Below are 67,417 nucleotides of genomic sequence, written 5' to 3'. Positions count from 1 at the left end.
AGAGAGATATCTCTTATTTTATCTTTACTGGTATATTACTCGTATGTTGAAATGGGATTTAAATTAAAGAAAATCATTAATCTGTTATTAACAATCTTTTAATTTCTGCATATATCTGTTACTAAAATGTGAGTCTTGTAGCCCCACACTATTTTTTTTCCAGAGATGGTGGTGGGAGTGGTGGCAGATTCACCCCTCACCACCACCACTATTATATTTTAAAATAGTATAGATAAAATTTTGGGGGAAAATAGTTTTGGGGTCGATGGGTGGGGGTTGTTTCCGAAATTTCAAAATCTGGTCCCATACACTCTATTTATTGTGGTAAGTAAGTAAGTAAGCAAAGGAACTAGTCTTATCTATGGGTATCATTCTCACGTTGAATAATACTAATACTTTTGAGATTCCCTCACTGTCCAGCTTTAGTGTTCATGATATCGACATAGAGAGATATCTCTTCTTTTATCTTTATTGGTATATTACTCGTATGTTGAAATGGGATTTAAATTTAAGAAAATTGTTTATTTTCTATTAATAATCTTTTAATTTCTACATATAACTATTGCCAAAATACTGAGTCTTGTAGCCCCACACTATTTTTTTCGGAGATGGTGGTGGGAGTAGTGGCAGATTCACCCCCTCACAACCACCACTACTATATTTTAAAATAGTATAGATTGCTAATAAAGGTGGGCCTTGCAAAGGTATCATTGATTGTTTTTGTTTTCGTGTTTTGAGAATCATGTGTTTCAAATGATATCTAAGTAGGTTTTTCACAGGGTACCACAACTTACGTGGCTCCTCCAACTATATGCTAATCTTGCTCTAGGTCCTCAAGCGCAAGGACAGTTTTTAAAAATGGTTAAAAATATTAATATAAGGAAATATGAAAAAGAAATGAACAATATATAGTATATGTTATTTATTATCACTATGCAAACTTGTTATATCAAAATCAGCATATACATGTTTACAACTAGTAATTCTTCTAGTATTAGGCATGGTACCTGTCAACAACGAGATGACTTTGGTAATTTCGTTAATCTTAAGATAAATTGGTCTAGTCTTTACAAATGATCATAGAGGTAGAGTGTATACTCATTGAGCAAGTGTGTGTAGGTTTATACGAGCTTATGTGTATTTGTACTGTTTTAAAAAACAATCTATACACATGGAGAAAAACTATGTTACTAAAAGTGCAAGCAAATGCACAATTATTTCTTTTCATGGACCAAATTTGACCTTGTGTGTGTAGAACCATAAGTGATGCAATAATGTACATTGTTAAGACAATTTCAATTCTTTTGGTGACTATTCAGATCACACAAAGAGAACAAGCTTGCAATAATCTACATTATTAAAATAATTTCTGCAGAAACACTTTGCTCAGATTTGCTTGCCTAAGGGCAGGAGCAATGCGGTGTGTCTCTGGCCTCCCTAAAGATGTGAAATCGGCGCGAGGCAATCATCCCCACAGTGCATGTTAGCACGAGGAGACGGAGGCACGGGATTCACAGCGCATGCATGATGGGTTTTTTTGGTTCGCGTGTGGACTAGCGAGAGGCGGAGAACTCGTCCCCCTGTGTGGGAGCGAGGCGCTATGCAGAGGCACGGGTTTAATCACCACGTACGCGAAAATCCAAGTTGGCGCTCCAAGACAATTCGACACCTAACCGCATTGTAAAGGTCCTAATGGACCACTGTCATATAATAGCAACAGCAGCGGAATAGCAGGGAGATCATGCATCTATGCTTCTGCTTTTTTTGTGCTGTAGTTCCTGTCCTCTCTTAGCTTTTGTCTTTTCCTTTTATAGATCTCTATGTTTGTGGCTGAGAGATTGAGTGGGTGTGTATGCATGTAGGGCCCTTTTGCTTCCTGCTCAACTTTGGCATGCACCCATGATCATATATATCATAAAAACAAAAACAAAAACAGTAACAGTGTAAACAGTGTGTATTCCTGTATTCCATAACAATATATATATATATATATATATATATATATATATATATATATATATATATATATATATATATATATATATATATATATATATATATATATATATATATATATATATATATATATATATATATATATATATATATATATATATATCCCATGAAAATTGAATTCCAGATATGCCCCTGGCCCCATGACTTTTGTTGGTGCTATATGCACAAGTGATTTGCCTTTGCGAATTAGCATATATTTTTCTCTTTGAAGAAAAAATAGCTTATCTCTTATTATTGAGAAGATCCATCTCCTCTTCAGCAAATATCATTAAAAAATGAAAGAGGAAATATCTTCCTAAGTGGATTATGGGCTCCTGGATCATGGCCTGTTAAGAGATTTTGGCCATATGTCTACATCATGTTTTTTTTCCTAACTAACGGTACAAATACAAACGCTCATATACATACGTGTATATTCGTATCTACGAATACACACGCACACACCATCCTATAATCGCCTTCGAAGATCAGGTCAACGTGTCTTGAGATTAACGATGTCACTATCAGTGATTGTTGACGAGTATGACGCTTGCTACTAAAAAAATAACCACAAATGCAAGATACCCATACCATGTCTAGAACTTGAACCTGGATGGATAGATTTCACCACAAGAAACGTAACCAGTTTAGCTCATTATCATTTTAATTAACAAGGATATGAAAAAAAGAACTTTCTTCACAATTGCTTTTCATCATGAGTGAGATGCAGAAACAACATTACATTGTGTTAAGTTGCCACATTACCACAATCCCCAAATTAAGACATTCTAGTCATGTCAACATTGTTGGTTAAACTTGTTTAGCCAACATCAAAGCCACAATTAGTGACATTCCATACAAAGTGAGCCAAAATGACATTTGATAAAGATGACCACAGCAGAGTCTCAATACTTTCTTCTCAATCATAACCAAAACTCAACAATAATGTTATACACTTAGCACTACGCAAAATGCGGTTTGCTCACAGGTTCTAGGCACCCAGTAATTCAAAAACAACACAAAATAATGTTATTTTTTTTACCAAACACGTCTTAAATTAAGCAAGATAAACAAGTAAATTAAACTGATGCATATATAAAGCCGGTGAAATTTCTGAATTCCCAATCGCGCGAACACCATCGCTTCCCGCCAACCATATCTCTCGAAGATCACTTCTGCGCCTTCTTCTTCCACAGCTCGCTGAGCATCCGCATGGCGCCGCCGCTGTTCCGCTTCCCGCCGGAGACGTGGTGTTCGTCCGTGTCCTTGGCCACCCTCTCGCCAGCGGCGGCGCCCGAGCTGTGGCGCCGCCACTCTACGTCGGCGGCGGGCGCGCCGGCGCCGTGCTCCACCGCGGCGAGCACCGCGGCGGCCTCCTCGGCCGCCTTGCGCCACTGCTCGCTCTGCGCGCGGCCGCGCTGCAACTCCGCCTCCAGCGCCTCCCGCGCGCGCTCCGACGCCCGCAGGCGCTCGGCGACACGGGCCGCCTCCCGCGCCGCGCTCTCCCTCAGCGCGTGCTCGGTGTCCCTCGCCTTCGTGGCCGTCTCCTTCACGGCATGGGAGGCCTCCTCCGCCATCTTCATCAGCTCGGCGTTGTCGGCCTCGACGGCGGCGATGTCCGCGTCCTTCGACGTCAGCTTCGCCCTCAGCTCGTCGATCTCCATGCCCTTCGTGGCCAAGCTCGCCCGGAGATCGTCCGCCTCGGCGTCCATCGCAATCAGCTTCGCCTTCAGCTCGTAGACCTCCATGTCCTTCTCCATCAGCTTCGTCCTCAGCTGTTCGACCTCCTGCCCTCCCTTGTTCCCTTCAAGGTCTCCAACAATGGCGGCGGTGACGCTGTTCACCTCATCATCATCAGCCATCTCCTTGGTCTCCTCACCCTGGGCGTCGCCCGGCTCGGCAGCCTCAGGGACATCGCCGGCCGGCGAGATCACGCCGCATTTCTCGTCGCTGACGGCTTGCGGCGGCGTCTGTTCGGCGGCCGCCGACGAGGAGGCGGCGCCTGCGGTGGCGACTCTCTTCTTGGCGGCGGAGAAGCGCTTCTTGGACTCCACGAGCGCGGCGCGCGCGTCCTTCCTCGCCTTCTCCGCCGCCGCGAGCTGCTCCCGCATCTCGGCGAGCTGGCCCTCCGCCTTCCCCAGCTTCGCCTCCAGCTCCGCCACCCGCGACACGGCCGCGCCGCCGCCCGCCGGCTTCTTCTGCAAGCACGCCACCATGCAAACACTCGTCAAGAATAACACACTGACACACTGTAGCTAGCTTAGCTGCATGCCTGCATTGCTCGTGTCACTAGCTAGAGCATCCTTGCCTCGGGAAGCTGCGGGCTTCGCGGCGACGTGCCACGGGCGGCGCCGCCGCCGGCGCCGACGACTACGCGGTCGCGGTGGTGCTCCGAGCCGGCCGCGGCCGGCGCCGCCGCCGTCGTCTTCGAGCGCACCGGCGCTCGCGGCGACGTCCGGTGCGGCATCTCAAACACGGCCCTGAAACCAAACACGTTTGATCATTGCCAATTCATCTCCAGAACAAAAAAAAAACTAAAAATAAAAAACAAATTTGAATCGATCTTTTCTTGAAAATGCAAATTCGTATCATGCAAACTTGCTCGAAAATTTACCAAATACCTGGCCGGTTTGGCCGTGACAGTGTCGGAATCTTCGAACTTGCTCGGTTTCTTCACTGTGCGGACAAGCATCATGACAAGCAAAGAATCAACTTCTTCTCCTTGTTCTTCTTTGACACCAAGAGCGAGTTCTTCTTGAAACTTGAAAGAAATTCAGATATATCCGGAATTATATCGCAGAAAGAGGCGAGCCTTGGGGACGTTTGGTAGGTGCGCGAGTTCGCTTCAGAATTAACTCCGCGCATATAGTACACTAGTACTTCGATTGACTAACCGCGAATGCTTAATCTGGTTGCAGTGCACTGTTCATAAAAGTCATAATTAAAGTATCATCTTCTCTTTTTCTTCAGAAGTTATGCAGGAGTTCATCATGCAGATGGAAGAACTTCTGCCTCCATCAGATTGATTCTCCGGTTCGTACCACCTACCTGTTATCGAACTCTTGCTAGACTGATAGCTTCATAAACATGATGGATTGTTACCATCAGAATTCAGAGCATCAGGTAAGCAAGCTTAATTAAATATCTCTATTTTCTTTCACCTACAATTTCTCTTGTCATATTTGACATGTATGGATGAGATAAATTGGAGCAGAATTAAACCGAGTGCTATATCTTACCTGGTTTGATGCGAGGTGTCACCGGCAAGTACTGGATCGCACGGAGATGTAGCTTCAAAGATTGCACCTGGCGGCTTGCACCTGCAGCATCTCGCGCCTCTCCTAGTCAGAACTCAGAAATCGCAGGTACGGGTAGGAGATGAAGATACAGCTCGATCATTTCTTTATTAGCTTAATTATTATCGGCTACAAGCCTACAACCAATATTTGAATTCTAAGAGTTGATTTAAAGGTTTGTTTCATCATCCCCGCAAAAAAAAAAGGGGGTTCGTTTTCTGGTGGTGTTATTTTCTCCCGAAAATGAAGATGAAGTTTTTTTACGCAAAATGATGTGATATTAACGTATGATTGATTGTGTTTTAATTATTATAAACTTGAAAAATATAGCAACTTTCATATAGAAAGTTTTCCCACGAAACGCACCGCTTAGCGGTTTGAAAAGCGTGCCACGAAAATCTTAATCTTTATCCAACTCTTGTTGGAGAAAAGAACGAGACAATATTATGATTTTCTAACATTAACTTTTATATCGCGAAAAATACATACATAGAAGGTTTTACCTGTAACTTATTTTTAGCGCATATTTACGAAAAAAAAAGTAATAAAGTCGTTTTGGGGGTCGAGATAATTGTACGAATTTTGGGCCTTGGAAGATTGTGGGCCAAGATTTATAATTTTTCAGCCCAATAAATCCTTTCTGGTTTAAAGCGGGCTGCCTAAATATAATGGGCTGGTCCGTATACGTGGGCCATGATTCGATAAGGGACATAAAGTGAACTTATTCCAACCCTGAATACACGGCCCGCTGTTAGCGTTCATCGGATCAGCATGCCTACGACTTCGATTAAATCTGAGCTGATGGTGAAAGCCACGAGGCATCAGAAATTCAGAATGGTCCCTTGAAAGTTCAGGATCAGGAACAACGTGCAATCGTCATGTCTGCCCGCGAAGTGAGCTGAGAACTCATCATATTTCAGATCATGGGAACGAGATCCCCAGCAGAGGATCTGCATCCCAAGATCATGAGCTGCACAATTATCTTAGTTAGTATTTCTAAAATGTGTTTTAAATTATATTGATTAGCCGCACGTAAAACGTAATACGTGAATAGCATATGATTGATTAAGTATTAATTATTAAAAACTAAAAAATTAATTAATTTGATTTTTTTAAAGCAACTTCTATACGAAAGTTTTCATACGAAATACACTATTTAATAGTTTAAAAAATGTGCTAATGAAAATCGAAGAAATAACCAAGTCGAGACAGTGTTTAGAATGTGTGCCTTAGATAACACAATGTTCTTCTTTGCAGAGCATTTTACTTTGGCTTCAGGTTTCCACTGTGCTTTCGTCTTGCCTGACGCTGAATCGGACGGACATTTTTTTAGAGAAGAAATCGGACGGACATAAATTCTATATGGACTCACATGTCAGCTACACAATGCAGAATTAAGAGTAAAACAACCAAAGGAACGCCCGCACATGTAAAAACTCAAAAGAAATTCCACTTGTCAGCCATAACCAATTTAAATTTTAATTTGTGTTGATTTTCATGTTTTTACATCATGGTCTATTTTTTAGCATTGGCTTTTAAATCACTAGGCAAGTATATATAAAAAATTTACCGAGAAATTATTTTATCATTAATAAGTGTTCCGGTCTATAATAAGCTATAGGCGAAACAATGCCACTGTAACGGTCCTAGCGACTATTCTGTTCCCTACCTAGATACTCCAATATTTAGTAGTAGTGCCAGATGCATAATAAGATGATAACATTGACAAGTGCTCATAACTTAATTTTGAATTATTTTCCTCAATGCCCCATCAAGTGTATCACAACAGTTTGGTGATCTCTCTTTTTTTTCATAGATAACGGTGATCTATGTGACAACAGTATTGATCAATGCTATATCAATTTCTTAATGGTCTATGAATTCAAAGAAACAAAGTATTGGCAGATCATGGAGTCGTTGGGTACCTACATAGCTTAAATGCAAAGCTTCAACTACCCTATAAAAGCACTTCTTCTATGATTGAACGGCAAAAATACATGGAATTTCATCCTATCGTCACTGCCATAGCCGTTTTCTCCATCCCATTTTGCCATTTTCTATTGCCACTTTTGTCAGTGGTTGTACTAGATTAGCTAACTGAAGAAGAAGAAGAAGAAGGAGAAGGAGAAGACAGTGTCGGCGGCGACCCTCCTCGCCGGCGACGGAAAACGACCGGTTTTGACGTAAATCCACAAGGCGTTATGAGCTCGAAGATGACTGTGCATCTGCTGCTGAATTATTGAGCTCTCTCTTGTCGACAAGAGAAATGGTCATCTACCTACCGGTCGTTAAGCTCTCCAAAGAACTTGACATGCATCGCGTGATGCTGATGCAGTTGCAGCTTAAGTCCAAGGAGAATTTATCAGAGAGGACACCAGGTCGTCCGCTCTTTTCCTCCTTTGAGCCGGAGAAGCAGCCAATCTGCAGATCGAATTGTATCAGACATTCACCTACTGCGTGAGAGATGGATGACTAGTCATGTTTGATAACTAATCATGTGGTCATGTGCACTAGAACCAGCACCGAGAACTATAATTAATTCTCCATGTTTTCACTTGTAGTTTCCCCCCGTTCGTTTTATATAAAGATGAAGATTTTCGATGGCACATAAAACGTATGATTAATCATTACAAATTTTAAAAATGATTTTTTTTAATATTTTAGAGTAAATTCTATATAAAAATTTTTTATAGAAAAAACACTAATTAACAGTCTGAAAAACTTGCTAATAGAAATCGACATCTCTTCATCCAAAAATAATTTAAATCATAGCTATGAATCGGGACAAACATTTACCCAGGTTAATGGCCAGGATTTGATTCTTTTTTATACGGAGGGAGGGGGGTGTTATATGTTAATCAGAAACAAATGGGACCAATCTTGGCTCATGTAGTTGGTGTTGCATAGTAGACCAATCTGACAAGTTAACAACGAGCAACATGTAGTTCAGGTGGCCACTTCCTGCCACGTCCTGAGTGAGTAAACAAGTACATAGACAACTAACTACTCCCAGTCACCATGCAAGCTACTGTGCACTGAATATTACATGAACTCTTTGCTCTTTATTAGGCAGGTTGTTGCAAGAAGCCTCCTTTAAATTATTTGGAATTTGGTTGCCCAAAATGCCAATGCTGCAGTGCAGTGGCGAGGCCAGTGACACAGCGAGAGTGACAAGTGGTGGCGAGGCGAGGAGGCAGCTCGCGGCGCCGGTCATGGCCGACGCGAACAGGCGCATCGACCTCGCCGCGCCGCTCGTCTCCGTGCGGCGCCATGGCGGTGGCGCCGCCGGCGAGGCGGCGACGCGGACGGATGGCACGCGGCCCGGTCATCCCAAGAGCGTCCGCACCCGGCGCGCGACGATGGTGCACGCCACGGCGAGGGACGAGGAGCCCGCGCGCGACGCCATGGCGGTGGTCGCCGTCGCCGCGCCGGTGCGGGAGCGGGATCAGGAGGCGCGGTTCTCCGACGCGCTCTCCGTGGCGGACAGCTGCCTCACCGTGAACTGCAGCAGCGCCAGCGGCCTCAGCGACGCCGTCGCCCAGCCTCCGCGCGGCGTCGGCGTCGGCGGCGGCGTCATGATGGACCGCTTCCTGCCGGCGGCGCACGCCGTGGCTGTCCTCTCGCCGCAATGCAGCTCCCGGAAGGCCAGCGTCGCCGCGGCGGCCGCGCGCAACGGCCACGGCGCCGACGCGTTGCTGCCTCCTCCCGAGCCAACGCCGACGATTCGAACACTGTGCATCGTTCCGAGGGAGAAGACCGACGACGCCGACGCCGCCGTCGACGACAACGGCGGCGGCGGCGAGTGGGACGCGCACAGTACGCGGGGCGTCTCGTCGAGGAGGTGCGGGCTGCTTCTTCCCACGCGGTGCATGAAGAGCACCTTGCTCCTCCTCAACCCAGCGCCCGCCATGAGACGCCGCGGCGGTGGCCGGCGGCGAGACCGCGGCGCGCCCCTCCTCTCCAAGATCGGCAGGAGCCAAAGCTTGGGGAACCCACTCGTCCGGAGCGCGCACGACACGGGCATCATGGTAAGCAGCAACAAACATCTCCTCCACCTCCACCTGCTGCCGCGCGACGAATCAAAACGCGAGCGATTCTCACTTGTTCGTCCGGTGCGTCGTTGCAGCGATCCTGGGAGGAAGTGTATATCAACTCCCTCCGGCGATCAGGCCGCGGCGGCCGGAAGGGTATCGGCGCGTTGCTGTCGCCGGAGCTGGACACGACAATGCCGTCGGTGCGCGAGCTTTACCTGGAACAAGGAGACGGCGCCGTCCACCCCAAGGCTACCCACCTCGGCTTCCTCCTGGTGTTAGACAGAAGCCACGACCAATGCCACGACAGCCACGACGATCCCAAGCTGCTGCCGCCTCCTCGCTTCCCAAGGCCGGCGCCGCCCAAGGTGTTCGACGGCGGGAAGAAACAAAGGCGCGACGCCGCCGGCGCCGGCGGAGGCGGCGGCGGCGGCGGCTACGGGTGGCCGCTGCTATTGGAGGACAAGGCCGCGGCGAGCCGTGACATGGTGCCTCCGCTCCCGCCGCTGCCGTCGATGAAGTCGCCGTCGGAGTCCTGGCTCTCGCGGGCGCTGCCGTCCGTGTCGAGCAACCCTCCGGCGACCTCCTTCCTCGGCATCCACGTGCAGCACAAGAAGCAGTCTCCACCTCCAAGGTGTTCGTCCCGAGCTCCGGCCAAGCTCGTGGCCGACGGCCATGCCAGGCCACGGCAAATGCGAATACATGATCTACAGAAATCATAGCGTAATACTTCTATTAGGAGTAGCATTTTACTGTACTTTTTATGTCCTGGTAATTGCATTGTCAGTGCTAACTTGTAATTGTATTGATTGTGTCCAGATTGTTTAGGTTCACAGGAAATTAATTGAAGCTTGGTCCATTGGATTCTGAGACATGACCACTGAGACGACTGGGCCAATGGTTGCTCATACACGCTACTACTACTAATCTACAATTAAAGTGTTGCAAGTGTGCTGTTCTTGCAGCTCCATTCGTGTTGTATTTGTATATACTAGTTCAAGGGGAAATGCCTGTGATTGTGAATTAATCATGCATGCACAATGTCGAATTACTGCAGTTCGCCTACCTGATTAATTTAATACAGTCACCTGAATTTAGTTACAGCTATCTCTTATCTTGCCAACTGCCAAGCTACTCCCTCCGTCCCATCTTAAGTGCAGCCATAGTTTTCCACGCCCAATTTTGATCGTCCGTCTTATTTGAAAAAATTTTAAAAAAAATTAAAAACATAAGTCACGAGTAAAGTAATATTCATGTTTTATCATCTCGTAACAACAAAAATACTAATTATAAAAAAATTTCAAATAAAGACGGATGATCAAACTTGGTCACGGAAACTCATGGTTGCACTTAAAATAGGACATAGGGAGTAGATCGTAGGAGTAATATGGAAAAGAAGCCATGACAGAACCAGCAGGTTTAAGTGTAAATACTGCTCATTTTGCAGAGAGAATTTGCGGCCGATGAACTAGCGCTAATACTGCCATGTGATGCGAATAGATCATGTACTACTAGTACTTCACAAGCTCAGAGTCCGAAATTTGGCACTATATGCTGCGCAGCTCTTCCCCCCTCGTCCACTGCATTTTTCTCCGAATTTATGCGGCGATCACGAGTGTCCAGCGTCCAGGCGTATGGGCCATGGCGTGCGGAGCGGACAGCGACATGGGCCGATTCGGCCGAACGCCCACAGGATATGGGCCGCACTGGCCACGGCCTAGGCACTCTCTGTCTCGGCCTGGCCAAATGTTATAAGGGACCGGCGGTAGACAAACGGTTTTGGGCCCCGTTTGGGGGAGCTTTTCCTAGCTGCAGCTTTTTCCAAAAGCTGTTTCTGCTAGAAGCTGTCCCAAACAGTCCACAGCTTTTGAGTTACAGATTTTGAAAAATGAACTAAGAAGCCAGAAGCTGGAGAAGCTGGGTTTCAGAGCTTTTCCAGATTCTCAGAAGCTGGCTACCAAACAGCTGCTTCACAGAATTTAAAACTCCCCCAAACATACCCTTTGGTCTCTCGCGCCATCGTGCGCTTTTGCCGCGACCGTGGCGAAGGAGGTACGCTTTACACGGTACAACCGTTGTCACTGGTCAGAACTCATGGAACGTTGTCCATCGTCCTTGGTGATCAAACTGATAAATCACTCCTGTTCGGAGCCAACTTCGGCCTGAAGAGAACAAAGTAAAGGGAATGCCAGAGATCAGCGGCATGGCTTTTACTAATTGCTCCATCCATTTTTAAATATTTGACACCGTTAACTTTTTAACACATATTTAACCGTTCGTCTTATTAAAAAACTTTTATGAAATATATAAAACTATATATATATACATATAAGTATATTTAACAATAAATTAAATAATAGAAAAAATTAATAATTATTTTTTAATAAGATAAACGGTCAAACATATTTAAAAAAAGTAAACGGCGTCAAATAGAAACGAACTTCGAGTTGGATAGGGGGAGTAACTCTTTTATGGGTGTTCGGTGTGACTTTTGCTGTATGCGTCTCAGTTATATCGTCTGATTCCAATAAAAGCTTCCTTTATCAAAGAGACCAGGGGCAAACTCGACTGGAGAATGGTACATTCATTATGCACGGGGTACATCAGCAAGTGAAAAGGAGTGCCATTTACAACAAAGAGTTATACCATCATCTCTCCAAGATCAACATAAACCAAGTCCATCCACATCATTAGACGAGAGAAAAAGAGAAGAGAGAGTCGAGAGTTAGGGACACGGTGTGTTCAGTGCAGTGTGCCCCTGTCGCCCTTTTACACCTTACTCTCCTGGTTCAACAGGGGCGCTATAGTTCAGGGCTTCAGGCTATCCGCGCTATCAACGGAGATCCCATCCATATGCACGGTGTAAATCATCATCAAACCCAAAAGTTACACTTATTCACAGGCCAGCTTCGTGCCAAAGCTTGTGAGGCAGATGGCGAACGCCTGGAAGGCTGACAGCGGCTGCCGGTAGTCCATCGTGAACGCGTCGTCCTCAATCTTACCGAACTGCAGGATCACTGTCTCCTCATCTGCAATGCCCCATGGATCGCTGGTGCCAGCTGGAGCAACGAGCTGGAAGTTCTTCACCGAGGCGACGGTCACCCGGCCATGGAAATTCAAGCACCAGCACTGCAGATGCTCATGCCATCGTGGTGCCTTGTTTCTTAGAGCCAAGGGGCTTGAGGTGCTAATCAGCTTCTTCAATGGATCTGATGCGGTGCTCTGGCCTACGGGGCACTGGATATTGCACTGCATTCTTCTTGGTCCTCTTGATTTGAGGAAGTTGAACTTGTATGACACTTGTCCAACTTCATAATTACCGCCTGAAACATTTGGGTTAATCTGTTTGCTTGCAAAGCGACGACTCGATTGGCTCCGTGAGGGCTTTGCACCATCGTATGGTGGCTGGCTATCATAGATGATGAACTTTGTACCCAGGAAGTCAGATCTACATGTACAAAGAAGTTAACCGATCAAAATAGTGTTCCAGCTAATAAATGAATATAGTGGGAAAATAACTTGAATAAAAGTGTGGTTTATACACACTAGAAAACTTCTAATCACTTGATCAAATGCACTCGAAACTTGATAGTGGGTGGCACTTCTGAGATTTACCCCAAAATAGATGGTCAGCCCAGGAGGCCACAAGTAGAGCGGTTTTGTCGGCTTAGGAATTGAAAGATGATTTTATTGATCACAATGTAAACCCAGCTATCAAAAATATAAATGCCCTGCGCAGCTAATTAGAAAAGATATACTATCCCAAGCAACCGCTATATGTTTGTGTCTTGTTCATCTTCCACAGATGACTCTTTCTTAATGCCTTCACTCTACATTTTAAACACAAACCATGAAGGGAAAGGTGTATACCAAGTCATATTGCATTTTGAATAATGTCAAGCTTGATCGGAACCTAAATATTAGATATTAATGCATGCTATGAAAATGATACATGAACGGGTCACGTTATTCAACAAGGCAGGCAACATGATAACTGATGATATGATGATAACATGAAGAAAGATGGCAGTAAAATTATTACTAGAGTACAATTAGAGTGTGGCACAACTTTATGATGCTTGCAAAGAAAGCAAAGGCAGTAGCCTAATGGAATGATTGGACCCAACCTCAGTTTCCCAACATACGAATTGCTTCCTGGAAATAGATCATCACAATCATAGGAAATGATATATTCTGTATGTGCCCCGTTTCTGAACCTTCGAGCAGCCAGCAGAAACTTTCCTTTATCCGTTAGGGCTGCCAAAAGAGAGCAAAAAATTGAAGATCGTATTTTTCTTTTTGCAGTCTAATACTTAAGAAGCAACAAGCATATCAGGAAAATAAGCCTTGATTCAGTCACCAACATAAGAGGATTGTATTACAGTTTCATAACCAAAAGTTGCAAATCATGTGATAAGATTCACAATCTTCACATTGAGAATATCGCTCAACATAATAAGGTTATCCATAGGGTACTCGGGTTCATTCTAGAACCTTAAACTTGTCAACGAAACATAGTTGTGCCTAACCTTCTAATATCTAGAAGCATCCATCAGGTTTGACATATACATCCCCTCAGAAACATGAATTCCACAGTACCTTCTGTTTTCCTAGTAATTTGACTTATAATTCTCAGAAGTGGCATAGAAAAGTTTGAACACAACAGGTGCTGTGTTTAGTCATTGGTGAGGCTGTACTGCACCCTTATTTAGTTATTTATATGATCATGAGTCATGTAGTTGTTAACAATCAATCAACAGGGCAGTCACGGGCAACAAATAATTTTGATGTGCCTAAACAAAAAAAAAAGAAATGATAAAACAATGGACACAATTTGTGTTGTTATACTTTGTCAGATCATACAAAGCTCAATGTGTAATTGGTGGTACATCATGGTTATGCAGCCTCTCGTTCGATCCATGATAGGATGTCAGACAGTTAATGCTTTCAAACTTTATGATGACCCTGGCCAATAAGAGTCTAATACTATACCAAGATCATAGGTTCTGAGTAACTTCTAAGTTATCCCAACGAAAATGTATTCAATAGAAATAAGTTGTCAACTACCAAAGACCAAAGTCATGTTTTTTATGGACAACAAGACCAAAGTCAATTAGTCAAATATTCATTATTCTGTTATGTAAGTCCCTTAAATAATGTACGTGGGCAGCAAAGTAGGTGCAAGGGTCCTTGTCACAAATGATGTTGTGGCTTGTGATGGATTAAAAGAAGAAAAATCCTCCCTTTTTCAAAACAAGATTAAGAACAACTATAAGAAGATCGCACGTCACAATTCACAAGTCATACATAGAAGGGACCTTGATAGCGTTAGCAGATAATTTTTTTTCTTGTTTTAAAAACGTGCTTACTACCTACTAGATTTGCCATTGTCTGAACAAGAATTCATTTAATTGCACAGTTGCAACACCCACATCATTGATAGAGCAGAAGCCACCAGAAAGTCAGTTGATAGAGTTTTATTTTGTTTACGGCTCCGTCAATTAAATCAAAGAACAATATGTAAACCCAGTTGACGCAGTCTACAAAACCGTCTACCCAATCCACAATAGCATGGGGCCACAACCACGATGGAACCTCAAAGGCTCAAATTATCCATTATGACATACCCTGTGTTAAGCTGAGATAAAGGTAGAAGGTCGAGTTCTTTTTGTTCCTCCTGATGAAGCAGTGCATCGGAGCATCCCTTGGTCCAGGCTGTCAAAAAAAAAACAACTAAATCAATTATAGAGACCTAAAGTGAACTAAAGATTGTGCCTTTAGGCATCAAAATACTCTTACTAACAGACCAAAACAAAATCCAAATGTCACAATTAGCATTTTCATATATGAGCATACCAAAGACCCATATTTCTTTACTAACTTCACCTACCACATCACTTTGTTGGTCGCCATAGTAAAGTGCGGGGCGACCAAATTCAGAAAACAAGGACGAGTGGATGGACATGTGCTCCTCGCTTAAGAATACTTGTAATCAGGCGATTATTGAAACCCAAACGAAAGCTTAAAAATACAGGTATGAGTAAAAAAGAACAACAATCAAACCAACAATTCATCCGGAAATCAGCTCGAATCGTACAGATCGAACAAGAAAAACATGTCCTCGAACAGCCTTCGAGCACCCTCATAGAGTCATAGGACGAAAGAAAATTTTCCCCCACACAAAAATTAAAATCATGTAAGTTCAGCCAGATCAAGATGATAGCGGTTAGGTCGGGGGGCGCTCAGGCTCACCTGCTTCAGCGAGGAAGGGAACGTGATCCGCCCGCACTCCAGCGGCGGCCGCACGACGGACACCGCGGCGTCCCTCCACCGGCGGCAGACGCAGGCGCAGGCCACCACGTCCCGCCGCGGCGGCCACCGCTCGGCGCCGGCGTCCACGCGCCGCATGATCTCCGTGAGCAGCTCCGGCAGCAGCCGCGACCACCTCTCCTCCTCCCCCTCCTCCTCCTCTCCCTCCCCCTCCCCGCCGCTCACCGGCGCGATCTCCGGCGACACCTTCGATTCGCCGCCGCCGACTCCCCCCGACGAGCGCGACACCGACGAGAGCCACGAGGAGCTACACCGCCACAGCGCCATGGCGGGCGAGCCCGGCCCGGGATCCCTCCCCCCGAAGCTTCCAGAAGCTTCGAGACGAGAGATCGGGCGGAGGAGCACCAACGCGAGAAGAGGGATGAATAAAGGGTAGACACGAGACGAGACGAGCAAAAAAAATAAAAAAAATCGAAAACGAAATTTGGCGATGAGACTTGAAACCAAAAGAAAGAAAAAGAAAATCAAATCCTCATCGTGCTCTCGTGCGCCTCCGCTCGTCTCGCCGAAATGCCTAAAGATCTTCGAATTCTCCCCTAATTATACGCCTCCCACCCCTAAACATGACACGTGGGGCCAGTAAACGCGTCGGGCCCACGCATTAACGCCCGCCACGTAATAATAAAAACGATTGGGTCGTAGCACAGTTGACACAGTGCTCGCGTTTGCGTTCGTGCTTATGGCGCGTAGTAATCAGTTTCCTGTTCGTCACAGCGGGTCGGGTTTGGCTGGCACTAAACAGAAAGAAAAAAAAAAGACGTGAATAGTATTAGCGAAGGAGCTAATAACAATAATTAGAAAGAGTGAGGCTTAAAATCATCTAGCCCACAATCTTGCGGAGCTAGCCGAAATACCCCTTAGCATTTCTCCACTAAGAGAAGTAAAATAACCAACTATAACCACATATCGACAAGAAAAGAGAAGAGAGAGAAGAAAGTGGGCTACGGATCTGTAGCTAACTGTAATACGGACTCCAAAACGTTATGTGTGTATGAGAGGTATGACCGGGTGTTTGAATAGACTATTAAATTAGTTATAAATAATTTAAAGCTAACATGTGGATATACTATTAAACTGGCTCCAAGATTTAGCAGATTTTTATTTTTTATATATATTTTTTGGGCGAGATTAATTGCAGTGGACCTACCATTTCTGGTACAGTCATACAGCTGGTAGGCTTAAAATCGTCAGTGAGACGTTGGACTCGTGGGTTGAAAATTCCACGCCATTGTTGGGTGAGAGCGAGCGAAGCGAGAGGAGGCGAAAGCGACGTCGACATCGTCCAGTGGGGGTGGTCTGGTGACGTCACCGTCCGCTCGAAGCAAAAAGGCCCCGACGACGCCGACCGCGATAAGCTCCGCACTTAAAAAAAAAAAAAACCCCAAAACCGAAACAGCAGCAGCAGCAGGCGTGCGGGGTGGTAACCAACCACTCGCGACGGCGACGTCTCCGCGCGCGACTCCGTCGTGTCGCGCTCCTGGCCTCTCCACCGGCGCCCGCGCCCGCGCCGCGCCACCCGGGAGGTCGGCAAGGGACGGGACGTGGCGTGGGCCGCGTCGCGCGCGTGCGGGCGTGCGCGCGAGGGGAGGGGAAAACGCCCGGGGTCCTACGTGCCGGCGTGCCGGGTCGCGGCTGGTCCGGTCAAGTGTACGGTGTACCCGTTCGTTCGGGGCGAGACGAACATACACGAACGTACGCCCGCGCGGCTCACACGGTAAAAGGTTATTATTCTCCGTTTCAAAAATATTATTTTCGGTCCAACGAATTTGACAGAAAATTATTCAAAATTTATTGGAGTAAAATATATCTCATCGAAAACTATATAGTGCCCCCTCCGTTTCACAATGTAAGTCATTCTAGCATTTCTAACATTTATATTGATGTTAATGTATCTAGACATATATATCTATTTAGATTCATTAATATTAATATGAATGTGAGAAATGCTAGAATGACTTACATTGTGAAACGGAGGAAGTAGCATTTTGGAACAAAGGAAGTAAAACATTACAAGGGAGGAGGAGGGGGTTATGTTTCATTTTTTCACTACTATTTCACGTTTACTTGACGAATTTATTTTTTTTCACCAACTAGTCACACGCTACTATATTATTTTGGACACAATATGCAGCGACCTCACGAGAGCGCCATGGCACTGGATGCAAAAATAACATTTCATGCATATATTTTGCCCCTATCCCTTCATGCTTTCTCCCCCCTAGATCTTTTTCATGCATATATTGTGCTAGCTTCCCCTGGTTTGGCTCTGGTGTTTTGCTCGACCTAGTGTTCTTTCCTTGCTAGCAACGAGCTTAGCGGCACCGCAATCATCGGCAACTACCTCATCCCACTTTCATGTCATCTTCAGGGGTGTCAAGGGCAGTGTGCGAGATTGGCGCATGCACAACAACACCCCCCCCCCCACCAAAAAAAAAAAATTCCAAACCCGCCTAGCCTCCTATTCTGCGACGTGCGGAAGTGCAAACCGAACAACAAGTGGGTGGGAAGTCTCGCGAAAAGCGGGCTGTAGGCCAATATGCGAGATTGACTCGCTCGCGTTGATCCTAATTCATCCTTGCACGTCTAGTCATCACCACCGTCTACAAAACTTCTATGCATCTACTCAATACAATTGAGTAGAAGCATTCGAATTCAAGAAGTACCAGATCAAACCCTAGATATCATCCCCACATCCATGATCCCAAGTTCCAACCTTCCAACGTAGCATAGGGGGTGGGTAAGGTTAGTATGGATTCTTTGTCTTCGTCATTTTCTAGTCAACGACTGACGTGGACGAGAGCATCCTCTTCCTCTACTTCACCTTTGACAACCTGAATCTTCTAAAGATTTCTCGCCCATCATAGGTGATATCGATCTCCTATCTTCTTTCATCTCTCAGTTAGCTCAAAATTTAGTTATATGCCCCCTTTTCTTGTTAATTTATTTCCTTAGCTGGGGATCCATGGCTCTTGCTTATCCTCTCGGATCCTATATCTGGGTGTCAACTTCAAGGTTAAGTGGTTAATGAGCAACAAGGTCAAGCTTGCCATCTGGGACACATGTACCTATCAAGTATTGTCTACCCCCCTATGGATTCCTACTCATTTCAGTTGTAAAGCATTTTGTCTTGTATCATGAATCCACAGTTTTTACTTTAAAATTTAGGGCCTCAATTTGTATTTTGTCTCGGGGCCCCAAATTCACAGAGACAGCCATGGTCATATGTATATCCATCAAGGGTGCACTAATTTGGGCCACCATAAGGTCAACGATGACGGTTCCTAACCTAGGTCGAAGCCAAGGTAGACACCCCAATTCGCTCACCTTAGCTAGACCTGTGATGGCCTCGGCCTCAAATGCTTCCTCCTCGCCGTCGTCATGGCCTCCCAGATATGATCACCTTAGCTCACCATTGTATCCACGCAGGCTTCCTTGCTAGCAAGGGCCACATCAACTTTAGTGTCTTTCCTGTCTTCCTCGCCTCTCCTCGATGCGCCACAGCGTCCTACTACCTCCATGCTCCTTTTCCCCCCTACCACAACCCAACTCTCATTCTTCCTCCCGCGTGTTTGCCAAAGAGTCGCCATATTCACCGAGGGCCACCTAGCTCTTCTCCTTCCTTGGCACCGGCATGCCAATGTGGAATTAGAAAGGGTAGGATAACATGGTCATTTCATGTGTGGTGTCACCTTGTGTTGATGATGTGGTAGTGATAATAGAGTAAATTGTGTTTCAAAATACCATTGGATCTACTAGGTGCAATGTCTCAGTGAGGAAAAATGAAGGAAAGTTAGTTGGGAGGATGGTATTTGAGAATGGGCCTACCTATTGATATTTCGATAGATTTAGAACTTTAAATCTTGCGGAGTAATTGCTCTCTAATCTTGCATAGTAAAAATGAGTGTAATTGCTCTGCAACTGAGTGCAAGTACAATGTAACTGAGTGTAAGTGGTATGTAATCAATTATAATTGCAAGCTGGATTTATATGTACAAGAATCTTGATGCAAGATTCTATGGATAAAAAAATTAAAAGATAGGAGTCAAAAATTGTCACTAGTGAAATAGCATAACTGTTTGAGAATGCGTTATCATGAGAAAAGGATGGTATTTGACAATGCGCCGTCGTGAGAACGGAAGGGTCTCAAAAAGGATGTCGAGTTCTCTCATGGCCACTACAGATGACTTAGCGGCGTGCATGATGGATAGCCAGTGGACTGGTTAGGTGATTGACAGCGCTGTTTACTTGTTAATGATGGGACTTTGGGGTGTGTTGGCCCCCACGTCGTCGCGGCCGATTTGGAGGTGTTATCTTAGAAGAGGGAATATTTATCTATGCCCGGATTTGTTGGGGTTTCAAGCTGTTGAGAGATCCTGTGAAGCTGTGAACAAACAGTTTGTGGATTGGGAGGAGGGTCATCGTCGTCGTGGGGGCATGTAATTGTGTTTGTTATATTTTCAATCTGTAGCTGAGCACAGCAAGAAAGTGGGTAATAATCACAGACAGCTGGTCATTTGATTGTGCAGAAATGAAGCTTGCTGAAAGTAACAATGCTAGGAATAAAACCATTTGCTACAATTGATGTCAGTCAGTACATGCTTAATGAAAATGTCTCCCCCTTTGCTTTACCCTCTTTGGATCAATCATAATCTTGATAACAAAGTTGCATGCTATCCAAGAAAAACAGAACAAGAAGATAGAATATTTCTCGTGACAGACACTCGAGTTTTTCTCTATCTTTGCTAGTACTTATTGTCTAGCTAACGTGTGCTAAGGCCCGTATGTCAAGGATTTTTTTTGTTTTTTGAGGTGAATATGTCAAGGAGATATTAGTAGTCAAGTAAGTACGACATGAAGTTTTGAGTTGGAACGCCCATATGAAAAATAATGTTTAATGGTGCTTAGGTTCAAACTGACCATGTCATTGGTCCAGCCAAGACTCTTTCTAACAACAGCACTGATGGATCAATGTAGGATCAATCAAGCCTGGGATATCCCCAGTAATAGCTACATTAACACTAGAAAAACTGCCACATGAATCTTCAAATCGTCCAGCCTACAACCAGCAGGAAAAAAGCCATCCGTGGAAAGAAGAAATCAACAGTTACCTGCCATCCCAGCTTAGATATAGTTAATAATCTGCCAAATTATTCAAAACCACTGAACATCTGTTCACTACTAAAATGACTAAAATGAGAACATGTTCGTGTGATTCGATATGACTTACAACAGATATACGGCTCACCTAATTATAGGGACAACTTAAGAAAACAAAAGCCACACATACGGATTTTATATGAACAGCTAAAATAGCTGGACAATTCGGCACTTCTCCTAACTGTTTGTGAACTATAAAACCATATCACAGAATGTAGCAGTACGTTGGGCAAAAGGAAGTTGCTAGTTGAAGCCAAGGCACAACTTCAAAGCCATTATAAGCCTTTATTCTTAAGTTACAAATAACACCACACATTAATATGCTTGAAGTTAACATAAAGAACGATTCAGCAAAGCAATAACTTCAATACTGATTGATGCATGCACTTCGACTTGCATATGCTCACGTTGAGTATGTGTTTGGGAGTCCATGCTTGTGCTTGGAAACTGCTGCATCTTTGTTCATCAAGGATCTACATAGATGGTTTGATCATTAGGAGTGCAACAGACAACATGCAATGAATTGTTAATGGAAAAGGAATACAAAGCCTCCTTGGTTTTCTTTGGCACATATAGCTTCTAAAGGAATATAGTAGGATTCGTAAACCACAAGTCTCAACTTGTACAAAAAGCCTAAAGAAACTAAGAAACATCTAAAATAAGATAAAAGGAAAACAGAAGTTCATCACTTATCCTGACCACGACTCTATGAGAAATATGCTTGAATAGGAAGGAAATTTTCAACATCTCTGTAATTTAACAATTCTGCCATGTACAGCAATATGAAAGCACCAGTATTTTTCTCAAAATTCTTAGTTCTTGTTGCGTTGCAATTTATCATTCAGCATGTCTTGAAAAAAAATCTTGATGATGTAATTTTTATAAAATTTGGCCTTATAATGTATTCAAACAATTAATTTCCATGTATATAGATATCTGAACTGTGAATGCCAGCTGAAACAAGGATGAAAATACCTCCATTACCTGAAGAGAGTTAATTAAGCATATTAGCTATTTTCCGCTGCATCCCATGAGCAGGGACCTATCTGGAACCATCCACAGCAGTTATTGGTAGCATGACTGAACTATGTCGCAAAATTACAATGAAGAATTCCATAGATGAGCATTGTAAACTATCAGTTGTTTGTTTAACGATGTTTCCACAACACCAGTATACAGTATTTGAGTTACTTAAACAAAAGGTAGCACAACAATGGTATACAGAAGTGTGCATTCAAATTGATGCACAGAAGTAATAAACAACTAGATACTTAGAATGCTAACGCTTTGTCTAATTTATTCATTCACCCTATATTTACAATTTTAATCCCAAAACAGAACTTCTTTAGAGCACTTCGAGCTAATTTCTTCAGTGTTGATGTCATATGTATTCAGAGAACTAACTGGCAGCATAGAAATACAAATGGCTGCACTGCTGCGGCATACATAAAAGTCTAGTCCACTTCATTGATACTGATGCCATATACTCAGATTTGTCACTCTCTTTAAACTGTAACAGCTAAAAACAGACATTTGATAGCTGATATTAGCATGCAAACACTAGCATACATCATTTCGATTGAAGAAACGAACAGCACCAAAACATGGACACTGGTCTAAAGGAATTGGGTATCATTTTGCCTCTCAGGTGTTCATGCTTGCATAGACATATACTTTTAATCCAAAATTTCCTTATACCCCTCCAAGAAAGAGAACTACCTTTCTTAGTTCAAACTACTCCGTATCAGAAGGTATATTTGGAACTGATCCCATATGGTGTACGAGATGCTGCATCCCAGGTTTCAACTCCCTGTTACAGAAGTCATCATATTCTTCCTTATCCCCTGCCTTCTTCTTCACCTCCACTACCACCAGGCTTGGTGTGAGCTCAAATATCTCAGCGCCGATTGTCAATGGACCCTTCAAACCTTCCCTCGTGCCTTCTATGCTCACTCGCCAGTCTTTTCGCCGAACGAAGAAGCTCTTCACCTTTGCGATCTCCTCCAATTTTGTGATGATTGTTTGCATAGGCTCTGCCGATATGAACCTCACTTCACTCCCTCGCTCCTCAAACAACCCCGACAAATCAAATCCCTTTGAGAACGATATGATATCGAACGCATTAAGACTTGCTGGCCGTGTGAGAGACCCGAGAGGTCTTTGCCGACGCTCCTCAGATGACAATGTGGCAGGACATGATGCCACGGATGAGTCCGACTCCCATCCCGACTCCTCACCGTCATCATCTTGCTGCGGCGGCGGCGGCGGAAACGGAGGAGGAGGAGGAGGCTCACTAGGTTCCAACTCCGGCATATCATTATCACCATCTGCCAAGCTGTGAACCTGATCATCCTCAACATAGAATCTGACCGGCCGGAATCCCTTCTGGAACCACCTGCTCTCCATGACCTCTTTGACAGTGATCCTTGTCTCTGGGTTCGTGTCAAGGATGCGATTCAGTAGACTGGAAAGATCCTTGGAGAACCATCTCGGGCACCGGAATTCCCCCCTGTAAATCTTTCGGTACATGGCCATGAGATTCTGGTCATGGAACGGAAGGTAGCCAGCCATGAGCACGAAGAGGATGATGCCGCAGGACCATATGTCCGCCTTGGCGCCGTCGTAGCCGCGGCGCGCGAGCACCTCGGGCGCGACGTAGGAGGGCGTGCCGCAGAAGGTGTGGAGGAGGCCGTCGGGGTGGAACTGGTCGGCGACGGCGGAGAGGCCGAAGTCGGAGACCTTGAGGTCGCCGTGCTCGTCGACGAGGAGGTTCTCGGGCTTGAGGTCGCGGTGGAACACGCCGCGCGCGTGGCAGAACCCGACGGCGGAGACGAGCTGCTGGAAGTAGCGCCGCGCGGTGTCCTCCTTGAGCCGCCCCTTGGCGACGCGGCCGAACAGCTCCCCGCCGCGGACGAGCTCCATCACGAAGTAGATCTTGGACTTGGTGGCCATCACCTCGAACAGCCTCACGATGTTGGGGTGGCGGACGCGGCGGAGGATGGCGATCTCCCGCTTGATGTGCGGGACGAGGCCGTGCCGCATCGCCTTCTCCTTGTCGAGCACCTTGATCGCGACCGGCTCCCCGGAATCCGCGCTCCGCGCCTGGTACACCTTGGCGAAGGTGCCGTGGCCGAGGAGGCGGCCGAGCTCGTACCGCCCGAGCAGGAGCCCGCCCCCCCGCGGCTTGCCAGCGAGGGAGGCGGCGGAGGCGGAGGAGGACAGCGGCCGCCGGTGCTGCGACGACGGCGGGGTCGCGGCCATGGCGGCGAGGCGGAGGAGGATGGCGCGGGGGAAACGGGAGGTGGGAGGAGGAGGAGACGAGTGGCCGGCGTTGGAAGGGAGGGGGAACAGCTTAACGGATCGTGAATAATATCTGCGGCTGGGGCTTCTCTTCTCTAGAGAGTTTCATTTCGCTTTCGCTTTGAAATGTTTTCTCCCCAAAGTTTTTCTTTCAAACTTCCAACTTTTCCATCACATTAAAACTTTTCTACACACACAAACTTTCAAATTTTTCATCACATCATTCCAATTTCAATCAAATTTTCAATTTTGGTGTGAACTTTTATTTTGGCCCTATTTAGTTCCTAAAACAAAAATTTCCATGCTGTCACATCGAATGTTTAATATATACATGGAGTATTGTAGGAAAAAACAATTACACGGATTACATGTAAATTGCAAGACAAATCTTTTAAGGCTAATTGCACCATGATTTGATAGCGTAGTGTTATAGTAAACATTTACTAATGACAGATTAATTAGGTTTAATAAATTCATTTTGCAGTTTTCTTGTGGAATCTGCATATTATTTTTTATTAGACTACGTTTAATACTTTAAATATGTGTCAATATATCTAATGTGATGTGATAACCGACTAAAATATTTTCCCAACTAAACTAGACCTTTGTTTTGTTTTTTGTTTGGGGTGTTTTTTGGTTTCCTTAGCCGCGTTTACAGCTATAATAGCGCTTTGCATTTTCTTGATATCTTCCTTTTGTGGGTGGAGAAAGATTTGTTGGAACATTAAAAAAAAGAACAGAGAGGATGGTAGCTGTAGCGTTTTTGGGGGGCATTATTGATTAGGATGCGCCTTACAGGTTACAGCGATGATGATCGATGATTAGCTGCCTGCCTTGTGGAGCAAAGTCCCCATTAGACCGACACAACTATTTTTCCCCTGCATTACTTAAAAAAATATTTCCTCCTGAATCTTATAAGAATGTATATTCCTTTTGAATATCCGTTGATCTAGGCTGTACGCAGTACACTACCGCCTTTCGCCTGGTAGAGACGCAAAAGAGGGGATAATTCAGGAATAATTAATTGTTTGTCGGTGATAAATGATTTATTATTGGACCTATATATCACAAGCAGCAAGTGATAAATAATTAATTGACATATTTTAAGAGTGTAAAAATTAAGGGGTTGTTTGGTTGGTTGTCTATCACTACCTAAACCAGCCAAACATTCGTGGCTAAGTTGCCAAAGTTGTGGCCAAGAAAAATGAAGCCACATCTTAGCCTCTTTGCCACATATTACTAACTTGTGGCTAGAACCATACACTATAGTACTAACTTGGTCAAACCTACTTACCATACTCGTGGTAAATTGAGACAAATTTTGGCTAGCATCCGAACAACCCTTAAATGTCCCGATAATTAAGGGCCTATTTGGATTGCTACCATGCCAATTTTTTGGTAATACCAAAGCTTAGGCAAATTTTGGTACTACCAATTTTGGTAGGGCAAAATTGAATTTGGTTTGCTACCAATATTAAACTAACATGTGACTTCTAGTGAAGATTGTTTTAGATTGATGTCAAATCTAGCATAATGCCAATAAATTGGTCTCAATTCAAACAAACACATATACTATTTAAACTACCAAAATATTGGAAAATATTGGTAGGGCTAAGGGCATGTTTGGATTGATGTCCTACCAAAATTTTGGTAGTGCCAAATCTTGGGCAAGTTTTGGAACTACCAAAATTTTGGTAGGGTAGAGTTGAAAATATTTATTTGGATTGAAGCCAAAATTTGCCCATAAGAGATAAGTTTATAGGCAAAGCCAAATTTATGGCATTGGTAGAGTTTTAGTAGAGGTGTTTGGTTTGCTACCCTACCAAAATTTTGGTAGGGCAAATTTTGGTAGGGTAGCAATCCAAATTGGCCCTAAGTTTTGCTAGCCACCCAAAACGGCCCTAAGTCAAGCTTTGGGACGAGACGAGACACGGGCACGGGCAATCCCGGCAACGTGCCGCTCGTGCAGTGGCCAGACGTGGCGGGCGGGCAGGTCGCCGGCCTCGCGCAGGCGGAAATTTCTGGACGGCGCAGCATGCAGCAGCAGGCGTGCGGCGCGAAGCCAGCAGAGCCCAAGCCGTGGCGTCGTCGGGTCGGTGCGCGTCGGCATCCACCGGAAACTCTCGTCGTCGCCCACGTCGCATCGCAGCGCAGGACGGCACGAAGAAGGCGACAGGAGTGGAGTGGACAGCTGAGGCGGTTGGCGAGTCAGGATTCAGGAACACGGCAGTGGGATATTCCCGGCTTCCCACGGTTCGGGCCGCGCCGGACGCGGGCGAGACAGCGGGAGTTGTCACGAATTTACGCCTGATGGGCCAAAATTTAGCGTGGACTAGGCTTGAGAAAAGAATTAGGCTGTGTTTTTTAAGGGGTTGGGAATCCCTTATAGCGTAAAAAAAATATCAAAAATAGATTAATAAAATTTTTAAAGCAATTTTTATATAGAAACTTTTTTAAAAAACACATTGTTTAGTAGTTTGGGAAACGTACGCGTGGAAAAAGAGAGATGTGAGGTTGGGAACTTGAAGGAAAGAACACAGTCCATTTTAACACCTTGGATATAGTGTAGGTCTAATCTGATTTATACCCTCAACCATAATACCAGATATGTTGACCTCCTCAGTTATTAGAATCAATGCAATATGACTCACAAAGTGATTTCGAAGGTGTTCTTTTTTCTAACGTGGCATTTACAATTAGCAAAAATATGAAAATTATAAGTGGAACCTGAACGTCAGTGACCACTTCTTTTCCTCTATCCTCCCCTCAATCCTCTCTCCCTCGCCTATCTCATCTTATCCCTTCTTCAAATTCTGTCACAATGGTTCGGGCGACGCATCATGGCGAGCGGCGGTGGGAAGTGAAAAAGGAGCCGAAAGCGGTGGCACCCGGCGAAAGAGTCGTGGAGAGACCGACGGCATCAGCCAACAGAAGAGGAGCTAGAATCTTCCACTCGCCCTTCTTCTTGGCACTTCCATTAGCGATTTGGCATCGGAGACACCGTCAATGAGCCATGCTGCGCCACTGCTTGCACACAGTTAGCACACAGATCAACCTCTGAGCCGGAGGAAGATCCAAGTACGGAGCACGTCGGGGATGCCACCGCCACCGTGCGCGCTCCCCGTGCTCATTCGCCGCCATCAACTTGCTGGCTGCTACTGCCGCTACTCCGTTGCTCCAAGAAGAAGGCTGGGGAGAAAAGGAGAGTGGGGACAAAGAGGGGAAAAGAGAAAGAGAATGATATATGAGCCCCACTTCATCATTTATTATTTTTCCAATGGCAGGTCTGCCATGTGGACGCCGCGTTAGGAAAAACCAAGCTAAAAACAGTTAAGGGAGTCATTTTGCGTGATTTTAATACTTGGATAAGTTATCGTACCCGGTTTTATGATCGAGGGATGTGAATAAATCCGAACACTAGTTAAGGGACTCAAGGTGGACTTATTCCCTTGAGAAAAGTTGGACTTGAGTGTGCCAGCCTGCCAGGCCTACGAAAAGGACCGGCTGTTTGGGCTCGACTAGTATTGTGTTGGGCCAGGCCTAGATTGGTACCGTCAGCGGTGAGATCACGGGCTCCATCACTACCATCCTAATGATTGGATCCACGCGAATTTTGTACTCGTAGGAAAAAAAAAAAGTACAAAACGTATCATTACCGTGCTGGAAGCGAAAACCTTTTTAGTTTTCCTGCTCACTGTGGAGTGGACCTATGGCAGTTAGCGCCGGAAAAGGCCAATGATCCAAACAACATCCCCGCCGCTGCCGTCCGTCATCAGCTCATGCCCAGAAAAGTAGGGAGAGGGGATTGAAAAGATACGCAAAACGACGTAAGCTATTAGCGTATAATTAATTGAGTATTAACTATTTTAAACTTTAAAAATAGATTAATATGGTTTTTTAAAGCAACTTTTCTATAGAAATTTTTTTTAAAAAAACACACGGTTTAGTAGTTTGAAAAACGTGCGCGCGAAAAACGAGTCAACAATCTCCCCTTTCTTCTGTGAACGTACGCAGCCTAAGTTTACTCATTGTATAGTACTCCTATCTTTTTCTAATGGTGTGTTCGATGCGTGCTGGAAACTTCTTCTCTCCCTAAAAAGGACAATTAGATTAATTAAGTACTATTTAGATAAAACTTAAAAGGTGAATTAAATATTCTTTTAAACAACTATTCTATAGAGGTTTATACAAGAACATATGATTTAGCAGTTTAGAAACGTACACATTAAAAACAAGGGATCAGTAGATTTTGGAAAGATTTTAAAACGAACTCAACAAACTTACTACATTCGTCCTACAATATATCAATTTAGAATTAGATGAAAACATATTTTAATCATATGTATTAAGACCATGATACTACTATGGCCCTGTTTAAATCCCACCCTAAAATTATTTTTACCATGTTATACCGAACGTTTGAACACATGCATGAAGTATTAAATATATGCTAAAAACAAAACTAATTACACAGATTGCAACTAATGTACGAGATGGATCTTTTAAGCCTAATTGCTCTATGATTTGATAAATATGGTGCTACAGTAAACATTTGCTAAATACAGCCTTGAATCAACACCCCATGTATCTCCTATATGGTGAGACTGAAGGAGATAAACTGTAGATTAAACAATGGGACCGCCACCTTTTTGTTTTAGGCTCCCATCGGATGGCCTAATAAGCCAAAGAAAAAGACAAATTTTGAATTTTCAAGCTTAATTTTGAAATTGATTTTGAGATATTTTTAACGTAGTTTTTTTTCAACATTGGCTTTTAAGTAAAAAAAACACATTTATAAAAATTTTACCTACAAATTTATTTTTATTTTCTAATAAGCCAAAACGACGGGGACATTACTATACTTGCCGTGGACCCACGGCAGTTGCTTGGTTATCTCCGGAAAAAGCCAGGGATCACAACAAGACCGATCCCCGTTCTGCGCACACCAAACCTGGCGGGCGCCACCACCTCTCGGCTGCCGTCCGTCCTCCGCTCGGCACGACGCGCGGCGAAAACGGCAAAAACCCCACTGGAAACCCCAACAACAAACCCAGTCAGTCGCCCACTGAAATGATCCGCGCGCTCCGTGCCACCTCCTCCCCCCGAACCCCAACCCCAACCCCAACCCTCCCCACCTCCCGCCGCCCACGCCCGCCGCCTCCTCCTCCCGCCCCATCCACTGCAGGTAACAACCTCCTCGATCCCCACACCATCCCGTGTCCTTCCTTATCTCGTTAGTGCCATCCTCTCATCGCCGCGGTTTCTTTCCCGTTGTTGTGAAAAGCAGGGGGACGACAGGGTTTGGGCTGCCACCTCCGTTGCCGCGCCACCCTCGCCGCCGCAACCAACGCGCCGATGGGGCAACTGCAGCAGCAGCACCAGGAGCAGCCGCTGAGGAAGGATCTGTACCCGCAAACCGAGCCCTACGATTTCGGGTTCCTCAAGGTCTCCGGCGTCCACACCATCTACTACGAGCAGTCCGGGAACCCCCAGGGCCATGTGAGTTTTTTTTTATGTATATATGATCTGCTTGTGACCTTGTTGATCTTGATGATGTCGATCTCGATGTGGACGTGGTCGCCGTGCTGCTCAAAGTTTCTGGAGCTGACGGCGCTCGCGATGAGGAGAGGAAGGAGGAGAAGAATTTGATTCGCTCGTCCAATGGCTTGTGTGGGTCTTGTGTGCTTTCTTAGTGGAAGAACTGATTCCGTTTCAATTTTTTGCAGCCTGTTGTGTTCCTCCATGGCGGCCCTGGAGCTGGCACGTCGCCCGGGAATCGGAGGTTCTTTGATCCGGAGTTCTTCAGGATCGTTTTGTTCGATCAGGTTGGTTCCGTCCCTCTCATGTCGCTGTTTATACCGTTGTGATGGTGAGGTGACTTTTGTTTCTTGATTTCGCGTTGCCATTGTGTGCAGAGAGGTGCAGGCAGAAGCACTCCTCACGCGTGTTTGGAAGAGAACACTACCTGGGACTTGGTTGCTGACATCGAGAAGCTTAGAGAACATCTTGGCATCCCAGAGTGGCAGGCAATTCTAAATGCTCTTCCCTTAAGAATTTGCGTCTTACAGGCCTTTCAGTAGTGAAACCCATTATTTGTCAACATTTATAGGTGTTTGGTGGTTCATGGGGAAGCACCTTGGCTCTCGCGTACAGCGAGAGTCACCCTGATAAGGTGAGTGATCTATGGCCCTTTACATTTACCTGTGATGATGATACTTGTTGCAAGTAGGTGTGCAAGGGAGCTACATTTTAGATTCACACTAATACTTTCCTGGATGTTTGTTAGGTCACTGGCATTGTTCTAAGAGGCATTTTCTTGCTTAGGAAAAAGGAACTTGATTGGTTCTATGAGGGTGGTGCAGCAGCTATTTTCCCAGATGGTATGTGTGTCTTGTTTTGTGTAATGGTGTTTTTTTGTTAAACACTATGAACTCTTTCTTTTTACTGGTAACGAAGTTGCCAAAGTCATAGAGTTTTTGAGTAGGCAGTTTGTTATGTTTGCTTCGATCAATTCACTATCTTATGTGCTGATTGATTGCTGCAACTTTATACGGGCAGCATGGGAACCATTTAGAGATTTTATTCCTGAGGATGAAAGGAATTGTTTCATAGCTGCTTATAGCAAAAGGCTAACTTCCTCTGATGCTGATGTCCAGGTAGATTTATCTTTATTGCTTGGTACATTTGATCCATTCCTTTCTTTAGTTCTCTAGTTCCTCGGCTTTATATGTGATCGTACCCTCTACTGATATTTAGGCTGAAGCTGCTAAGAGATGGACAATGTGGGAGATGATGACTGCACATCTTATCCAAAATCATGAGAACATCAAGCGAGGGGAAGATGATAAGTTCTCATTGGTAAGCCCTTTTCTTCTTCATCATTTTTTACGTTGCTATGGGTTGACAAGCTTACATTAATTTCTTTAACATCTTCCTACATATGTAATGTACCTATATTTCTTTGAAAGTTTCTTTACATTAATTTCTTTAACATTTTTTTTATTTCTTTGAAAGCTTACATTATTGCTTTGTTTTTTTAATGTATTTTGAGCCTCCAACAAGATCCAAGTTGCTAATTGTTCCTCTTGGACGCTATTAGTTCCAATTAATATCCCCCATCCATCCCACTTGTTCAATTCCACTTTTAACAGCTATTTGGGGAAGTACTATGAATAAATCCTAAAAGTACATCTATTTAATACTCCCTCCGTCCCATAATATAAGGGATTTTGAGTTTTTACTTGCACTGTTTGATCACTCATCTTATTCAAAAAATTTTAGAATTTTTATTTATTTTTTTGACTTACTTTATTATCCAAAGTACTTTAAACACAACTTTTCGTTTTTTATATTTGCACAAATTTTTTGAATAAAACAAGTGGTCAAACAGTACAAGCAAAAACTCAAAATCCCTTATATTATGGGACGGAGGGAGTAATAAAAGCAAGTTTCTAAAAAAATATCTAAGCAGGACGGAGGGAGCAGTGCCTTTGAGAGCTGTTAATTTACTTGTTTGATGTTACCTCCTAATTCCAAAAGGCCATCTCAATGATCGTTGCACAATATCAGTATCAATCCGCTGCTGATATACTCATGACTGCTGCTGTTGACCATACACACTTATTTTCTCAGTATACCAAATCAGTGTGCCGTTTAGCTTCTGATTACACATCCCATCATATTTTCCTATTAGCCTGCTTTTATGTTGCTGAAATGCCTATGGTCTCAATATTTTGTATTTAATATCCTTATGTGTACTTTTAGAATGTGTGCCTTTTTCTGATATTTGGTGACACATGGTTTACTTTTGCCCAGGCATTCGCAAGGATTGAAAACCATTATTTTGTGAATAAGGGATTTTTACCCTCAGACTCGCATCTGTTAGACAATGTTGACAAGATTCGACACATTAAAGCTTTTATTGTACAGGTATGTCTGTCCTCAAGTTAAGTTTTGCCATGTTGCATGTTATGTCTGGGGGTGACTATGAGCACGTGTGCTCATGTAATATAACTAGCTGGGTGGCCCGCGCAATTGCGCGGCTAGCACCTATATAAAATTATATATATATATATATATATATATATATATATATATATATATATATATATATATATATATATATATATATATATATATATATATATATATATATATATATATATATATATATATATTTTACTTAAAGTTTATTAGTTATCTCGTTGTCTTAAGATTTTGAAAGAAAAAACCTTATTATTATCGTGTTTCTAATTTTATAGTTTTTAAAAGTCACACCAGTTGCTACCCCTCATTTCTGTTATATTATTCTTTATTTGTTTGCTCGATTTACCACTATTTTTATTCATTCTTCTTAGAACCTTTAAAAATTAGATCTAAAATTTTTTTAGAGTTTATTGTTCTGTTGGACTTCTTTTTTATAATTTTTAGAAGTCCCGTCAAACACTGCCATTATACTCATCTACAGCCGTCCACTGCATCTTCTCTTTATGTCATTGCTATTTTAAAAATCGAACATAATTATCGTTTAGTTTCATTTTTTTACTTTCTAGAAGTTCCGCCAAAATGTCAGTGACTTTGTCAATCTATTCCTCTACGGCTCGCTCGCTGCCGCCCTTTATTGTCATTGAGATTTTAAAATCAAACATGATTATCATTGGGGTTTATTTTTTTACTTTTTAGAAGCCCGAACCTTTAAAAACTGGAGCTTATAGTTTTTAGAGTTGTCTCGTTGGGTTTCATAATTTTTATAATTTTTAGAAATCTCGTCAAACGCTGCCACTATACTCCTCTATGGCTCATCCGCCGCATACTCTTTATTGTCATTGTGATTGTAAAAATTGAACATAACTATTGTTCGAATTCATTTTTTACTTTCTAGAAGACCCTCGCTCGCTGCCGCCCTTTATTGTCATTGAGATTTTAAAATCAAACATGATTATCATTGGGGTTTATTTTTTTACTTTTTAGAAGCCCGAACCTTTAAAAACTGGAGCTTATAGTTTTTAGAGTTGTCTCGTTGGGTTTCATAATTTTTATAATTTTTAGAAATCTCGTCAAACGCTGCCACTATACTCCTCTATGGCTCATCCGCCGCATACTCTTTATTGTCATTGTGATTGTAAAAATTGAACATAACTATTGTTCGAATTCATTTTTTACTTTCTAGAAGACCCACCAGCCATCGACGGCTTTGCTATTGTACTCCTATACGACCTACCCACTGCCTCTCATTTTTATTGTACTTGAGATTTTAAATCAAATATGATTATCGTTGGGGTTTATTTTTTTTACTTTCTAGAAGTCCCGCCAACCGTCTTGACCGATTGCTTCATGACCTGCCTGTTGTCCTTCCTTGTAATCTTCAACCGCCACCACTCTGCTCCTCTATGGGCATGTTACTTAATTAATCTCGTCATGTGCTTCAGATAGTATTTTCTTTCAATAATCTTTATTTTTTTATCACCAATTTTAGTTATTTATAAATTGTATTCCTAGTTGATATCTTATTTTTCTTTTTCTAATTTCAGAATTTATTTTTATTTTTCGTATTATGTTCTTTTGATTTTTTTTATTTTTTATTTTCAATTTCAGTTTTTTCAAAATTGTATTCCTAATTTAACTATCTTTTTAATTTGCCTAATTTTGGATTTTATTTTATTTTTTATTCCGAATTTCATCTATTTTTAAATTATTGTTTGGGTTTATTTTTACTTTCTAGAAGTCCCGCCAAACCGTCAGCAACTTTGTCATTGTACTCCTCTACGGCTCGCCCGCTGCCTCCCTTCTTTAATGTCATTGAGATTTTAAAATCGAACATGATTATCATTGTTTTTTTTTACTTTTTACAACTTCCGAACCTATAAAAATTGGACTTGTAGTTTCATTTTTTTTATATATAATTTTTAGAAGTCCCATCAAACGATGCCACTATGCCCCTCTACAGCCCGTCTACCGCCTACTCTTTATTGTCATTGTGAATCTAAAAATTGAACAGAACTATCATTAGAATTCTTTTTTTATTTTCTAGAAGTCCCGTCAACCGTCGGCGGCTCTGCAACTATACTCTTATACACCCCGCCCGTTGCTTCTCCTTTTTATTGTTATTGAGATTTGAAAAATCAAATGATTATCAATGGGTTTTTTTTTTTACTTTCTAGAAGTCCCGGCAACCGACTTACTTGTTTGCTTCACGGCCTGGCTGACATCCCTCCTTTTAATTGTCATTAGGATTCTATTTAGTGTTTTATTAACAATTTTTATATGTCGTATCAACCGCCACCACTCTACTCCTTTATAGGCCTATTACTTAATTTATCTCGTCATGTGTTTTAGATGGTCTTTTCTTTAACACAAATTTTAGTTATTTATAAATTGTATTCCTAATTGAAATCTTATTTTTTATTTATCTAATTTCAGAATTTATTTTTTTTAACAAATAGTTAATACCGTATTGTGTTATTTTAATGTTTTTATTTTTTATTTTCAATTCGGTTGTTCTAAAATTGTATTCTGAACTCTCTTTTAATTTTTCTAATTTTGGATATTATTTTATTTTTATTCTAAATTTTAATTAATCTCGTATTGGGTTCGATTCTTCTTCCAATATTGCTTATTTTTAATTCCGAATTTCAGATAATTTTAAATTATATTTCTACTTGAACTATTCTTTTATTTTATTTTGCTAATTTCGGATTTATTTTTATTTTTATTCCGAATTTTAATTAATCTCGTATTGGGTTCTTATATGGACTCTCTTTTAATATTCCTTATTTTAATTTCGAATTTCAGCTATTTTTAAATTGTATACCTACTTGGACTCTTCTTTCCTTTTCTAATTTTGGATTTTATTTTATTTTTATTTTGAATTTTGATTAATCTCGTATTGGGTTCTTATATGGAAACTTCTTTCAATATTGCTTATTTTTAATTTCGAATTTTAGCTATTTTTAAATTGTATTTCTACTTGAACTCTCCTTTCTTTTTCTAATTTTGGATTTTATTTTATTTTTATTTCGAATTTTGATTAATCTTATATTGGGTTCTTATATGGAAATTTCTTTCATTATTGCTTATTTTTAATTCCGAATTTCAGCTATTTTTAAATTGTATTTCTACTTGGACTCTCCTTTTCTTTTTTAATTTTGGATTTTATTTTATTTTTATTTCGAATTTTGATTAATCTCGTATTGGGTTCTTATGTGGAAACTTCTTTCAATATTGCTTATTTTTAATTCCGAATTTCTCCTATTTTTAAATTGTATTTCTACGTGAACTCTTTTTTTCTTTTTTTTCTTTTTCTCTGATTAATGTGAGAATTTCTAGCCTCCAGCGAACGTGGTGCCTTCTTTCAAAGCTGTTTTAATAATATAATAGATTGTAGCAAACATGATCGAATTCTCATGTTGGAGATTAGCTGTAGCTCCTCTGATTTGATGTTGATTGTCGTGTCCAAATGTTTGATCTAGCATGTAGATGTAGGATGCCAAGAAGACATGGATTTTGTGTGCTGTAATGCAATGCATAATGACAATGGAACTGTAAAGTGGCATTATTCATAATTGTTCCCTCGACTGGCAAATTAGGCCTTGATGCTTTTTATAGCTACTACTCCTACTGTAAAGTGGAGTATTTTGTAAGTTTTGTGCAAAGAGTTATACAGGTGAGATGATACTATTGTAGTACCTGATAGTGATCGGTGTTTTTATGTTGCAGGGCCGGTATGATGTTTGCTGTCCTATGATGTCTGCCTGGGATCTTCATAAAGCATGGCCTGAAGCAGAATTTAAGGTAAATGATTCTTTTCATGTAAATGATTGCCAAAATAACTGTGTCAAATAGGAGTACAGTAATCTGCTCATTTAGGTTGCCTGCTCATTGTTTTTGGCAATGAGCAACGGTTATTTTGGCAAATTACCGTATACCTTAAATTTATATACCCTGATCTACTGACTTCGCTAGATAAAATGCATTTCGAATGATTTCTGTGTAGATAGAATGTGCTTACTGCCGACTGCAATATTGTTCATGCGTACTTGATTGAGTCAATAATTAATCTCTTCTACCGTATACAGATGGTTCCAGATGCAGGACACTCCGCTAACGAGGTTGGTGTTGCTGCCGAACTGGTATCCGCCAACGAGAAGCTCAAAAGCATGTTTACAAAATGAAGCAGGTGCTCTGATTTCAAAGGGTTTCATCGCATAGCTGATGCAGAAATCCAGAAGCGTTTTCTCTGGTTTCATTAGTGTTGCCAGAAATACAGAATAAACAGCTCGTAGTTTGAACAGCCTTGTGGGCACTGTGGTGTGTCAAACGATGTCATTATAATCTCAATCATAGTTTCTGGCCTTGTTTTGAAAAAGGTTATAAGCGTTTCTCGTTTTTAAACTGACCAAAAAAATGATATCTGCCATTGTGCAAGAAACAAGAAGAAAAGGCGACTCGATGCACAAAAGTATGTAGCAGAATTTTATATTTATAACATACACCAGTAGCAGAGCATACTACAACATAGCCTGCATTGTTGTATTTAGTTGTTCCACAAACCACAACCTTCTTACATAATAATATTAATGATACAAACACCTGATATGAAGTCAGTCTATGAGCCTGATGCTCTAGTTCTAGATGTAGTAATTCAAACACACGAAAGAGCTTAGTAGTAGTAAATGGAAGCAGCAGAACAGTCAGCAAATTCACTTGCCATTACACAACGCTTACACACCTTCAAGAATTCAGACAGGTCCTAAACAACACATGCACTGCCACACATCAAGTTCCTGCAGTAAAAAAAAAAAAAACAGTTACATCAGCCATTGCATAATTCATACTATTTCATTCACAAAGTAGAAAATGATGCGCACTCATGTTTACTAGGCACAAACATTATAATAGCTAGTCCATGATCACAACTCACAAGATCCAACCATGTAATTCTAAGGCTTTTGAGGTGTGCTCTTACTTTAACGAGCAGCCGGTGCTTCGCCTTGTCTTCTTCCTTGCCATCGTCGTCTCCCCCCTTCTCCGAGGAGGCTGAAGGACCACCTTGATGGCAGTATCAAACACGGCCTTGATGTTCTACCATGGCCAACAACATTATCAGCTCAACATAAATGGTTCATTAAAGCAACAGTCTGTCCAACTTGAATTGCTACAGTATATATATAGCAAGGAACTCTTCAAACTATGACAAAGAACTAATCGATTGAATCCATTGTTTGCAGTTTTGTACCTGTTGTGTTTTCGAACTGCATTCGATGTAAGCCGCGGCGCCTATCTGCTTTCTAAGTTCTTCACCCTGAACATAAACTTATACGGTCATCGAATTCGCCAATAAATGTGTTTTCATGCTGAACAGAAGATTCGGTAAATAAAAGAACAAACCTGTGCAGTCGTAATTGCGGAAGCAGCAGGATGGTCCGCAAGGTAAGATCTGTGGTCACGTAGATCTGAACAATTGGAAGCAAGCACGGTTAAAACCTAAGAGCATTGAAACAAGCCTGCAAAAGGAAGTGGCACTGAGCTTTGTTGAGTTAATGTTGCATCCGGTACAAACCTAACTTGGTCCCAACAAGAACAATTGGAACATTCGGTGCGAACCGGCGAAGCTCCGGCATCCACTGCATGATCAGAAACAGAAAAAGATAACATTAGCTCAGAATATTCCAGTGAAAATCATATGCACATATAGTATATATCTGTAAAGAAGAAAAATGTGAAGAATATTGGTCAAAGGTGGTCTAAAAATGTCATTGTCAGAAGGAAAGGTAAAGTTCTTGGTACAGTATCTGTGGTCACTATCCTCATGTTGTCAGATGTTCAGACATTTTGAGTCCAAACTGAACTAAATGGAGTATAGTACCTACCTTCTTGAGAACATTCTCATAGCTTGCTCTGCTGATCAGTGAGAATGCCAGCACAAATATATCCGCTCCCCTGTAGCTCAGTGGCCTCAGCCTGCTGTAATCCTCTTGTCCTGGATGAATCAACCAAAAGAACACACAAGAGGTTCAGAGATTGGACAGTTGCAGGGATAAAAAAAAAGGAAAATCTCAGCAGAAGAGAGTAGAGCAATGGAAGAATCAGTTTTACCAGCAGTGTCCCATAATCCCAAGTTGACGATGTTCCCATCCACTGAAACATTAGCACTGAAGTTGTCGAACACGGTGGGGATGTAATCCTGCATAGCCAAGAAACAGCATCACAAACGCTACCAAGAAATGCACACAAACACTGAACATTGCAAGACTAGTACAGGCGTACATCTTTTCTCTCTCTCTCTCTCTCTCTCTCTCTCTGATTACAAACAAAGAGGAGCAAAACCATGGACAGCAGCAAGAACAACGGCGAGAGAGGGGAGAACATACGGTGGGGAACTTGTTGCTGGTGTAGCAGATGAGCATGCAGGTCTTGCCGACGGCGCCGTCGCCGACGGTGACGCACTTGATGAACTTGGTGGCGCCGCTCATCTCGCCTACTAGGACTAGGACTACCTCCTCCTCTCACGGTCGCCACCGGCGAACAGAGACAAGCAGCTACAGTAGATTTGTCTTCTCCGAGAAGGCAAAGCAAAGCAGGAGAGGCAGGGACGGTGGCAAGCTGCTTTGTTATTAAAAGACGTGGGTTCGGCGAGATGAGGGGGGGTGTTGCGGGGTGTAAATGCCGGTGGTCTACTGACACCGCCCTGACTGCCTGGCTTGCTTAACTGCTCGTACGCTGGGCGCCCTCGCCGACGCGAGTGTGTCCCACTGTCAGGGTGGCATGGCATGGCGCGTCGACCGACGGCCTCTTGCCGACGACGGAACGAGGCTGGCCAATGGCCATGCTCGATCTACATCAACTCCTATAATTCTCGTCGTGCTATTTATTCAATCAATCACATTCTATTTAAATTTCTACACATTCTATTCTCGTCAATCTCCCACTTTCATTTAAATGATGGGCACTATAGTCTTGCTTTATCAAATTAGGAGTGCATTATGGTGGTATTTGAATCTACTGAAAATAAAGATGAAGATGGAGATTAAGTGTTTCACGTAAAACGAAGTGGTAATAACGTGTGATTAATTGAGTTTTAATTATTACAAACTTGAAAAATAGATTAATTTGATATTTTAGAACAACTCTCGTATAGAAAGTTTTTACACGAAACGTACCGTTTAGCAGTTTGAAAAGTGTGCCACTTTAATCCAAAATTTAACCAAGCTTTTTGAGGACATTCGAACGGGGCCTATCTTGATTTTTGTAGCATTTTTTTAAACTCCTAAATAATACTATGTTTCGTACAAAACTTTAAAATATAAAAGATACTAAATTTGTTTCAAGTTTATAATAATTGAAAAATCTTATTAATCATGCGCCGGTGACTTTCTTGTTTTGTTTTTTCATACCTAATTTTAATCTTTATCTATCTCAAATGGCACGTCCTGATGGTACTGCAATGCAATGCGGTAGGATACAGCACGGTACCGGTACGTACGTACATACGTACGCGTTGCCGCGTTGAACGCTCAAACCTACTGGAATAGAAGAAGCCAATTCTGAAATTTTTCAAACGAATTCTGTACAAAAACATGACGTTTATTACCGGAGTAGCAGTACATTGCATGTACAACACGAGCTCAATTTCATACTACTACAAGGGCACCGGGAAAACGGAAAGAAACCCGTATTTCAAATCGAAGCAAAAGCAAGCAAAACAAAACACACACATTATTTGGGTGGTGGGTCCCGCGGCGCGGGGGCAGGGGGATCCTGTCTTTGGCTTTGATTAAACCATCCGCGATTAGATTAATCACGCCGTGTTAACGCTGCTGGCCACAGTGACACTGATCAAATCAAATCAAAATCAAAGCACTGGACCATCCTCCGATGCCGCTTTCCTCTTCTTTTTTTCGTCGAAACTTTTAGATATTCTCCATTCTTTTCTCGAAAGGAAGAGGAAAAGAAAAAAAAGAAGTTCAAACTTTGGTCGCAGCTGCTGCTGTTTGACGAGCGTTTGATTTGAAAAGGGTGCCGGGCGCGCGCCCCGAGTAGCCGTTCCGGGGGGGTGCGATTTCCGAGGCACGTTTGGTCGTCTCGGACGTCCAATCTTCCACGCACCGAGTGGAGAGTGGTGGTGACATTCCAATTCTGCCCCTCCCGTTCACTGACAGTGCAAGGTCTTGTCGTGCGGGACCCACCGGGAGCTAGTTGGGAGAAGGAAGGAATAAATTTGGTAACGGCCGGCCAGCCAGCCCAGCAGCCATTGGTAGCAAAATTTGGATTCCGGTTGAAATTGAAAATGATGTGACTGAAAAAGTTGTGTGTGTATAACAGGTTGATGTGATGGAAAAGGACTGAAGTTTGGATCCAAACTTTGGATCTAAACACAGCCTTTATTTCGGGAAAAGAAAATTTTTTAATGTCACATTGAACGTTTGTTCGGATATCGTAAAGGGTTTTTCGGACACGAATAAAAAAACTACTACATCCTTTCTAAAATAAGTGCAGCCGTGGATAACCGTGCTCAACGTTTGATCGTCTGTCTTATTTGAAAAATCTGTGAAAAAATTAAAAATATTTAGTCACACATAAAGTACTATTCATGTTTTATCATCTAATAGCAATAAAAATACTAATCATAATTTTTTTTCAAATAAGACGAACGGTTAAATGTTGAATGTGAATAGTGTAAAATTGCACTTATTTTGGGACGGAGGGAGTAATTTCATAACGTGCCTGGAAATCACGAGATAAATTTATTAAGCCTAATTAATTCGTCATTAATATATGTGGGTTACTGTATCACTTATGGCTAATCATGGACTAATTAGGCTCTAAAGATTCGTCTCGCAATTTTCATGCAATCTGCACAATTAGTTTTTTTATCTATATTTAATACTCTATGCATGTGTCCAAAAGATGTGATGTTCTTAGGAAAAAAAATTGGGAACTAAACAAGGCCTAAGGGCCTTTGAATCGTAGGGTCGAAAAAAATTTAGAGAAATAGGAAAAACATAGAATTCTGATATGAATCGAAGTTTAAAACAGATGATTGCAAAATACAGGAAAAACACAGGAATTGTCGTTTGATTGAAGCACAGGAAAACGCAGGAATCGAATGAGAGAGATATACTCAAAGGAAATTTTCCAAGAGGTTAAAGCTCTTGCCAAATTTTCTTCAAAATCCACATGCTATGTGTCATTCTATAGGAATTTCATAGGATTTGAAAAGCTTCAACCTTTTTAATTAAAGGACCAAATAGGAAAATTTTCTATAGGATTGTAATCCTATGAAATTCCTATATAAATTCTTTTGATTCAAAGGGTCACTAAGAGTTGAAATTCTGTGTACTGGTAGCATGCATTTTCGAACTTTTAAATTGTTTCTTTTGTGTGAAAACTTTTACTACGGAAGTTGCTCTATGTTAGCTTTCGAGCGGCAGTGGCAGCGTGGAGGGAGAGTTAAAATATCATATTAATCTAGTTTTTAAGCTTATAATAATTAAAACTCAATTAATTATACGTTTGTACCTTCGTTCTGCGTAATACACTTAATTTTCATCTCCATTTACAGGAGAAAGGAACACTTTCGATTTATAAATTTTAAAATTGATATGAGTGTTGGTATTGATGGTTAATTATTTTCAGTAATGAGTTATGTATCTATAGATAGATATCTATAGAAAGCGAGTAACCTGTGGTGATTTCATTAATCTTAGAATATGACGACCCAATCTTTTTAGTAGTGTTTGGTTGCTGGGATGGGATGGAATGGGATGGGATGAACCCATTTTTAGGGGTGTTTGGTTCAGGGGTGAGTAGGATGGGTTGGTCCCTACAGAGGAATATTCCTCTCAGATCCGGGACCAATCGGTCCGGCCAAAACTAGCGGACGAACTCGTCCCACCTAGGACGAGCGACGGCGTGAAACCGCCGCTTTGCTCGCGCGCTCTTCCTCGGGAGACGGCGGCGGGCTCGGCAACGGCGGCGGTGGGGGGCTCGACGACGGCGGCGGTAGATGGCTCGGGCGACGGTGGCGGCGGTGGGCTCGACGACGGCGGCGGCGGCGGGCTCGACGACGGCGGCGGCGGGGGGCTCGGTGGCGGCGGATCCAGTGGTGGGGAGGGCGGCGGCAGCAGATCCGGTGGTGTGGAGGGCGGCGGCGGCGGATCCGGCGATGGGGAAGGTTGTGGCGACGGATCCGGAGGCGGGGAACTCGGCGGCGGGCTGACCGTGCGTCATCGCGCTTCTCCGCCCGCCCGACCGCGATGGTGGCCGTGCTCGCCCTCCTCTCCACCGGCCTCTCCCTCTCCCTCTCCCGCGCGGACCTCGCCGCCGTCGTCGTCGCCGAGCCACGGCTGCTCTGCGCGAAGGCCGACCGTGCGTCGTCGCGCTTCTCCTCCCGCCCGACCGCAATGGTGGTCGTGCTCGCCCTCCTCTCCACCGGCCTCTCCCTCTGTCTCTCCCACGCGGACCTCGCTGCCGTCGTCGTCGCCGAGCCGCGGCTGCTCTGCGAAGGCCGACACCATCGCCGCTGACGTCGTCGTCGAGCCCACCGCCGCCGACGTCGCCCGAGCCCGCCGCCGCCGCTGTCGCCCGAGCCGTCTACCGCCGCCGTCGCCGAGCCCCCCGCAGCCGCTCATCGACGCCATCAAGGAGGCCGGCAGCGACCACGTCCGGAGGTGAGGGCAGAGGCGGCGTCGGCCATGGTTGTTGTAAACGGCGTTGTCGGTGGTTGCAAACGGCGCTCATCCCATCCCTCCCTCGTTCCTTGAACCAAACAAAATACTGGGATCGTCCTATTCTACAAACCAAACACCCGAATGGAATCATCCCAATCCTCAAATCAGGGATGGTTTCATCCCATCCCACCTAGTCCCAGAACCAAACACACGCTTTGAGAGGTACTTGGAGTAGGGTATGCATGTACTCCACTCCTATGTCTTTACAGGCGGGTGCGCGCGTTCTAAGCAAGTGTTGTATTTTTTACCGTGTGTCTCTAAGTATACGCTGTTGTACTCTAAAAAAGGTTTTTTCCAAATCTCCTGCTAAATTTTGATTGCTATTTTTAAAAATATTTTAAAATTCTACATTCTGGCATGATTTTTTTTATGGCTTAAAGCAATATTCCAAACATCATTTTTTTTTAAAAAATATATTATACGGTTTAATTCTCCTACAAATGCAGGCATTTGTACTGCCCAAGACGCCAAATTGTGCAAAACAGGCCTGGGCCTCCTGGCACAGATTTTTGCTGGGTTAAGTTGGCCTTCTAGGCTTTCGGCGCAGTTGTATGAACAATTTCCTCCACGAAAAACGTGATGATTTATTAATGTATAATTAATTAAGTATTAGTTAAAGATAATTGAAAAGATGGATTAATATAATTAAGTACTACCTCCGTTTCAGGTTGCAATGCTAGAAAGTTTTATAACCTGAAACGGAGTAAGTATTAGTTTATAGCTTTCATATTTTTTTCGCAAAAATATACCATTAGTAATTCGAAAAGAGTGCATGCGAAAAATGAGAAAATTGAGTTGTCAAAGTGAAAAAAAGAACTCAGCCTAATCCTATCACCGATCAAGATCATGATTCGTCGCCCAAAATGCACAAGCCTACTCTATATATTCCAAAATAAACAAAGCATAATGTGATATAAAGATGTTCAGATTCATAGTAATACGATGTATCGTATTTTAGACTAGATTTATCTATTTATTTTGATAGTGGGGAAGTACCTTCCTGCACGACACTGCAGCAGAGGGTCCCGATAACGATGACCCTACCTGCCAGTCAAAGTAGGTTGCTTGCATTCCACCACGTCAACCTCCACGGGAGCTTTTGAGGCAAACCTTTGCCTTCCGTTCGACGCGACACGCGAGTCATTGCTGCCACCATCTCCCCTCCCAATGACAGGTCGGCCCCACCACGCAGCCCCCACCACCGTCGTCTCGCCACGCCGCGCCGCGCCGCGTCCCGCGGTGCGCGCCTAAAATGCTTGTCGCTTCGCGCCACGGCGCTCACCCACGCCGCCGCCGCGCCGGAGGGAACGGCGTCGCCGACGAGCTCGCGTTGCCACTCGCGGGCGGCCTCGCGCTACTCCTCGCCTTCGTCACCGCCGCAGCCGTGCTCTCCGGTGGCGACCGCCGCGAGGAAGGCGATCGCCGCCGGCCGGACCTGCCAGGCGGCGCGGCGGGCCCGCGAGTCGCCATCTTCTCGGCGCCGCTGCCTCCGCCCGACAGCTCGCCGGCGCGGCAGGAGCTGGCGGTGCGGTCCTGGCTGGCGCTTCCGGGGAACGTCAGCGTCGTGCTCCTCGCCGCCCACCCGTCGGCTCACGCGCTCGCCGGGAGGCTCGGCGGCCGTGTCACCGTCGACGCCGCCATAGATATCTCGTAAGCATTCAACGATCTCTGAACCGTACAGAGAATCGTTGTCTCGAACTTAGTGTCATTCCGTTTCTTGGTTCAGGTTCACCGGGACACCATTCTTCCACTCCATTGTTGCAAGAGCTCAAGCTGCTGATTCCGACATCTGCGTTCTCGTCGACGCCGAGATCATCCTGCTCCCGGAAACCATCACATTGCTGAAACATTTCAGCAGAAGCGATCTCGATTGGCTCGTTTTTTCAGCGTCACGCAACATTTCTGCTTTCCCCTATCATCTCGTTGACAATGGGACGCAATGGGCGGATGAACATGGCAAACAAGTCAGCTTCAAGAAGGTATCTTTACGTGTAACCATGGCGATCAATCACAGATTCAGATAGATTCATAAATTCTCATTTAATCTAGTTGCTGAGCAGATGTTCTTCCATTTCATCCATTAGTTGCAGGAGAATCAGTCTGACAAGTGGGCAGGACATGGCAGTGACAGGGGGCTCATTGTGGCATGGAACAATCCAAGCACTCGTATGGTTGCAGGAGTAATGCCTTCTTTTCTGAATGGAAGAGGAGTACACAATTGGTGGCTGATTCATGAGGTTCTCTCATCTGAAACTAGACTTGTGTTTGATGCAAGCAATCTTGTTCTTGGATTATATCCTGAAAATTTCAGCGAAAAGCGCAGCACGAGCACTAGCAGAAATGTTAGTAACCCTGATGGATCCTGGGAGTATGATGTCAATCGACATCTAGCTGCACTTTATGGATCGTATTGCTATGAATTGCCAAGAAGAAACTCCCCCATGGTGTATAAAGTGGTGAAGCAGTTTGAAGATTATATGTTTAGTAAAAATGAAGGGCCAAACTTGTCAAATTCTGTCATAAACAAAGAACAAAATGTACATCCAGAGGGAGGTAGCCTGTGTGAAAAGGAGATCAGCTACTCATCAGCAGTTAATTTGCCACATTCTTTAGAAATGCTCCTTGAACTTGTTGCTGACAAGAACAGGTCCGTTGTTCTTGCTGTGGCTGGTGCAAGTTACAGGGACATGCTTATGAGCTGGGTGTGCCGCTTGCGCCGTCTCCGGGTTACGAATTTTGTAGTCTGTGCTCTAGATCAGGAGACATATGAGTTTTCTGTTTTGCAGGTAAAAGACCTATCACATGCTATTCATGTCTGATATGTAAACATCCATATCATACTCAAATGTTTAGTTCCCAAATATAGGGTATGCCGGTTTCCAGAGATACATTATCACCAAATAATGTCAGCTTTGATGACTGCCACTTTGGAACCCAGTGTTTTCAGCAAGTGACCAAAGTCAAATCAAGGATTGTTCTGAAGATTTTAAGACTGGGATACAATGTACTATTGAGTGATGTCGATGTGTATTGGTTCCATAATCCAGTGTCGTTCCTGCACTCTCTTGGCCCCGGCACATTTGCAGCACAATCAGATGAATTCAATCAAACTGGTAAATTATACAAATTTCTCTACTGTTCAATTTAGTCTCCCATTTGTTAGATTTTCCTGATAATGTACTCCTTGCTCGTAACATAATCAGAACTCTTTCTCATTTTTTACAGGACCCATAAACATGCCACGCCGGCTGAATTCAGGTTTCTACTACGCGCGATCAGACGACGCCACCATCACCGCAATGGAGATGATAGTAAAACATGCAACAAATTCAGGGCTATCCGAGCAACCGAGTTTCTACGACATCTTGTGCGGGAAAGATGGCGCGAACCGCATTGGCGACGACAGATGCCTGGAGCCCAGCACGAACCTCACCATCGTGTTCTTGAGCCGGGACATGTTCCCCAATGGAGCTTACGGTGGCCTCTGGGAGAAGAAGCATGGTGTGAGCTCAGCTTGCAGGGAGCTTGGGTGTGTGATCATACACAACAACTGGGTGAATGGGAGGAGGAAGAAGCTGCATCGCCAGATGGCCTCTGGGCTCTGGGACTATGATCCAGGCTCTAGGCTTTGCCTGCAGAATTGGAGCAATGCAAGTAGATTCAGCGTTCAAACTGATGATCCCGTTTCATATGATTCATGACATGTTCAACATTCCATAATGAAATTTCTGCAATTTCGGGAATTTCGATACCCATTACAATATCCTGTCAACCGAAATTTCGGCAATTTCCGAGATTTCGTTTCTATGGTGCCCAAAAATGATTTTTGATTTCCGAGATGTAGAAGCTTTTTGGTGACTGACGAAAGCTGCACCGATCTTCTGTTTACGATTGTTTTACAATCAAACGTTCCTCTCCTACTGTTTATTAATAACGGCTGCAGATTCTGATCCCACTCAAAAATGCATTCCTCTTCTACATCATACGAAGGTTCATATGCTTCTGTAATACAATGGCGATTCTGAAACTGAAAACGTTCAGGAATTGCTTCTTTGTTGATTTTTCTACCATTTATTTTGGCACAGTTTATATGCCTGCAAAATTAGACGAACAAGCATAATCCGTATCTGTATCTTTGTTTATTTTTTTTATTTTTCTCCCATTTATTCGGCATTCGATTTGCCTGTAGAATCCGACGAACAATCAGAATCCGAATCCGTATCGTTCTCGGACATGTCAAGCTTTTCCCGCTCAAACTCAAACTCGGACTCCGACGGGCGTCCGTTAATAGCAACCACGCATGGAAGACGTAGCAACGTAGCATGCTCGGCGGTGGATTCAACCTGCGCCTCGTGCCCTCGTTTCCACCGGAAGTCGAAGCTCCAATGGCGGCGGCGGCGGCGATGGCGGCGGTAGCCATGTCAGGCTCCATGGAGGCTTCTCCGGCGGCCGCGGTGGTGCCCTGCCGGCGAGACATGAAGCGGCGGTTACAGGAGGAGATTGACGCGGTGCGTGGCCTCCTCGGCAAGGCGGAGGCGTTGGTGGCCGTGGCGAGCGAGGACGTCAATGGCAGCGCGGCGGCGTCGGCGTCGGCGGTGGCGAAGCGCTCCCCACGACGAGTCCGGTCGCCTCCTCGCCGTGGTAGGAGCAATCGCGAGGAGCTCGATCGAGCGAGGGATCGTCGCCATGGCGGCAGGAGCGATCGCGAGGTGTTCGATCGAGGGAGGGATCGCCGCCATGGCGGCAGGAGCGATCGCGATCGCGAGGTGTTCGATCGAGGGAGGGATCGCCGCCATGGCGGCAGGAGCGACCGCGAGGAGCTCGATCGAGAGAGGGATCGCCGCCGCAGCCGCAGCCGCCGCAGCCATTGCGAGGAGCTCGATCGAGAGAGGGATCGCCGCCGCCGCCGGAGCAGCGATCGCGAGGTGTTCGATCGAGCGAGGAAGATTCCTCGCCGGCGGCCGCACGAGGCGGAGTCCGAACCGCGCAAGATCGAGGCCGCAGCGGGCGCGCCGCCGCAATGCCAGGCCAAAGACGGCGAGATCGCGCCGGCGATGGACGCGTCGCCGTCGCTCTGCGAGCGGGAGGAGGGCGAGATCGCCGACGATCATGGCGCGGCACTGGACATCGACATCGACATCCCCCGCGGCGGCGCCATCTCTCCTCTAGTGGTGAACAAGGCTCAGTCCTCACCGCTCGCCAAGAACGACGACGACGACGAGCTCGTCGACATCTCCGGCGAAGCCTCCCCGGTCGCAATCGAGAACTTCCCGGAAGCCACTAAATCGAGCATCAGTCCGAGCAGCGATGAACCCTCACTGGGAAACTACTCCGGCGACGACGACGACGACGACGGCGACGACGGTGAGAGCAGCAAGAAACCGGACACGACATGTCTTCCCACCGAAGCCGCGGCGACGGCGACGACGCCATTGGTGGCGGCGGCGGCATCACCTCCAGCCACACAGACGAGCCAGCTGATCGCCATAGCCAAGGAGAAGCAGAGGCTCCGGCGAGAGCTCGAGAGGAGGGCGGCGCGGGAGGCGCTGGAGGCGATGGCGAGGGCGGCGCGGCCGATCCGCGACGACATCGCCGCCACGGACATGATGCAGCTCGGTCTCTTCGAGACGCAGTACATCGTCAGCACCGAGAAATCCCAGGATAGCCTGCGCCGCGGCAGCGGCGGCCTGCTTCAGCAGCTCGGCTTCTTCCTCAAACCAGAGTATTCATGAGAGCATCGAGCAGAGCAAGTAGTTCTAGGCTTCTAGCCTCTAGCTGGGCAATTACACAGTTTTTCAACCTCCAGCCATCTAGAGACATTTAGTTTATCATTCATGGTGAGAAAATTGAAGAGGGTGCTCCGGGGTATCCATGGGTCTCGTGGGTGGGACTCTAGTCCCCCCTGCACCCACGTTGGATCCGCCCCTGGCTAAGAGGAATGTAGGTATGTGTTCTTGTGAAATTGGGATGGAATGATGGATCATGATCATGATCTAAGTGTGTTCTTCGATTCTTTCACTTGCTCTCAGGATTGCAAGCCTTGATTTGAGCAAGCTGTGTCAATGCGATGTAAATTAAACCATTGATTAGTTTGCACTTGCACCCAGTTTGTGCTGGCAATAGCTCTACTAGATGTTACTGTATTTGTTTCTGATGCTGTGATATGAAGTTATGAATTGTATTAAACAATCATTTCGCCTTATTTCAATTAGGCTTCTGTATATGCACGAGAATTTGGGATTCGGAAAAAACAAATTCACCTCAGAAACCACACAATTAGAACGGAAACAATTTTCTTTTAAAAAAATAAAACATTTGGTTTGCAGGCTTGCAGCTCATTCCAGAAAGATAACTAACATGGTATACAATAGTATTCCAGTGCTAATCAAGATCAAAGTCATACTCATTAGAATCGTCTACATGAAACGCTGGAATCTAAAACAGGGTAATAGTAGCATTCTTAACAGTACAGAGGTTTCTGACACCAGAAATTTGCTAGTTATTCAGCTTCGCGAATTGTGGAGAAGGGATAAATAAGCCTACCATATCTCATTTCATCTTTGCTTCTGTAAACAGAACATGCTTGTTTACACGTGGATCATACTTCCTAAATTCAAGCTTCTCTGTGATCCTCCGAGGGTTCTTGCGCTTGACATAGAAAAATCCAGTTCCAGCTGCTGAAACAAGCCTGATAAAAATCGATGCACGCTTTGCCTTTCCCATCTAGTGGTTATGAAGCCAAAGAAAGAAACTGAAAATTGGATAAACATAAACATCAGTAGGGAATATTTAACCAACCAAAGTAGTCACAACAAAAAGAGCAACAAACATAGAGCAAAAGTCAGAGAGATCAAAATCACATACAAGAACTACATGATAAAATTTCAAATTATGTGGATCATTTAATTATATGACCTCTTGTGGAACTACAGATTCAAGACACACAGACAGCCAACATTTCTCACTTAATTATATGATCTCTTGTGGAACTACAGATTCAAGACTTAGCAGTATGTTTTACCCTGGGGAAAAAGTACATAAAAGGATCAAAGGAAACCAACACAGTTCGGACTACTTTGAAGAAAATAGGCCAGATTCAGCTAATGTGAATAATCTCAGACCCATGGTGTTTCCAGTAGCTACATCATAATGGCACAAATCTTGCTGAATACAGTAAGCTTAGTAAAAAACCGAAAGCCTTCTGATTTTAGGTGTCCGACGGGATCTTACAAGCTATGGTAAGAACCAGAAATGGAACTGAAATATAATCCAAGGCAGGATTGTCTAGCTTGACCCTGCTCACGTGCTGAACAGGGCACATAGCAATAGCAACAACAGTAGTGCTCGAATAGCGTATTATTCAGCCCAGTGCAGATCATACACAACCAGAAGATTTAAAATTGAACTCCAAAAACTTCTACGCACAATACTTCACGAGACATGACTCATGGTCCAAAACTAATGAACAGCCAATTCAGTTCACATAGTCCACTTGATCTAGAACTACAAGGGTAGTAAGATTTCCACAAGGCAGTGAAGATAATGTCCAGCTAATGTAGCAGCATATGCATCACAAGTTTAGTTATACAAAATCCATATCATGAGACATTGAAGCTGAAACTTTTTTTCTCAAACAAATTCTTCTTCATTCGTGTACAGGTATGGCTAAGTAGACGACGCAAGAGGGAAGTACTATCTATGTCACAGCTATTTCGACAAATAACTTCCACGCTACCACTAAATCTTAAAAAAAAAAAAATCTAATCGAAACACCGCTATAGCAAAGGAAAACGAACAACACACATCTTTGAATCTCCAATCTAATGGAAACCAAACGATTAGCTACTGCCGCGATTCCGAGCGCGCGAAATACGGATGGAACCCAAACCTTAAGAGCGGAGGGGATCGATGATTTACCTTTATCCGAGAGAGGAGGAGGACACGGACGGGCGGGTACCAACGGCGCAGGAGCAGGAGGAGGTGTGAGAGGGAGGCGGGTGATCTCCGTGGAGGCGGCGCAGTCGGCGCGGTGGGAGGCCGGTAGGACGCGGCGGCGGCGAGAGAGCGAGGCGGCGGCGCACTCGGCGACAGAGGAGGAGGAGAGCCAAGGAGAAGGGAGCTGTGGAAGGGGAAGCCTCCTCTGCAAGTGGACCTGGCCTGGCCCATTTAACTAGCATCTGTAAAGCCTATGGGCCTCACTGAACCGGCCCAAATCTAACGTGACCAACGATACTGTTACTTCTGAATTCACCTATATACTCCCCTCAGTTTCAAATTATTTGTAAACTTTACTCTCTACAACTAAGCAACTGCAAATTCTGAATTCATCTGCCCCCTCAGTTTCAAATTTATTGCAAATTCTGAATTTATCTGCCCCCTCAGTTTCAAATTTATTTGTTGTTCTAGTTTTGTCATAAGTCAAACACTTCTATCTTTGACTGCCAATATATGAATTTCTGTAAATTGATGGTCAAAGATATAAGTATTTGACTTTGGATAAAACTACAAGGACAATAATTTGAAACGGAAGGAGTGCTCTAAGTACATTGCTATCCTCTAAAAAGTTTAACATTATACAACTATTATCATTGAATCAGTTAGTCGTTAGGTATAAGAGTTTTTTTTTTTAAAACAGGAGCTATAAGAGTACATAGTACTGGTAAACTTTTACAGGAGAAGAAAGAACAAATTAGAATCAGGAGCGGCAGTTCACAATAATACTAATAATGTACAGCATTCACAGTTGCAATACAATCTCCATAGCTCACTCTCAAATCTACACAAGGGGCAAGAAAGAAATGCCGTGGACAAAACTGGGGATACGTCACCAGAAGAGATAGAAGAAAAAGAAGAGAAATGAGAAGAATCTGTGCACCCAAACTTCAATTCTATCTGTGGAAGTAACCTGCAGCCTCCCAAAACCACCTCAAAGATTTACAGGCAGGCAGTCACCTTCAATCCTTTGGACCAATTCCTGCAGATGCCTGATTATGTACAGACCAACACACCATAGCAATCACTGATGTCACTAGTTAGCTCAATCGGAGTTGTTCATCCTTTTTTGAGCTTCAGGAGACTGGAGCTAGTACATCTCTTGCCTTCTCAAGGCTTTTTCTTCATCGGGGTTCCTATCATCCTCGACGTGCTTCAGTAAGTCTCCGTTTAATCTTGCTGTCAAGGAGGGAGACAATGGTGCGTATATACCTACATCGTGAGAAAATTTATGTGATTATAGGCATTACTGAAAGGAGACTGAATGTCTGATGCCATGTAGAAAGGGATTGTTAGGGTTACAAACTTCTTGATTGCGGAATCCTTTCATAATCCTTCGTCACATGTAACAAAATGGTACCAGACAACACAACAATCAGACCACAGATTTCAGAAGTAATGCTTCCAAGGCTTTGACCAGACCAATCCTGCACCAATTATTAGAGTAGAGTGGGAAATTGGGTTAGCTCATAATGTCAACCCTTAAATCTCGAAGTTGATGGAAAATTAGTGAAGATAGTATGATTTCGTTTTACTCCAGTGAGCTTCAGGTATAAGCTGAGACAAATTTTATACTTGCCAACTAACACAAGAAGATAAAGTATTCTGTTCAATCCATCAAAGATATGTTCCATCAATATTTTCCGATGTACATAGGCCCAGTTGGTTGAAGCGAAAAAAAAACTGGAGTTACGGTGAAAACATTTACTCCTACATGGGTCCAAATCCTTTTTTTCTAACCTTTTCATCTCAAGGGGATTCATGGCGCTCCTAGCAGATACTAAAATGGTGTGGGTATGGTTTTTAATTTGAAGTAACATGAATGCTGTAATAAGGTGTAGTGCCAGTAGCTTTAGTACATAGTTGAAGTGTACATAAGAAACAAAGGCAGTGATAGGAAGCTTTTGAAAAGGGTCCCAGCAAGAGATGAAGCTAACTAGAAATCAAGGATATTCAGTTTCTTTCAGAAAATAACTTGGGCATTCAAATCATCTACCAAATGAATGGCTGCAGTACAAGGAAACAAAAGAACTTATATTACCTTGAACATTATGACGCTTGCAAGTATTGTTAGTGTTGTGAACATTACATAATAGATTGGAGATACAATTGCAGTATTAAATGTATCAAGTGCCTGGCGAGAAAAAGTACAGTTATTCTGTTACACTGTAAGTATGTGAATGCTGCTAATACAATAAAACCTTTCTACCATAATACTCTGCATGACGAAAGAATGATGTTGAAGATACGAATTTTACAATTTTAGACACTGACACAAGTGTTATCAATGCAACGCCAGGGGAATTTTGCCTCTAACTGGTTATCCAGATAATGCAAAGCAGAAGTCATAGAATTGATAACAACAATAGAACCAGTAGCTAGAATGGAATGGTGAAGTAAGACTAATCTAAATAGGTTTACATGATACCAACAAAACATATCTCCACAAATTTGTGAAAAGCATTCTATTGTTCAGTTGTTGATAAGAGTGACATAATACTGCTTTTGACATAGTATATGATATAGCAATAATTCTTTATATTCAAATTTGGCGCTTTATTAATCAATCCCTGACTAGCTGGAGTACTTTGACAAAGAACATATAAATATCACAAACCTATGGTATCAGTGCCCTAAGGGCATTAACAAACAGACCTTGTTCAAGTAATTCATCTGTGTTAGCACACAAGTGGCCACTATAAGCACAAAGAACCAAGTCTCTGGATATACCAACTGATTTGTCCCCTCAAACGTCAACTTTAAGGATGTACCAAGAGCTTTAACACTCATTACCTGAATATATGGACAAACATTAGCAGACCATTAGGGAGAGTAAAGTCATTCAAAACATAAAACAACCAAGAATACTGCAATTGATGGTATAAGTGACATTACCGAAAGAGAACCCATCAAAGAGCAAATGGCAGTGTAGATCAACACATTTGACTGCCCATATAGAGGGGAGAAATGGAACACTAGCACGAAGACCACCACTATAACTGAAGCAACATATAGCAAGAAAGCTGCAAAGGATGATGGAAACATCTCAATTAACAGATATCACTTCCTTATATCAAGAACAAATCGTTTTTTAAGGGTACCGGGAATTAATACTTTGCTTACAAACAGAATCACACCCATGATAAAACGATAATTCTCACCAGGCTGTATCGCCATGTTCCAGATTTCTCTAACTGAAGTAATCTCTTGCTCCTGAGGAGCATGAATAACAATCACCACTGATCCCGCGATGCACATAACACAACCAAGAACACCAAGCGCGTGTAACCTCTCATTCAGGATAAAATGTGCCAGCACTGCACTGAAAGCGAAGACACCGCCAAATACACACACTACTCTCAGTATCACACTTTCCAATACACAATTGCAAAAACAAATTACAGCTTGCTGTATGTATGTAGTACTTCACCTAACAATTATGCTCAGTGCTCCAAGAGGAGTAACAAGAACCGCGGGAGCGAAGGCGTATGCGACGAAATTGGCAACTTCTCCCACAATCACTGAAAGGAGAGAACTTAGTTCAGAATCACCCACTACTCAATAAACATTGCTCTTCATCTGCTCTACTGAAATCGAAGAAAGAAAAAGAAAAACCTTACTGGTGATCATGCCAACCCACCATAGAGGCTCCAGGAGGTACGAGTACCCACCAACCCCTGCACAAAACCAACCAAGAAAAGTAAGCTTCAGAAAACGAAAAGGAAAAAAGAACAGGAAATCGGGATTGGGGAGGCGACCTGCGCGGATGCCGGAGGCGACGGCGGCGCGGCGGAGGCCCTTCTTCTTGATGATGAAGCTGGCGCCGATGAAGCCGCTGGAGAGGAGCGCCAGGACGATCCCCTTCACGTTGTCCGTCGACAACTCCTGCCCTCCTCCTCCTCCTCCTTCCATCCGCGGATTGAACGATCCGAACTCCACACCAGATTTCCCTCCAAGATCGTCGCTTCTCGGGGCTACTTTCCCCTACAATTCGGGCTGTTTTTGACGACGGGAATGTGGTTCTTGGATGGTTTTTCCGCGTAGGATTTTGTTGCTTGGAAGGAAGAAGAGGGGGAGAGCCGAGAGCTGATTGGCCAGGAGGGCTCCTGCTCCTCTCTCCTGTGTACAGGATGGAGGAGTAGGAGGAACCGAGGAAGAAGCCAAAGGAGGATTACGAGACGAAACAAAACACGGTGATTAGGCGTCGTTTTCCCCGTGGAAATTTCTTGAGAATTGAGATCGTAGCCTCCTTGTTTAGACTGGCTCCGTGACGGCTGACGGAGGGGCTTTTAACTATTTGCCACTCTTACGGATGTTGCTTAATAATTTGCCACTAGGCCCACATGTCATAGACACATGAGGGCCCACATGTCATTGACAGGGTGTGGCAAATCGTTAATTGCCATGTCACAAGAGTGGCAAATAGTTAAATTTCCCGCTGACGGAAGGGTCGAGGGTGGGAGTCACTTGTCAGAAGAATATTCCCATGGAAAAAACATTAAGGGCAAGTTTTATAGAATGGGTAGTTGTCACATCTAATTTTATCCATGTAAGATAAAATGTGATATATATAATACACCACATCTACACCACCTCTATCATTTTAACCCAAATAATTTTATTTTATTTGTTTGTCCAATCCCCTCTTTCTTTCATCTCCTTTTTCTTGGGGTTTGTGTGGAGGTTGCCTCTTGTATGAGGGGTGGCTCACCTTCTCTTTCCTTAATTATTACTTCCACCTTATCATCCAATCTTACATGGCCGTTTTAAGGGCAATACATTAAGCATCATATTACTTGTCCTAAACGAAGGGTTTATCCACAAATACTAGGCCTCCTTTGAATTGGAGGAATAATGGAGGAAAAATAAAGGAATTAAAATCCTACACTATTCATGTCTTTGATTCGTAGGAATGAGAAAAGGAAAAACATAGGAAACTTTCCTATTCCTACGATTCTAGAGAAAAACGTAGGAAAGTTAGCATCCACTCTAACCTCTTGGAAAACTTTCCTTGAGTCTATCTCTCTCATCTGATTCCTGTATTTTTCCTACGGTCTAATCAAACGGCTATTCCTGTGTTTTTTCTGTGTTTTGCAATTCTCTGTTTTACACTTGCATTCCTATTAGAATCCTGTGTTTTTAATATTCCTCTGTTTTTTCAATCCTACGATTCAAAGGGGCCCTTACTTTAAGAAATACGTTAAAACGTAGATGCTCACAGCACATGTACAACTATCTCTGAAAACGCAGGTCACCTTATCTCTATAAATATCTCTGAAAGGCTACACTGATATATTTTGAAATTTACGAAGTTGCCATAGTGGAAGACTAGGTTACCATATCTTGATATTGATAATATCTTGAAAATATTATCAGTGAATATTTTAGTGTATGGGGCGAATTAGTTTAAAGTATGATGAAGCAATCGTTGATGAATGGATGCGTCTAAGTTTGTGAAGCAATATGAGTGTACATATAAAATTCGGAAACAATGCAAAGTGGATAGTGGATACATATAAAAGTGGTGCTTGCGTTGCGTTTTTAGGTAGAAAATAAGTACCATGTGAAGCACATGTTGCAAAAATGCTGGGGTTTTCATGGCAGAAATAAGCGATAAGCCGATAACGTAGCAAAAAAAGAAGTACTAATGACTTGCTACAATTGCAATGAAAATAAAGAGTCAATTACACCACAGATTCACAATAGTTGACAAACGAGATAAAAAAAAAGAGAGGTCTATATAATTAACTCACATAAATAGAAATACACAGTAATTCAATCATCAATTGAACATATGGCTTATGAAATTGCGGTAGGATAAGTAGCAAAAGCATGATGTTCCCTTGTCACTTTGTCAGTCATGAATCATAATGCATGTTCAAACATCTACCGTAACTAATGACAGACTGGCATTGTACAACAACATTTCAAGGTAAGCTGCAAACTAGTCGAGATGTCAATCAGCTGAACGGTGGCTGCTCAGAAGGGGTGTCAAAGCATAAGCTGAGCATGGACAACAGATCTGATCCGAAGGGCTCTGTTGGAATGGAATTCTTCTACTCATAAGCAGCTGATGTGTCATTGCCGTAGCATATCACGTAACTGAAGCACTTGCTGTCGTTGTTCTGGAGGCAGCATGTTGATCTGGTCAGGTGACATACTCAAGACTTGCTGTACAAGCATCTTTTCCATCTCAGGCGTCAACTGATTGAAAGACAAACATGTGAATAGTTCATTCTATGGGAAAGGGAGAAAACACAACATAGACAACTCCAATAGTTAACAACAGGCACTTACAGGTGCTTCAGGGCGAGCCGAATGGATACCACCAATTCCTTGGGTCATCTGTCCGGGCAAGCCAGGCAAATGCCCAGGGAAATGGGTGCCAGCTGAAGAGGCTTCTGCGTTACCACGCCCCCATGGAGTTGATCTATCCATTTGCATACTTTGAGAATTGTAGTGTGAGGCAGCATGTGAACTACCCTGTTAAAACACAAAGATTGCACGAGTTATTTTACCCCTAAGCATATGATGATCACATCACATCAAGAGTGCAACAGTAAAGCTGTCCAAGTAGCAGATGTAGATGATAATGTTACCAAACATTTTATATAGGCCTCTTGTATGCAAACAGTACATCTTTATAGGATGAAAGATAAGAAATATCATTCATATAACTAAAGAGTAGTGTAGATCACAGGTCAGTGCTCCATAGATAAAAGATCCCACTGTCAGTCATCAAATAACCACACCATCATAGCAGTAGGTACTAAACATTGGACACAATACTTATATCTGCATGATACTTCAAGAGCTAAAACTCTTGTGATCTGATGATAACAAATAAACAACACATTTTTCTTCATCAATGTAGTTCATACATCCAACCTTGAATAGCAAATGTTGAGCAAACACATCAACTTTAATGCGCAAGGGAAGATAACAAAATATTAACACTGACCATATCTTCTATTAGTAGACAAGAAACTGTACCTGGTATAGCTGGGGTGGTGGCTGGTTAGGCAATGGCGGTGGCTGGTTAGGCAATGGCGGTTGACCTGTAAGGAAGGAAGTTTGTGGGTTCCCACCAGGCTGAGAAATTCCAAATATGTTTTGGTGGTCAGTTTGCAGATCATATCTTCAAGTTATCAGGAAATTAAGATTTGGTCCAGAATCTTACATGAAACATTGATTGTTGCAACATGTGTTGAGGAGCATTTGTATGACTCAAGCCAAATGAACTGGGTACTTGCGGATGCATTTGGTGTACGAAGGGCTGCATGTTGGGAGGCCTAGGCAACTGGGGCAATGGTGGTTGTAACTGTTGGTTAAACATACCAGGATTTTGCAAAGGTTGCTGTGGCTGACTATGAACTATTGGCATATGTGATGGAATATTTGAATACTGTGATGAAACATGAGGAGGTAGGGTAGCACTTTGATGCTGGGATGTCTGAGTTGTTGATGTGGGAGGCATTTGATGGATAGGATAACCTTTCGCTTGTGCTGATTGTTGTGGATTTGCTGACATAGCTGGGAGGTCCAAAGACGATGCCGGATTAGACGGACCAGATGAAAATGGGCCAGAAGGTTGTATGTTCTGCTGACTGGAAGGTAACTGAGGTTGGGGAAAACTAGAATGATCTTGAACTGTAGGTTTAACTGATGAAGATGGTGTTGCCTGCACAGCTGCAGGTTGGGCCTTGTCTGAAGATTGTGCCTGCGATACAGCAAGAACTTGATGATGATGATAAATTTCAGTTTATTATTAGCAATTCAAACGCTAAATGTAAAGAAAACTTGAATAACTCAAGTTACATACAGTTTTAGGAGCTTTCACCATTCCAAGTACTACTTGCGCCTGCAAGAAGAAAGGCATATAAGGAAAATATTTTGCATGAATGCATATTTGTAATTTACTGATTGAGCAAGAGAATGCAGTTGAATGTAGCATACACATAGGTTGTTAACACCACACCAAACAATTTATATTGATCAACTGGAACACAAACGTGTATATGAGAAAATGGGATGTTATGAAACAAGCTGCTGGGAAACTATAGTTAAATATTATACAAGAAGCCGTCGATTCAAATGCAGATGATTTGCTAAACAAAAGAAAAATACTGAACTATGCAGTAGACATTCTTCTTCATCCGGTTATTTCACATCGAAACAGCAGGGACTTGGTGAACATATTATGATAAAACTAAGAAGAGAAACATAGCATGTTACCAACATTAATACACTAGAATCCCATGTGCTAATTAGAATACTGAACTCATCATGCAAAGAGCAGCCAACACAGTTTTTGCTGCATAAAGTCCATCATTATCTCTCGATGCCAACATCAACATGAATTTGGCCTAACTGGATGAGCAAAAAGTCTCTCCCTTATCGGTTAAGAGATTTCCAACTACTAAACTAGAGCTAGGTTCTCTTGTTATGGAAACGAATCTACTCTTTTCTATACTAACCAAACACGAAATCTTACACTTCATAACCAGAATGAAACTTCACAAAACCCTACAAATCTCGAGATTTCGAGAGCGGTCGCGCCCGAGAAGCACCAACCCATCCACCTTTCTCCTAGATAATAAATAAACGAAAACCAACTGAAAGCGCAGGACGCGAGGAATCTCACCCGGAAGAGAGCGCGGGTGACGTCCGGGTTGTCGACGAGCATCCGGCGCACCCTCTCCTGGTCGTGGTCGATCATGACCTGCACACGAGCATCATCGGCGGCGGCGCCGCACCAGAGACCGCTAAATCGGTGAGAAAAAAAATCCGAGCGAAACCTAGACAGAGGTAGCGAGGCAGAGGGGCTATAGGGTTGGGGGAAGCGGGGGCGCACCTTCATCTGGGACATGAGGTCGTACATCTCCGGGCGGGACATGGCGGAGATGTTGGCCGCGAGGGCCTCGCCCGCCGGCTGGTTCGCCGCCATGGGAGGGGAGGGGAGGGGAGGAGAGGAGCGGCCGGAGTCGATGCGGGAGGAGGACGGAAGGCTACCGTGTCAGGAAGGTTCGAGCTGCGAGCCTCGAGCCCCGAACTACCGTTCCGGCCCAACAAGCCACGGCCCAGAAGTCTAGACCTTCTTGGGAATCCCAGCCCAGCCCAACAAGAAAAAAGCGACCTCGTCGTCCATGGATCAAGGGGTGTTTGGTTAATCGCCACGTTTTGTCGCACCACACTTTTGGCACATGATTTGTTAGTCATATGTTTGGTGCATTGTCACAGTTATAGTTTGTCATACTTTTCAAATAGCACGTCCCACACGCTATAAACTTAATTTTATTGCTAACTTTACCACACTTTGTGGTTAACAATTTATCCACCACACTTGTATAACTGTCACAACTTGCCTAACTTTTTTTTTAAAGTGTGGCCAACAACCAAACACACCTTAAAACTATATGTAAGATATTTTTATCATGGATCTACATGTCAGTGTCCCTAAAGTCACCGATTGAGCCGTCCGCTGCTCCAGTCTATCTCTGATGAGTTCCCAACAAATTTCGAGTATCTCAAGCAAGTTCGAGATGTGCATCTTAAACGGTTTTGTTCAAAATTAACCAAATTACATTAAAAGAAATTTGATGGTCTCAACGTCTCGCTAGGCTTGAAATTCAATGGGCAATCGAGATATAGGGGTTGTTCAGATTATAACCAAAATAAACCTTACTAAATTTTTGCACTGCTAAAATTTTGGCAAGTTAGCAATATTATCAAAATTTTGATAAAATTTCTTATGTGTTTACTAAAAATTTAGCAACAAACTAAATATAGACACTTTTGACAACTTTACCCCAAAAAAAAGTATAATTGAAAATAGGATCAATTTAAACAGCCCGTAGTTCTATTGCCTCTTCCACCACAGTTGTTTGAAACAGAGGAATGGTAACGCAGCGGCAGCCTCGTCGTCGTTGGTGGTGCTCGCCGACGACGACGATGACCACCTGCCTCGTGGATCTGCAAGGGCTTGCTTCGTCCGCTCGCAACATGCTGTTGCTGGTGCGTGCAAGCTTCGATTTTAAGCAGTATAAGACAAGCAGAGTACTCACTGTTAATCCTAAAGTTTGTATTGCATACAACTATTGTTGCAATTTGAGAGGTTCACAAAACTAGCCAACGTTTCTCTGAGTTGCTTCTTCCCTCCAAATACAAATGCTACATGTTGCAATTGGAATACATATGTATCGCGAAATATAAGATATAACTCTCTTTGAAACAAATACAGCTTAGGAATTCATGCAGATCATGCAATATACTAATTTACAACCAAAAAAAAAAAAGATCCAGGCTGAAACAGCTGTTGCCAGCCGAATACGTTTTGTTTTTTCACACCTCAGAAGATGCTATTATCAGCAAATATGCAAGAAAGCAAAATTTCAGCGCATGCTGAGAGCTACTGGCATGCAACTAATTTAGTAGTAGCACGCACAGCACTGAAAATATTCAGCGATGTTCTTGAAGAAAAAGGCGGTCAATCTAAGATGGTCAATCTTGCATCCTTGCACTACAAAATGGTGGTTTGAACGTTGATATTTAGCTAAATGTTTGCAACCTAATCTGACAATACTACATGTTATCATTTCAATTTTTCATCGCAGTCAACAACTTGACTTGAGGTGCTTGGAACAGGCTAAATACGTCCTTCCGAAAAAAAAAATAAAGGCAAAAAACTAGGATAGATGAATCAATTGGAGCTTCATCCTTCCTGCAGATTAGGTCCATTATTGTCTCCATATACGCCCATGTTGTTTTTGCTCTTGCATACGCCTGTAAGATGGCAAGATAATGGTCATTTACAAGAAACAAGTTTTGTATCAAATAACTACTCTAATCTCTTTAAGTAAATTGTTGTAGCTTCAAACAAGTATCCCAATAAGCTGTAGAAGTCCTCAAAGGTTCGCTACTTATGCATTACTGGGGATCCTTTTTTATACATGCATTACTTCGGAAAATACGAAACCACATCCACATGTATGTACATGTAGCTATGTAGGTACATCCGAATCCTAGTAATCCATAACACTTCAAGAAATGTGCAAGTCACGACAATTAATAGACGATAGAATAGCCAACTAAAGAATATTGGTGCACATTTGATAGTGGTCATGCCTAGACTCAACCAGTACATATGGTCCATGGAACACCATTTTCTCCCTTTTACAACTAAATTTAGGTTTTACAAAATTCCTAACAAATTTTCAATGTCAGTATGTCCATAGCATGATTCCACTTTCGTTCTTTGAGTGTAACCTTTACTGGTACAACGTGAAAACACTATACATCAGGCTATGTAAAGGCAGGACTAAATCTAAGCCCAGGTTAGTCAACCACAACAAGTAATATATACTATCTCCGTTTCAGATTATAAGTCGTAGTCAAAATCAAACTACTCTAAGTTTGACCGTCAAATATAGGAGTAATATTTACAACGCCAAATTAGTTTCATTGACTATACTTTTATATAGTATATTTGCCTTGTGTTGAATATGTTACGACTTTTTTCTACAAACATGGTCAAACTTAGAGCAGTTTGACTTTGAAACGACTTATAATCCCAAAAGGAGGGAGTACTCTTTAAGCCTTACCATATGGAAGGGAAATTTTCCTTGTGGAAGCTGGGAATCATAAGATTTATTGTACTAGTTACAATTTATTTCTACCAAGAATGTTTAATGTCGACTAAAAATGTGCCTTGTCACCCCACAACATGTACCACACATGAGGTACATCCGTAAGTTAGTGAACTACAATGAATACTGCATATTACTTTCATAATTACTCGTAAAGAAGTCATGCATATATATTCACAGTTACAGGCATCTTCTGTTACCATGGAGAGAAACATGATCTTACCTCTGGTGTTCCTTTGAACGCTCGATAAACTCTGCAGCAACATCACGACCTTGATAGGAAGCAAGCACAGTCCTAATATCAGAAGGTCTCACCATGGCAACATCTGCAGTACATGTTGGCTTTGTCAACATTTAAGCACTTGATTCCATTGTACAACAAAAGAAGAACCTAAAACAACATGCTAGTATATCACAGGAGAAGGATAGGAACACTTACACTCTAGAAATGGGATCAGATCCAGCAGCTGGGTGTCATCAGTTTCAAGTTTCCAAGGTTTGATTTGAACACAATTTTCTGGCTGTAAGCAAGATTCAAGAGCGTGGCTGCTGATGTAAATAACTTGTGCAGGATTTCTATTCAACTTTGACAAATCCTGGTAAAACATGATAAAAAAAATATATTAAAAGGTAAAGCACCAAACAGTACGAAACGGAAGTTGACACTACACCATGCCTTAGTTAGATGTGTTGTAACATTTTTCTTAGAAAAGACTACAGGGTGTACATGTGCTGAAACAGAATAATTATCTTTATACATAGCATATTGAATATAAGCTATAATGTTGGTTAGGTGAGGAACCAGCAGTTCAGGAGCCATGCAGAGGATGAAGGCACATTTGACATGATTAGGCAATGGGGAAGGATGGGGTGCAGAACCAACCATCAGCAACAATATCCCAAAGACTGAAATATTTAAAGCAGCAAACAAGTATGCGCCACACATAGAAAGGTTTTCTATAATCAAGACACTAGTATTCATTTACAATATAAAGATTGCTAAGATGATACTGCTATGCTGATGCTCATTTACATGCTTTGATGGCAGAGTCCCTCACTTTAACTAGGGATTTCGGGAGACTCTACGTGCTTATTTTGGAGTACATAAACTGCAAAAAAGATGATAGAATGGAGATGGGATGATGAATAAAAATATAAAATGTATGATACACTATTCAGGTGGGGCTCTCTAGACAATCATCAAGGAATGCACTTCATTGTTGAGAGCCATAAGTCAATCATCCACCCAGTATCCTTACCCGATAATGTTTACCATCTTGATACTTAGTTGCAGGTCTTGACAACCTGCCTGTGATGAAACCCTTTGTGTCCAGCCTTTCAAGCACAGGATCAACATACTGCACATATAAAATTATATTATGGAAAATCAGTATGGCATAACACCCTAAAACACAAAACATTCAAAGACAGTTAAGATCAACTTACCATAGGCATCTGATCAGAATACACAACAACTTCATAAAATTTCCCCATGTGTTCTATAAAAGCATCAACTCCTGGCCTCTTAAAAGTCCTCCATCCTCTTTCACGCTGTACAAGAAGAAACAATACTATTATGACATTTCTGGATAACACAGTAAAAACATACAAGAAATAGCAAAGCAGTTTAAGCATGGGCCTTCAAAAGGAGACCATGAAAACACATGGACATGATTCTAATTGATGTCAACACTCGTTCCATTGTGTTATTTCAAGGAAGTGGAGAATCTGGTGAGGAAGCTCCACTCCAAAGTACAAACAATGAAACAGCTAAGCAGAGAACCAATTTCTGGTAACACAACATATTTGTTTCATTATGAATAATACAATGCACATCTTCCTAACACGTTGGAAAGATGAAAATAACGTGTTAATGGAAATGAAGAAAATACAAAAAGGTATAATATGTAATTAACATATGGCAAAACTGTCAGTTTTCATATAGTGTGTATAATAACTCATTTGTTAGACAGTGTCAGATGGTGGATAAATATTATGCTGTAATAAAAATTATATAGCAGGGTAAAGCGAACCAAATTCCACTTCAACTTGACCATGTTTGTGGTAAATTATCATGTGCAACATGCAATACTGATTTCCATACCACACTTTGCCTAACACTATCGACCCCACTGAGTTTCATAGCATATTATATCTGATAAGTAGAACAAACTTCGTTCTCCAATTCATCCAACAGTCTTATCTCAATTTCTTATTAGAATATATTTTTTCCTGTGTGCCTGTATGGTGGGATTAAGAATCACTGTCTGGACTAAAATAACATAAGTTATTTCTACATCAGGTCCAATGCTTAGATCATATCACTCAAAACGGATTTTTCACAATAAACAAAAGGACTGAATTATCTTCTTCACTATACCAGCCAATCAGAGTAAACGAGTGTTTCATTCAGATCAAGAACTAGAGTGAAGATATGCTGATTTAGAGGATCAAGATCCGGTAGCAGTTTGTCTGACGTGGGTTCAGCAAAGCCCTGAAACAGACATAGCTAGTCAGTTGTAAATATTTACTGGAAACATTTATAAAGAACATTGAGAAGCTTATGATTTGTAACTAACCCGAATATGGTCCTCAATTGTGTGTCTAACATCCATGTAGAATTCTATTGCTGCAACAGGAGCTACAATAACAAAATGTCTAACATCAATATTAAGAAGGTGCCAAACAGAAAAAAAAAATGCAATCAACAAACTAAGATTGAATTCAACAAATAATCTGGAGCATAAATATGTTCAAGCTTAGAATAATAATATGTATAAAGCAATTAGGTAAACGCCTAAAAGCTAAAAGGATCATTTGGTGATTATTTTTATAAGGATTTAAACAAATCTATATATTAAGGAACTTATTATGCACTCCCAGTTTCAGGAGAGCAGGATTACATACTGCCACAAAGGATATGACCTACAATGAACACATTATGTATTGTAACCATTCAACAGCATTTCCATTGTTCTTCCATTGCATTCACTGAGGGCAATTCTGTAATCACTGACTACCTACAGTAGCATACATGCAATGTATTGATACAGCTTAATAGTGAATAATTGTATCACCCTTCAATCAAATGCTCTGAAAGTGTGCCCTGTGCAGTGGTAATTCCTAAGGACACCAGAATAATAAAAAAGGAGTATGTCATGTAATGTACCTTTCATAGCCGTCGAGTAAATCATAGCCTGGAACTTCTGCACACAAGAAAGACCACAATCATTAAGTATTAGACATAGTCCACACTCAAATTGAACCTATTTGCTGCAGAGAACAGTTCTTGCTCTTGATCTAAACCAACGAAGAGGCAATCACTTTTCACTGCATGTTTCTATTTCATAACAAATCCATCTTAACATTATCATTTGTGCAAAGTTTTAGTGAAGGCATAAGAACACTAAAATTAGCAATTGCTTCGGGACCTTACTTTTGATATATTACTTTCATGCATTACAACAAACTGAGCTGACAATAATATATTCAGGGTAAAATACTTAAATTCCCAGCTCAGGTGCCAATAGAACCCTCCTTCCCATACCCCGGTGTTACACTCTTACAAAGTTACAATATCGCATCATAGGATTAATAAGCAACCATCACTCCTTTATACATGGAGTTGGTACCCCGAATATCTTAAGATGACACTACCTCAAATTCAGAGGCGTCCTCCGCAACGGGGCGCGGCGTAGTCATGGCCTTCCTGAACTCCCGCGTCTTCTGATCCACCTCCTCAAGCGTATAAGCTGCACGCAAACGAGACGGAGACACACACAGCACTACAAGTCAAACGCGCCACATGCTCAAACCAAAAAACGCCCAAAACAGAACACCCTCCCTCCTCGCGCGAGATCGCGACGGGATACCGCGGGATCATACCGTAGCTGGAGTACCCGGCGGCGCCGAGAGCCCCGCACACCGCCGCGAAGGCGCCAAACTTCAGCAGGCCCCACCGCTTCGGCGGCGGCGCCGGCTGCTCCCCCGCGCCAGCCGCGGCAGCGGCCGAGGCGTCGGACGCCCCCGCAGCCGCAGCCTCTACCGGCGCCGCCGCCGCCGCAGCCGCCCCGGAGGAAGCGGTGGTGGAGAAGTGGGGAGCGGCGGCGGAGGCGCGGGGGAGGAGGAGGAGGGCGCGCGATCTCGCCGCGCGGGTCACGGCCGCCATCGCCGCGGCTTGCGAGAGAAGGAAAGGGGGGAGGAGACGAGAGAAAATAAAAAAAAATAGAGTCAAGAGAAATCGCGGGGGTGGGGTTTAGGTTTTGGTTTTTAGTGGAGGGTTTAAGCGAGAGAAAAAAAAATAAAATGGCGACTTGGACTCTGCGCCTCAGCGGCGCTGTCGGTTTCCGCGCCGCCCGTGTCATTTGGGCTGGGCTTACATGGGCCCATCCTACTTCCGGCCCAAATTGGCAGCAATGTAGGCCCATTAAGGTGGACAGAAAGGATTTGGGTCGGAACAGGCCGGGAGAATAAGAAACACATATTGGGCTGGATGTGGCCGTTTCAGGCTTTGGGCCCACTTGTCAGTGTTAGTTAGCAGCATTCACTTTCATTTTTTCCATTCGGACATCGTGACTACCTCGACAAATTTTCCGATAGATATTATAAATATAGTATAATCACTAACTTGCATGTAACTCTAATGTATTATCTTTTTCTCATAATAATTATATCTCTAGGATTTAATTTATCCTAAAATAGTTGTTAAAATATTAACTATCTCATCAATCATTTCTCATTCAAAAATTTTCTTATTCTACCCTCAAACACCTTCTCACTCTTACCTATACACCATTTAATCACCATTTAATGAGAGGTGCCATAATCTTTCTTATCAAATCTTAATATAGTACTGAACAACCTATAATTACATAGGAGGGAGGTAGTAACTTGTATATAACTTTCAAAAATATCTCAATAACATGCTATTTTTATGAAATGGA

The 67,417-nt window shown here is 43.1% G+C and overlaps 11 protein-coding genes across 15 annotated transcripts; 4 read left to right on the top strand and 7 right to left on the bottom strand.

Annotated features, from left to right (window-relative positions):
* Positions 1-2,868: 2,868 nt before the first annotated feature.
* On the bottom strand, positions 2,869-4,822 carry LOC4339309 (interactor of constitutive active ROPs 1). 2 transcript variants are annotated; one of them, XM_066310373.1, is made up of 2 exons: positions 4,610-4,822; positions 2,869-4,475 (listed from the first exon to the last, which is right to left on the bottom strand). In XM_066310373.1, the coding sequence occupies exon 2, from the start codon at positions 4,209-4,211 to the stop codon at positions 3,165-3,167; it is 1,047 nt and encodes a 348-aa protein (XP_066166470.1). In that variant the 5' UTR covers positions 4,212-4,475; positions 4,610-4,822; the 3' UTR covers positions 2,869-3,164. The 2 variants fall into 2 exon arrangements, with proteins under 2 accessions (XP_066166470.1, XP_015638661.1); XM_015783175.3 differs by having other exon boundaries at positions 4,617-4,822.
* A 3,500-nt stretch (positions 4,823-8,322) lies between these two features.
* Positions 8,323-10,425, top strand: LOC4339308 (uncharacterized). Of its 2 annotated transcripts, XM_015782969.3 has the most exons (3): positions 8,368-9,319; positions 9,418-10,045; positions 10,142-10,425. In XM_015782969.3, the coding sequence occupies exons 1-2, from the start codon at positions 8,414-8,416 to the stop codon at positions 10,042-10,044; spliced, it is 1,533 nt and encodes a 510-aa protein (XP_015638455.1). In that variant the 5' UTR covers positions 8,368-8,413; the 3' UTR covers position 10,045; positions 10,142-10,425. The 2 variants fall into 2 exon arrangements, with proteins under 2 accessions (XP_015638456.1, XP_015638455.1); XM_015782970.3 differs by having other exon boundaries at positions 8,323-9,319; positions 9,418-10,425.
* Positions 10,426-11,846: 1,421 nt separating this feature from the next.
* Positions 11,847-16,205, bottom strand: LOC4339307 (tubby-like F-box protein 9). The gene is made up of 4 exons (NM_001420703.1): positions 15,575-16,205; positions 14,950-15,037; positions 13,450-13,579; positions 11,847-12,770 (listed from the first exon to the last, which is right to left on the bottom strand). The coding sequence occupies exons 1-4, from the start codon at positions 15,917-15,919 to the stop codon at positions 12,215-12,217; spliced, it is 1,119 nt and encodes a 372-aa protein (NP_001407632.1). The 5' UTR covers positions 15,920-16,205; the 3' UTR covers positions 11,847-12,214.
* A 5,766-nt stretch (positions 16,206-21,971) lies between these two features.
* On the bottom strand, positions 21,972-24,150 carry LOC4339306 (CBL-interacting protein kinase 19-like). Its single transcript, NM_001420702.1, has one exon. The coding sequence runs from the start codon at positions 24,068-24,070 to the stop codon at positions 22,544-22,546; it is 1,527 nt and encodes a 508-aa protein (NP_001407631.1). The 5' UTR covers positions 24,071-24,150; the 3' UTR covers positions 21,972-22,543.
* Positions 24,151-29,132: 4,982 nt separating this feature from the next.
* LOC4339305 (proline iminopeptidase) lies at positions 29,133-36,544 on the top strand. Of its 2 annotated transcripts, NM_001420700.1 has the most exons (11): positions 29,133-29,294; positions 29,397-29,608; positions 29,836-29,934; positions 30,025-30,135; positions 30,219-30,281; positions 30,396-30,489; positions 30,668-30,765; positions 30,866-30,967; positions 31,925-32,038; positions 35,825-35,899; positions 36,184-36,544. In NM_001420700.1, the coding sequence occupies exons 1-11, from the start codon at positions 29,180-29,182 to the stop codon at positions 36,277-36,279; spliced, it is 1,179 nt and encodes a 392-aa protein (NP_001407629.1). In that variant the 5' UTR covers positions 29,133-29,179; the 3' UTR covers positions 36,280-36,544. The 2 variants fall into 2 exon arrangements, with proteins under 2 accessions (NP_001407629.1, XP_015638757.1); XM_015783271.3 differs by lacking the exon at positions 29,133-29,294 and having other exon boundaries at positions 29,366-29,608; positions 36,184-36,473.
* Positions 36,545-36,557: 13 nt separating this feature from the next.
* On the bottom strand, positions 36,558-38,786 carry LOC4339304 (rac-like GTP-binding protein 2). Its single transcript, NM_001420701.1, has 8 exons — positions 38,479-38,786; positions 38,204-38,291; positions 37,978-38,087; positions 37,668-37,731; positions 37,496-37,560; positions 37,344-37,409; positions 37,074-37,189; positions 36,558-36,891 (listed from the first exon to the last, which is right to left on the bottom strand). Exons 1-8 carry the CDS (start codon positions 38,578-38,580, stop codon positions 36,858-36,860), a joined length of 645 nt encoding a protein of 214 aa, NP_001407630.1. The 5' UTR covers positions 38,581-38,786; the 3' UTR covers positions 36,558-36,857.
* Positions 38,787-43,965: 5,179 nt separating this feature from the next.
* LOC9271764 (beta-arabinofuranosyltransferase RAY1) lies at positions 43,966-46,927 on the top strand. The gene is made up of 5 exons (XM_015783265.2): positions 43,966-44,487; positions 44,564-44,816; positions 44,922-45,623; positions 45,704-45,950; positions 46,063-46,927. Exons 1-5 carry the CDS (start codon positions 44,090-44,092, stop codon positions 46,536-46,538), a joined length of 2,076 nt encoding a protein of 691 aa, XP_015638751.1. The 5' UTR covers positions 43,966-44,089; the 3' UTR covers positions 46,539-46,927.
* A 230-nt stretch (positions 46,928-47,157) lies between these two features.
* On the top strand, positions 47,158-49,038 carry LOC4339303 (uncharacterized). Its single transcript, XM_015783268.3, has 2 exons — positions 47,158-47,603; positions 47,763-49,038. The coding sequence occupies exons 1-2, from the start codon at positions 47,160-47,162 to the stop codon at positions 48,567-48,569; spliced, it is 1,251 nt and encodes a 416-aa protein (XP_015638754.1). The 5' UTR covers positions 47,158-47,159; the 3' UTR covers positions 48,570-49,038.
* Positions 49,039-51,526: 2,488 nt separating this feature from the next.
* Positions 51,527-54,979, bottom strand: LOC4339301 (probable magnesium transporter NIPA6). 2 transcript variants are annotated; one of them, XM_015783262.3, is made up of 9 exons: positions 54,588-54,979; positions 54,450-54,506; positions 54,260-54,350; positions 53,991-54,151; positions 53,725-53,852; positions 53,485-53,622; positions 52,871-52,963; positions 52,136-52,256; positions 51,527-52,041 (listed from the first exon to the last, which is right to left on the bottom strand). In XM_015783262.3, exons 1-9 carry the CDS (start codon positions 54,739-54,741, stop codon positions 51,920-51,922), a joined length of 1,065 nt encoding a protein of 354 aa, XP_015638748.1. In that variant the 5' UTR covers positions 54,742-54,979; the 3' UTR covers positions 51,527-51,919. The 2 variants fall into 2 exon arrangements, with proteins under 2 accessions (XP_015638748.1, XP_015638749.1); XM_015783263.3 differs by lacking the exon at positions 52,871-52,963.
* Positions 54,980-56,548: 1,569 nt separating this feature from the next.
* Positions 56,549-59,820, bottom strand: LOC4339300 (cleavage stimulating factor 64). Its single transcript, XM_015783261.3, has 7 exons — positions 59,684-59,820; positions 59,474-59,551; positions 58,652-58,690; positions 58,010-58,549; positions 57,823-57,921; positions 57,127-57,312; positions 56,549-57,033 (listed from the first exon to the last, which is right to left on the bottom strand). Exons 1-7 carry the CDS (start codon positions 59,774-59,776, stop codon positions 56,908-56,910), a joined length of 1,161 nt encoding a protein of 386 aa, XP_015638747.1. The 5' UTR covers positions 59,777-59,820; the 3' UTR covers positions 56,549-56,907.
* A 1,206-nt stretch (positions 59,821-61,026) lies between these two features.
* On the bottom strand, positions 61,027-66,716 carry LOC4339299 (mitochondrial import inner membrane translocase subunit TIM50). The gene is made up of 10 exons (XM_015782072.3): positions 66,360-66,716; positions 66,132-66,226; positions 65,644-65,680; positions 65,054-65,115; positions 64,855-64,968; positions 63,921-64,025; positions 63,734-63,832; positions 62,914-63,070; positions 62,698-62,800; positions 61,027-61,611 (listed from the first exon to the last, which is right to left on the bottom strand). Exons 1-10 carry the CDS (start codon positions 66,640-66,642, stop codon positions 61,566-61,568), a joined length of 1,101 nt encoding a protein of 366 aa, XP_015637558.1. The 5' UTR covers positions 66,643-66,716; the 3' UTR covers positions 61,027-61,565.
* Positions 66,717-67,417: the final 701 nt, after the last annotated feature.

Source organism: Oryza sativa, chromosome 5, assembly GCF_034140825.1.
Source record: "Oryza sativa Japonica Group chromosome 5, ASM3414082v1".
Taxonomy (NCBI): Eukaryota; Viridiplantae; Streptophyta; class Magnoliopsida; order Poales; family Poaceae; genus Oryza; species Oryza sativa.
This window is presented reverse-complemented; position numbering and strand designations above follow the sequence as displayed.

Excerpts from the sequence above, each read along its gene's own strand:
- LOC4339309 (XM_066310373.1), bottom strand. The coding sequence starts at position 4,211 with ATGGTGGCGTGCTTGCAGAAGAAGCCGGCGGGCGGCGGCGCGGCCGTG.
- LOC4339301 (XM_015783262.3), bottom strand. The coding sequence starts at position 54,741 with ATGGAAGGAGGAGGAGGAGGAGGGCAGGAGTTGTCGACGGACAACGTG. Across the intron at positions 53,853-53,990 it reads GAACATGGCGATACAGCCTG|CTTTCTTGCTATATGTTGCT; the intron begins GTGAGAATTATC and ends CATCCTTTGCAG. Across the intron at positions 52,257-52,870 it reads CAAGCGTCATAATGTTCAAG|GATTGGTCTGGTCAAAGCCT; the intron begins GTAATATAAGTT and ends TAATTGGTGCAG.
- LOC4339305 (NM_001420700.1), top strand. The coding sequence starts at position 29,180 with ATGATCCGCGCGCTCCGTGCCACCTCCTCCCCCCGAACCCCAACCCCA. Across the intron at positions 29,295-29,396 it reads TCCCGCCCCATCCACTGCAG|GGGGACGACAGGGTTTGGGC; the intron begins GTAACAACCTCC and ends TGTGAAAAGCAG. Across the intron at positions 30,490-30,667 it reads AGCAGCTATTTTCCCAGATG|CATGGGAACCATTTAGAGAT; the intron begins GTATGTGTGTCT and ends TTATACGGGCAG.
- LOC4339308 (XM_015782970.3), top strand. The coding sequence starts at position 8,414 with ATGCCAATGCTGCAGTGCAGTGGCGAGGCCAGTGACACAGCGAGAGTG. Across the intron at positions 9,320-9,417 it reads CGCACGACACGGGCATCATG|CGATCCTGGGAGGAAGTGTA; the intron begins GTAAGCAGCAAC and ends GCGTCGTTGCAG.
- LOC4339307 (NM_001420703.1), bottom strand. The coding sequence starts at position 15,919 with ATGGCGCTGTGGCGGTGTAGCTCCTCGTGGCTCTCGTCGGTGTCGCGC. Across the intron at positions 15,038-15,574 it reads TCCCTTCCTCGCTGAAGCAG|CCTGGACCAAGGGATGCTCC; the intron begins GTGAGCCTGAGC and ends TTTTTTTGACAG. Across the intron at positions 13,580-14,949 it reads TTATCTCAGCTTAACACAGG|CCCTAACGGATAAAGGAAAG; the intron begins GTATGTCATAAT and ends CTCTTTTGGCAG.
- LOC4339304 (NM_001420701.1), bottom strand. The coding sequence starts at position 38,580 with ATGAGCGGCGCCACCAAGTTCATCAAGTGCGTCACCGTCGGCGACGGC. Across the intron at positions 38,088-38,203 it reads GGGATTATGGGACACTGCTG|GACAAGAGGATTACAGCAGG; the intron begins GTAAAACTGATT and ends TGATTCATCCAG. Across the intron at positions 37,190-37,343 it reads GCAGTTCGAAAACACAACAG|AACATCAAGGCCGTGTTTGA; the intron begins GTACAAAACTGC and ends TGGCCATGGTAG.
- LOC4339299 (XM_015782072.3), bottom strand. The coding sequence starts at position 66,642 with ATGGCGGCCGTGACCCGCGCGGCGAGATCGCGCGCCCTCCTCCTCCTC. Across the intron at positions 66,227-66,359 it reads CGCCGGGTACTCCAGCTACG|CTTATACGCTTGAGGAGGTG; the intron begins GTATGATCCCGC and ends GTTTGCGTGCAG. Across the intron at positions 62,801-62,913 it reads TCTGATCCCATTTCTAGAGT|ATGTTGCCATGGTGAGACCT; the intron begins GTAAGTGTTCCT and ends CATGTACTGCAG.
- LOC4339303 (XM_015783268.3), top strand. The coding sequence starts at position 47,160 with ATGCTCGGCGGTGGATTCAACCTGCGCCTCGTGCCCTCGTTTCCACCG. Across the intron at positions 47,604-47,762 it reads GGAGCGATCGCGATCGCGAG|GTGTTCGATCGAGCGAGGAA; the intron begins GTGTTCGATCGA and ends AGCGATCGCGAG.
- LOC4339300 (XM_015783261.3), bottom strand. The coding sequence starts at position 59,776 with ATGGCGGCGAACCAGCCGGCGGGCGAGGCCCTCGCGGCCAACATCTCC. Across the intron at positions 57,922-58,009 it reads TGCAACAATCAATGTTTCAT|CCTGGTGGGAACCCACAAAC; the intron begins GTAAGATTCTGG and ends GGAATTTCTCAG. Across the intron at positions 57,313-57,822 it reads CACCACCCCAGCTATACCAG|GGTAGTTCACATGCTGCCTC; the intron begins GTACAGTTTCTT and ends GTGTTTTAACAG.
- LOC4339306 (NM_001420702.1), bottom strand. The coding sequence starts at position 24,070 with ATGGCCGCGACCCCGCCGTCGTCGCAGCACCGGCGGCCGCTGTCCTCC.
- LOC9271764 (XM_015783265.2), top strand. The coding sequence starts at position 44,090 with ATGCTTGTCGCTTCGCGCCACGGCGCTCACCCACGCCGCCGCCGCGCC. Across the intron at positions 44,488-44,563 it reads GACGCCGCCATAGATATCTC|GTTCACCGGGACACCATTCT; the intron begins GTAAGCATTCAA and ends TTCTTGGTTCAG. Across the intron at positions 45,951-46,062 it reads AGATGAATTCAATCAAACTG|GACCCATAAACATGCCACGC; the intron begins GTAAATTATACA and ends CATTTTTTACAG.